The sequence below is a fragment of the Carcharhinus amblyrhynchos genome, chromosome 26, assembly GCF_965287045.1.
Source record: "Carcharhinus amblyrhynchos chromosome 26, sCarAmb.v2.hapA, whole genome shotgun sequence".
Taxonomy (NCBI): Eukaryota; Metazoa; Chordata; class Chondrichthyes; order Carcharhiniformes; family Carcharhinidae; genus Carcharhinus; species Carcharhinus amblyrhynchos.
Window position 1 is genome coordinate 15,522,203 of NC_137349.1, and position 72,089 is coordinate 15,594,291.

Consider the following 72,089-nt stretch of genomic DNA (forward strand, 5'->3'; position numbering starts at 1 on the left):
TCTTTCAACACAAATAAATGATTTTGGATTATCTAAAGTATTCCGTACTTCCCAGTTTACCTTATGTTTCCTTTTGTAAACCCATGCTCTCAGTGAGAAGCCATTTTTCAGTCGATGTCGAGTTAGGGAGATGGCTACAGCATTGTACTGTGTAAGCAGTTTCTCCATTGAAAGAATGGTCTTGATGAGTTCACCCTTGCACTTTTATTCAATCTTGCCATTGTGCTGCCCCGTGACTCTTGACTTTACACTTTGATATCTCAACAATAAGAGGTCTCTGCTGACTGGAACTTGCTGTAGGCTGCACTCTCAGTGACAAGGGAGCACTTTGTACATGTGCCTGGCTCTGCACTGCTTCCTCAGTGGTTTGTTTTTAATCATCGAAGACCTCCATTCTACCGTAATTGCATTAAAAAGAAGTCAAAATAAGTTGATAGAGTTCCCAGGAGATTCAACCTAAGCACTTCTGAAAGATACTTTTACACGGAGGACTGACATTATATCACCCAAGTGAGAAGTCGAAGCAGTGTGAGACCACCAGCTGGAGGTGGTATCACATCTCTTGCTTCAGTGCACTTAGGAACCGGATCACTGTATTATGCTGTCACTACCACATGAATATCCAGCCAGATATTTGCACGGAATGCAAATCTAATACAGTGTGGTATGGCTTTATACCTTCAGGGTTATTGCCACTCAGTCCTTCAATTCTTTAATGCAGATACTTGATTTTTCTAAATTAAACACAGCGAGGTTAACAATGTGTTCAGAGTGATTTGGTAGCTACACGTTAATTGCTCGTGTGTGAATGGGACCAGTCAGTACGTAGGCTCCTGATTTTGGACTGGGGTAAGCTGGACTTTAAAGCATTCATAACTAAAGCAGTGAGGTTGAACTTTTGTTGGGTAATAATACAATAACAGCCATTAGCCCACTCAAATAAAGTTCAGGTCCCCCCATGCCAACACTTTAGTTAAGAAAGCCCATCAACGCCTCTACTTTCTCAGAGGACCAAGGAAATTTGGCATGTCACCTACGACTCTCACCAACTTTTAAAGGTGCACCTTAGAAAGCCACTACATCACAGCTTGGACTTCTTGGGCTCCTGCTGTGCCCAAGATCACAAGAAACTACAAAAGATTGTGAATGTAACCCAATTCATCACACAAACCAGCCTCCCATCCATTGACTCTGTCTACACTTCCCGCAGCCAACATAATTAAGGACCCTGGACATTCTCTCTTCCACCTTCTTCCATCAGGAAAAAGATACAAAAGCCTGAGGTCTCGCACCAACCAACTCAAGAATAGTTTCTTCCCTGCTGTCGTCAGACTTCTGAATGGACCTACCTCGCATTAAGTTGGTCTTTCTCTACACCTTAGCTGTGGCTGTAACACTACATTCTGCACTTTCTCGTTTCCTTCTTTATGAATGGTATGCTCTGTCTGTGTGGTGCACAAGAAACAAAACTTTCCACTGTATGCGAATCCATGTGACAATAATAAATCAAATCAAATCAAATAGGCAAATACGCTCTTAAATTCACAAATATAGGAATATTGTATTAACACGTTACCCAGTGTTCAATGGAGTGTCGATCACAAAGAGAGTCTCTTGTTCACGGGATGAGATTTCACTTATCTGTTGATGAAATCCACACCCATACCCTGATGCTGGCTGCTAACAGAAAAGCAGTTCAGAACCCCAAAAGTAAAGCTGGTCTCCAGCTGACGATGAGGTGTTCTATCAAGACAATAACAAAAGGACAGAGCAATATTTAAACTCACATTAAATATTCAAATAATTGAACCATACAGACCAGCGAGGCTATGATTGCTTTCAGCATCTTTGTACTAGGGAATGGAAAATCCCTGAATGCTATTTTCAGTGACCCTTGCTGAATAATGCACACACATCACGTGTAAAATGTATACACACACACACACTATCTGTCTGTGTGGAGTTTACACATTCTCCCCGTGTCTGTGTGTGTTTCCTCCGGATGCTCCGGTTTCCTCCCACAGTCCAAAGATATGCGTGTTAGGTGGGTTGGCTGTGCTAAATTGCCCCTTAGTGTCAGGAGATTAGTGGGCTAAATATGTGGGGTTACGGAAATAGGGCCTGTGTGGGATTGTGGTCGGTGCAGACTCGATGGGCCGAATGGCCTCCTCTGCACCACTGTAGGGATTCTATTCTGTGACATGCCACAGAGTGAGACTCATTTCAGGTGACGTCCATGTCTAATAGCCCAAAGATCAGTATCTAGTTAACATCTGAGGCATGGCAATTGAATGCTGTGAATTAAACCACGCTCCAGTTTTTAAGCTAAACTGGAATATAATCATTTGGAATATAGCCTGCTCCCAAATGCCGATTCCTAATAATAATACATAATGGGCAAGTGTACATGCAATGCTATTCCTTGTAACACAAATTATACAGACGTACCTGTTAAATAATCCCTATCTGACTGAGAATGATTCTGTTCATTTAAGGAGCATGTCGTTCTACATGCACACAATCAATGGACCCCAGTGAAATCTGATTATGTTTGCTATTACTGCTCCTGGGTCAGGGATACATTGACTTGCTCGATTAACTAATGCAGCAGTAATCCAATAGAATCACTCAGTAGGCTGGCTGATATCTGCTTCTTCAACAATGGGGAGAAGGAACAGAAAAGCTCAGCACAACTTTTCGATTAAAGGATGGGAAGCTATCTGATTCATTCATCAAGGGCGGCACGGAGACACAGTGATTGGCACTGCTGCCTCACAGTGTCAGGGACCCGGGTTCTATTTCTGCCACAGCTGACAGTCTAAGCGGAGTTTGCACCTTCTCTCTGTGTCTATCTGGGTTTCTTCCAGGTGCTCCAGTTTACTCCCACGCTCCAAAGATCTGCTGGTTAGATTGATTGGCCATGTTAAATTGACTCTTAGTGTCAGGGGGATTACCATAGCATCCCTGCAGTGTAGAAGGAGGCCATTCGGCCCATCGAATCTACACTGAGCACAATCCCACCCAAGTCCCCTATTCCTATAACACCCAGTTTTTACCCTCACTACACCCCCTGACACTAAAGGGCAATTTAATATGGCCAATCAACCTAAACCACACATCAATGGACTGTGGGAAGACACTGGAGCACCCAAAGGAAACCTATGCAGATGGAGAGAATGTACAAACTCCAGACACACAATGACCCGAGGAGAGAATTGAACCCCTGTCCCTGGTGCAATGAGACAGCAATGAGAACCACTGTGCCATCGTGCCACCCAGCAGGGTAAACACGTGTGATAACAGGAGTAGGACCTGGGTGGGATTGTTGTTGGTACAGGCTTGATAGGCCAAATGGCCTCCTTCTGCACTGCGGAGATTCAATGAAAATTCTCTAAATCTACCAGAAAGTCGGCACAGAAACTGTTTCTTGAGGCAAAAACAGTTATTGAGTCAGATCAGGATGCAAGATCTGGGCTGAAGTACAAGTTACCTTTCTCTGTTGCTCTTGCGATGCTTCATGTAGCACCAACACAATGCTTTTGACTATCAGGTAAATGCAAAATCTTTCTTCACCTTTAGGCAGGAAGTGCCATTAATTCCAAATGCCAAAGTGCCCAAAATAATATAAAGGGGAAATAACAGATGGAGTAAAATTTTCCATGAACAATCACTAACTTTTTTTTATTGGTTCATGAGATGTGGACATTGCTGGCTGGGCCAACATTTATTGCCATCCCTGAGGGTATTTATAAGTCAACCACATTGCAGTGGGTCTGGCATCACATGAAGTAAGAAGTCTCACAACACCTGGTTAAAGTCCAACAAGTTTATCCAGTTGGACTTTAACCTGGTGTTGTGAGACTTCTTACTGTGTTTACCCCAGTCCAACGCCAGCATCTCCACATCATCACATGTAGGCCAGGCCAGGTACGGACGGCAGATTTCCTTCCTTAAAGGACATTAAGTGAACCAGGTAGATTTTTACAACAATCGGCAATAGTTTCATGGTCATCATTAGACTTTTGATTCCAGATTTCTATTGAGTTCAAATTTCACCATCTGCCAAGGTAGGATTACAAACCTGGGTCCTCAGAGCGTTACGCTGGGTCTCTGGATTACAAGTGCATCACCACCTCCCATTGAGCAATCCTAAGAAAACAATTGTAAAGGGAGCAGTGACTGCTCAAAACAAAGCAAATACGGAAAATGTCTCGAACAACAGCTAAGTTAAAATACAAATTATGCTTATGAGCATGAAGATTCACAATACAAACAGTATAACATTTATTATGAGAATGACCTAAGTAAACTTGCCATGCTGTTATTACACTCTCCTACCATTAGTGGTGCTGCTGCACCACAGTTTTTATTCTTGCAGTCTGCCCATTAGCAGGACAAGGTTAACCACAGTGTGACATACAGGTAGCTTCCAATGAACATCAGAATTTATAATGAAAAAATAAAAATAATGACACACAATAAAATGGGAACAGAATTATATCTGTGTGCCTCGGCCTAATTATTTCTGCCTTATAGCCTCACTTCAACTTAAGACTAGCTCGGTCTTGATTCCTAGGTTTAATCTCACAAGAAATTTTTCTATTGTTATATTAATGTATAATAATAGGGCGACACAGTGGCACAGTGGTTAGCACTGCTGCCTCACAGTGCCAGGGACCCAGGTTCGATTTATGGCTTGGGTCACTGTCTGTGGAGTTTGCACGTTGTCCGTGTAGGTTTCCTCCCAGTGTTCCAGTTTCCTCCCACAGACTGAAAAGACCTACTGGTTAGGTGCATTGGCCATGCTAAATTCTCCCCAGTGCACTGATTGTCCACTCAATAGCCTAATATTTCTTTTCCCCCATGACCTTTGATTACATTCACCCCAAATGCACTATCTAGCCAGCTTTTGAATACATTCAATGTTTTGGCATCAATTACTTCCTGTGGTAATGAATTCCACAGGTTCACCATTCTTTGGGTGAAGAAATGTCTCCTCATCTCTGCCCTAAATGATCTACCCCTAATCCTCAGACTGTGACTCTTGGTTCTGGGCTCCCTAACCATTAGGAATATCTTCCCTACGTCTACCCTGTCTGGTCCTGTTAGAATTTTTTAAGTATCTATGAGATCCCCCCTCATTTGTCTGAACTGCAGCGAAAACAATCCTAACTTAATCAATCTCTCCTCATACATCAGTCCCACCGTTCCTGGAATCAGCCTGGTAGACCTTCACTGCATTCCCTCGAGAGCAAGGACATCCTTCCTCAGAAAAGGATATCAAAAGGAGACAAGAACTGCACACAATATTATTGTCACGTGCATTACTATACAGTGAAAAGTTTTGTTTTTTGCATGCTATACAGACAAAGCATACCGCACGTAGAGAAGGAAGGGAGACGGTGCAGAATATAGTGTTACAGCCATAGCTAGGGTGTGGAGAAAGATCAACTTAATATGAGGTAGGTCCATTCAAAAGTCTGATGGCAGCAGGGAAGAAGCTGTTCTTGAGTTGGTTGGGATGTGACCTTAGACTTCTGTATTTTTTTCCACACGGAAGAAGGTGGAAGGGAATACATCTGGGGTGCGTGGGATTCTTGAAAGCTGGCTTCTTTTCCAAGGCAGCGGGATGTGTGGACAGAGCCAGTGGATGGTCAAGGGAGTCAATGCAGTGTCAATGTAAACCTGCTGGTGAGACTAATAAATAAAAACTTTAATACTAAGTGGTGATGTTTCAGTTAAATTGCTGTTTTCCTCTTGACAGTTGGCATGGTGAAAATAAGTTAAAATAAGAAGCTTTGAAGACAGGAGGTGAATCTGATCCGTTTGCTCTTTACTATTTGACATATCTCTTTCAAGGACACTGGCTGCTGGGGTTGGCTTTAATCTTTCCAATGGCTTCAGACTAGATGCTGAGGGAGCAAACACATTTACTGATGAAAGTACAGAGTTGAACATCAAAATACTTTGCTTAGGTTATGCCAAGTGAATGGTTTATCGATAAAGTTTGCTCCATTTCAATTAAATGGTTGTTGACGCTTTTACAGATTATGTCATTTGAATTACTTTGTTAACCAAGACTTGATTTTTTTTTGTAGTCTTGCTATTTAAAGATGAAACTGCACTTTGCAAAGCCGTTCTCATTCGCAGAGAATGATTTGAGCTCGTTCATCTAAAATAAAAAATCAATCAGGGTTGACATCAGCTTTAGTAGGGAACAGACCTCTACAGAATATCTCATATACGGGAGAGTGAAGCTGCAGACTGCCCTGCAGCGAATAATTTATCCGTTCATTTTGCCATCTGTCCATCCATTATTCATTCATCCATCAATTTAGCCATCCTTCTTCCTGTCTCGCTGTCAGTGGAAGCATTTAAATACATTTAAATATGCTGCTCAAGTTCAACATGATGAAGGGACTAAAAATGCTGTGATTGCCTCACACGCCAGCATCAATAATGAGACTGTTATGTTTTTATCTTGTTTGTTTTCTCCCGTTGCAAACGACTTGTGAAATGACTGTGTGGCCCAGTGTTGTGGCACCCAGGATCGAGTTCCCAAATTACCCCATGGTCTGTTTGCATTCGCTGTGAGGTATTATCCCAAGTGAGCTGTGAAAGAGAGAAGTGACGATTCCCACAGGGTGAGTGCAGTAGACAGATATAAGGGCTGAATGCCAGATGTGGCAACTGGAAAGGAACAGACACCGCTGGAAATTGCGAGGCGTGGTCCTGGATTTTATTGTGACTGTATTATATTAGCCGGATGAACGATCAGGGCCGTGGGAAGTCAGTAATTGAGGTGAAAGACCTAAGGAATTAACATTAGCCCCAAATTCCTGGGGGGGGGGAGTGCTCGACCAGTTCACTGCTAAAATGCCAGGAGAAATGATCATTTTCAGCTGTTTAAACTGTTCCTTTGGCGAGATTTCCACTGGACTTCTACCAGATGTACTGGAAGGGTCTGGCACACACAGGGTTAATGTGGGACTGAGTACAGTACCGCCCACAGAGTGGCGTAAGAAGAGACCCCTGGTCAACGTAATGTGATGCGGAGATGCCGGCGTTGGACTGGGGTAAACACAGTAAGAAGTCTCACAACACCAGGTTAAAGTCCAACAAGTTTATTTGATAGTAAACCCACATGCTTTTGGAACGCTGTTCCTTTGTCAGGTGAGTGGAAAGTTCTGATCAAGGCATATAAAGGTGTGTGTGCCTTTATATACTCTGATCAGAACTTTCCACTCACCTGAACAAGGAAGAGAGTTCCGAAAACTTATGGGTTTACTAACAAATAAACTTGTTGGACTTTAACCTGGTGTTGTGAGACTTCTTACACTGTAATGTGGTCAGAGACATGATAAGACCCAGGATGGACTTAGCTCCATACCTCTACCCTTTATTGAATGGTTAGTTAAGTGTCGTTAATGAAGACTTTCTGTTAACACACAGTAAGACTCCAAAGACTTCTTTAACAGACACATTCTGCAGCCACGACAATCCCAACACCAGAGTCACAGTGGAAATTTAGGGAAACTCCACAATGGAACTTCAGGAGCCTAATTCAGGTGGGACTGGCAGAAAGCCAACATGGATAGGCCAAATGACCTGCACTTCAACTTTATTTTAATTATTTCTTCCATGGGATGTGAGTATCAGAGACAAAGCGTTTGTTGCCCATCCCTTATTGCCATGAGTTAAGTGAAGAGAATTCATGAGGTTGCAGCAATACAGACAAGACGACACCTCCCCACCAGAATAAATCTGGTATTCTTCAGCATTTATAAAGGTCTGTAAGCATTCACGCACTGAGTCCTTTGGTCTGCACTTAATATTATCCTGGTGTCTACTTTTTCTGAGTGGCATGGTGGTGCAGTGGTTAGCACTGCTGCCTCACAGCGCCTGGGACCTGGGCTCAGTTCCGGTCTTGGGTGACTGTGTGTGTGGCGTTTGCACATACTCCACATGTCTGTGTGGGTTTCGTCCAGGTGCTCCAGTTTTCTCCCACAGTCCAGAGATGTGCAAGTGAGGTGGATTGGCCATGCTAAATTGCCCCTGAGTGTCAGGGGGATTAGCAGAACATGTGGGATTACAGGAGTAGGGCCAGGGTGGGGTGGTCAGTGCAGCCTTGATGGGCTGAATGGCCTCTTTCTGAACTGTAGTGTTTCTATGATTCTATATCTCGGTGATAGACTTCGATCTAATGCAAGCTGTTACAGACATCAGGGCATCAAAATTCTTCACATCAATCAAATGATTTGTATGCAAAGTAAGTGTTTGCACTCAATCATTAATCAGGTAAAAAATATGACCATCGGAATGTGATTGCACATCTCAATTATTATTATCTAGGAAGTGGCGTTAGTATCATCAGTAAATGTCACTCAATGGTAGCTAACGGAGATGGGGTGGAGCTAGTGTGCTGAAGGATAAAAGCATTTATGAGATCAAGACTAACCCCTTTCAATGATGCTAAGAATGCCTTGGGCCAGAAGTTTGTGCATCTGTTTGCTAAGCTACCTCTGAAAGAAGGGTGTGTCATGAGGCTGTGACACAACAAGAGGGAATGACGGAATGATAGTATCACAAATATTGGGTGGGATTTTTTGACCACTCTTGCCCCGAAACCGGAAAATCCTGCCTGAGATCAACAGACCTTTCCATGTTCTGCCCATCATCCGTTATGATTACCATAGCAGGCGGAATGCAAAAGTTCACCTCGTTATATCTCAGCGAGAGTTCCAAGGTTGGATTTTCCAATCTCCGACTAAGTGTGTTTCAGGCCAAGGTGTCTGGGTAAGCTGTCCCTGCACTTGTGATCTATTGAACAGAAGACACCTGTTGGAAAACTAGACCACCTCAGTCCCTGCAATGCAGTCACATGCTAGCCTTGGCACATTGGGCAAAGCAGTCCCATTTTCTCCCCCTTGATCATAAAATTGAAGCTTTCGATCTATGCAAACTGTTAGGAGGGTTTCAGGACCAGATATCAAGTTGTTACATCCTGGAAAACCATCGGCTCTTAGAGAATAACTCAATGCTCATTAACAAGTCCTCAAGATAACATTTTATTTTCATTTATCAATGAGTACTGTTATTCATTATCCCCCCTTCAAGCTGCGGCTACAGAAGATTCCCTTTCTTTGTTGCGCGTGCAGGGCTTCAAGAGACAAATAAATATTCAGTCAGCAATCAATCTAATTAATTTTTTATCTTGGCATTATTGGAGCAGCATATGAGCTTTCTCCTCAATATTGATCAGTCTCAGCAAGCTTAGCTTAAAGCTGAGTGTGCGCCATTTCCATTTAGGACTCACCCGGTCACAGTAGCTGTCAGCATTGTAGGCAGTCATTAAGGTTACTCATAGCCAGCCTTTCAGGTTCCCTGCTTAATTAATCTTCAAATGATTGGAGCTCTCCCATCAATTGTTAAGATGACGGAGTTACAATAACCTTTATTGGGGAAGATTTTAGCAGATGAATGTTATCACAGATGTATATATCTGTTTGTCCTCAACCCGAGACGCTGGTTAGTGCTGCTGCCCCACAACGCCAGGGACCTGGGTTCAATTCTGGCCTCGGATGACTGTATGGAGTTTGCACATTCTCCCTGTGTCTGTGTGAGTTTCCTCCGGGTGCTCTCATTTCCTCCTCACAGTCCAAAGATGTGCAAGTTACGTTGATTGGCCAGGCTAATTTCTCCCAAGATGTGTAGGTTAGGGGGATTGGTGAGGTAAATACGTGGAGATAGGGTCTGGGTAAGATGCTCTATTGGAGACTCAGTGCAGACTTGATGGGCTGAATGGCCTCTTTCTGTACTGTAGGGATTCTATGATTGTAAGATAAGCTTGATGTATGAGTGCAAGTTAGTGCAGCATAGAACATGGGCATCAGAGCCTTGAATGAGTTGAACTTGAACAGTTTAACCTATACTACTTTGTCTTATGTCCCATTCCGAAATGAAATAGTTCTCCAAATTTATGAAATTTATAATCTTGCCTATTTATAAAAAGTTCCTCCTCTATCAGGTCCATTGCATGGCTGAAGAGCTTCAGTTTCTCCAGTCTTTTCTCATGGTGGTAGTAACATGTAAAAACAATGAAGTATGGCATGGATTGGCATATTCTCCCCATGTCTGCATGGGTTTCCTCTGGAAGCTCTGGATTTCTCCCACACTCCAAAGATGCACAGGAAAGGTTGAGTGTGGCCACGTTAAATTGACCCTGGGGGAGAGGGGCAGTTTTCTCATCACTCCCACCACGGGAATGGTAGCAGGTGGGGGAGGTGGTGGGGGTGGGGGTGTAGATTATGCAAAAGTCCATTGACCTCAGGCCGGATTTTCCTGTTTTGGGGCAAGTATGGTCAGAAAATACATGCTGTGTTTGAGACCAGAACTCTCCACTCACCTGACGAAGGGGCAAACCCTGAAAGCTTGTGGGTTTACTATCAAATAAACTGGTTGGGCTTTAACCTGGTGTTGTGAGACTTCTTACAGAAAATACCGCCCAGAGTGTCGGGGGGGTTAGCAAGGTAAATACGCGGGTTTATGGGAATAGAACTGGGTGGGATTATGTTGGTGCAGACTTGATGGGCCAAATGGCCTCCTTCTGCACTGTGGTGATTATGTGGACATGTTAAATCCTTTAATATTTGCTACAGGACATCTTGCAAATCCTTTAAGTTTCTGTCCCTTGACATTGCTTTAGGTAATTTCTTGACACATATTCAAGAGTTTTAGGGCAATCAGAAATAGCCCATTTTGAAAAGTTCAATTGTAGTTCTACAAGTTTGTCCACTGTGATAAATTTGTTGAGGTTGCCTAGCAACAATGTTACTGGTCCAGAGGCCATCCTCAGACTGCACTGTCTGGATCTAATTATTGGGATTCTATTATGGCGGCTGGGGAATTTGAATTTTATTCACCGAATAATTTTAGAATTATAAAGCTGGCATTACTGATGGTGACCACAAAACTACAGGATAGTTGTAAAAAGAAATGCATCTGGTTCACTGGTTGTGGGTTAGAGGATTTGGGTCAGAAAACAGATTTAGAATGGTTACAGAGCAGGAGACCACTCGACTCATTGAGTCCACACCTACTCTCTGAAAGAGCGTTTCACAGAGGCCCTCCTCTCTGCCCTATCCCCACACATTTAGCATGGCTAATTCCCCTTAATTTTCATATCTTTGGATTGTGGAAGGAATGATGTGGAGAGTCTGCTCAGCGCAGAGTCACTGAGCAAAAAATGATAGCCAAGTTCCGCACACATGAGGACGGCCTCAACCGGGATCTTGGGTTCTTGTCACACTATTTGTAATCCCCATGACTTGCCTGGTCTTGCAACATCTCACTTACTGTCCTGTCTGGAGACAATACACATCTCTTCAACCTATGCTTAATGCCAGCTCCACTCACATTGTCTGCACTTTTAAAACTTGATTAGCCGTACAGACTTGCATTCTAATCAGAATTCTGTAAACTGAATGTGTACCTTTATATGCTCTGTTTGTGATCAGTACTCCCCACTCTCCTGATGAAGGAGCAAAGCCCCGAAAGCTACCAATTAAACTTGTTGGACTTTAACCTGTATTGTGGAAGGAAACCAGAGCGCCTGGAGGAAACTCACACAAACACGGGGAGAAACAATAACCATTAGGGGATGAAGAGAATAGATTCATATATGATATCTCTTTCAGGGGAATTAGTTGAACTAAATTTAGTTTTAGGCACAGGCACGTTCGGAGTTACTTCAGGCAGGACTAATCTGCTGATTTTTACCTTGAGAAACAGTCATGTTTGGGACTGAAGTGTCAGGTTACAATAGGGTTAAACTGGGGCAATGGTTAGCACTACTGTGTCACAGCACCAGAGGCCCAGGTTTGATTCTGGCCTTGGGTCACTTTCTGTGTGGAGTTTGCATGTTCTCCCATATCTTTGTGGGGTTTCCTCTTGTCGTTCCAGTTTTCTCCCACACTCCAATGATGTGCAGGTTAGGTTGATTGGCTATGCTAAATTGCCCCTTAGTTTTAGGAGGATTAGCAGGGTAAATACATATGGTTACAAGGATAGGGCCTGGGTGGGAACTATCCTCATTGGAATTCAGAAGAATGTGGAGAGAACTTATAGAACCATATAACATTACGAAGGGAATAGATAAGATAGAAGCAGGGAAGTTGTTTCCACTGGCGGGTGAAACTAGAATTAGGGGGCATAGCCTCAAAATAACGGGGAGCAGATTTAGGACTAAATTGAGGAGGAACTTCTTCACACGAAGGGTTGTGAATCTGTGGAATTCCCTACCCAGTGAAGCAGTTGAGACTACCTCATTAAATGTTTTTAAGGCAAGAATAGATAAATGTTTGAACAGTAAAAGAATTAAGGATTATGGTGAGTGGGTGGGTAAGTGGAGCTGAGAACACGGAAAGATCAGCCATGATCTTATTGAATGGTGGAGAAGGCTCGAGGGCCCAGATGGCCTACTCCTGCTCCTAATTCTTATGTTCTTATTCCAATATCCCCTCCCCAACTTTCCTGGTTTAATGCCCCCACTCTCTGGTCCAACCCACCTCCCGCGAAACAGCTCCCACATTAGAAAGTATTTAAAGTCAACATTAAGTTCATTTGGATCATACTCATTGGGAATATGAATACATTGCTAATGGATTATGGTTAATTGGCCAGGTGATTCAGACTACTGCTGTACACGTGAGTCTAAACCAGGAGTCATAAATAGACTAACACAACCTATTTTATAGGAACCGAAACATTAATATGTCTGGAAATCCAACAGGAAAGTGGGTTTTGTTTAGTGATTTATTCTGAGAATGGTGGCTGAATATCAATGCTGGGAATCACTGTGTGTTAAACAGAAAAACATATCAGAATGTCTTAAGTGGCAACATTGCATTCTGTTCTCTTTTCATCCAATATCCAAAAACCTGAACATGCCACATGGGGGCAAAAAAATAGAATCGCTAGTACTGAAAACTCATAGCAGGATGTGAAAAGAGAAGAAAAAAATGGTAATATTGCTGCACTGATATTTAATTACAAACTGATGAGATCAGGATGCCAGTCAAAAATGCAGGACTTTTACCAGAAATGAAGCACTTTTCAATCATTGTTATGACGTAACATAAATATTTTAACATCTTCATCCATCCAAATCATGATCCCATCTATACTATTTTCAGCTAATGACTGACTATTTGTACATTTCTAGCATTTTATTTCATTGCTTCATGAGATGTGGGTATCGCGAGCATATTTGTTGCCCATCCCTAACTGCCCTTGAGAAGGTGGTGGTGAGCCGCCTTCTTGAACCACTGCAGTCCACTTGGTGTAGGTACACCTACAGTGCTGTTCGGGAGAGAGTTCACAGAATCACAGAAACCCTCCAGTGTAGAAGAGTCTGCACCGACTGACAGAGTATCTTACTCAGGCCCTCTCCCCCGCCCTATCTCAGCAACCCCACACAAGTACCATGGCTAATCCACATACCTACATATCTTTGGACACTAAGGGGCAATTTAGTCTGGCCAATCCACCTAACCTCACATCTTAGTGCACTAAGGGGTAATTTAGCATAACCAATCCACCTAACCTGCATACTCTGGGACACTAAGGCGCAATTTAGCATGACCAATCCAGCTAACCTATACATCTTTGGATATTAAGGGGCAACTTAGCATGGTCAATCCACCAAACCTACACATTCTGGGACACTAAGGGGCAATTTAGCATGTCCAATCCACTGAACCTCCACATCTTTGGACCGTGGAAAGAAACGGGAGCACCCAGAGGAAACCCACACAGACGCAAGGAGAATGTGCAAACTCCACATAGACAATGAACCAAGGCCAGAATTGAACTTGGGCCCCTAGTGTGGTGAGGATGCAATGCCAACAACCATTCCACTGTGCTGTCCTCATTGTGCCACTGAGTTCCAGGATTTTGACTTAGCACCACTGACGGCAATATGGCTCGAAGAACAAAGAAAATCAAAACCTGTACTGACCATGCTGCCTTCCTGAATTAAAATGCCCTACTCTTCTGGGGGCCATATCCCTCTATTCCCATCCTATTCACGTATTTATCAAGATGCCCCTTAAAAGCCACTACCGTATCTACTTCCACTACATCCCACGGCAGTGAGTTCCAAGCACCCACCAACCACTGTGTAAAAAACTTGCCTCATACGTCTCCTTTAAACCTCGTCTCTTGCACTTTAAACCTATGCCCTGTAGTAATTGACTCTTCCACCCCAGGAAAAAGCTTCTAACTATCCACTTTGTCCATGCCCCTCATAACCTTGTAGACTTTTATCAGGTCGCCCCTCAACCTCCATCGTTCCATTAAGAACAAACCAAGTTTCTCAAACCCCTCCTCATAACTAATGCCCTCCATACCAGGCAACATCCTGGTAAATCTTTTCTGTACCCTCTCCAAAGCTTCCACATCCCTCTGGTAGGGTGGTGAATAATGTTGAGCAATGAACTTAAATCATGCAGACTTTGCACACTCTTAATGAGAAAGATCCAACAGCGTTTCAGCCTTTCGCAAGTGAAGTGAACATGACAACTACTACACCACAGAAACAGCTTTGTTCCTTTGTTTCTATTTCATATTTTATGTCAACTTTTACTGAAAATCATGGCCCCTATAGCAGATTACACAGTACATAAGGTTTAATTCACTACCTCACTATTCATTCTCTCCAGGCTCCAGAAGCTATGAGAAAAACAATGAGTGGAGGCAGATCTCAGGACAGCAATTCATGCCAAGCTTCTGGTCATCTTTTAGTGGAACAAAGTAAGTGACACCGGGCTGTCCAGGTACAAGCTCCAGACGTCTGCTAAAATCTCTCAAATTTCTCACAGGACTGTTCATGGTAAGTCAGAGAATGCATTGCGAATGGCACTGGGGGTCAGGAACATCCACTGAGCTGGCCCATTGTCCCATATCGATTTGCCCTCTTGGTTCCTATGGCTAAAGTGCTGCACTGGTTCAGTGTGGTCAGTTTGGGGCTGGGACTGATGTTCAGAAAATTCTGCAGCGCTGATGCAATGCAAGGCGTTGAGATACAATGATTTATATTAGACTTTAACACCTGTAGCATGATGAAATGAATAAAAATATGCAGTGGTCTTTGGTCTTCCTGACCATTGTCCATAGATTAAAGGAGCAACCCCACCTTACATATATATTTTATTTATTAATTAGTAGTATGTGAGCTTCACCGGCAAGATCAACTTTCATTGGCCATCCTAAATTGTCCTTGAGAAGATGGTGGTGAGCTGCCTTCCTGAACTATTGTCAAAGGAGCCTTGATGAGTTGCTGCAGCGCATTTTTCATTCCAGTTCTCTTCCCGAACCTAACGGTGCACTAAGGCAGACCTTTGTCTGTTTGCAAAGTTGGTAATTCCTGGAACAGTTTGCTAGTCTGTTGCCAGGAGCATATAGCTTGGGGGGCTTCACTCAGTACCATGCATGGCTGACCGGGAGTCTCTCCCAATCTTAATGCCTGGCATTGGAAAGATTGTACTCAACCTGTTTGGCCGCATTTTAAATATGCCTTCTTTGGCCATCAGATCCTGAGGTGGCACTTGAAACACAGTAAGAAGTCTCACAACACCATGTTAAAATCCAACAAGTTTATTTGATAGTAAACCCACAAGCTTTCGGAACGCTGTTCCTTTGTCAGGTGAGTGGAAAGTTCTTGTGTTTACCCCAGTCCAATGCCGGCATCTCCACATCGTGGCACTTGAACACAGAGCTTTTGGCTCAGAGGCAGGAACGCTACGCATTGTGTCACAAGGTCTCCACATTTTATATACATGTATATATGTATACGCTATACATTTACAACTAATGATTGAGCGGTGACGAGAAAAGGTCAAATCGCGTGAAATAGACCTTTTCTTCCTGGGTCTACCTTTGAAGGTTCTGTGACATACAAGTAATTATCTAAAGTATTTAACATATAACAGGAAAGGTGTGTAAAGAAGCAGCATTTATCAAACATAAGTCGGAGTGGCACAGTGGCACAGAGGTTAGCACTGCTGCTTCACAGCAGCAGGGACCCAGGTTCGATTCCCAGCTTGGATCACTGTCTGTGTGGAGTTTGCACGTTCTCCCTGTGTCTGCATGGGTTTTCTCTGGGTGCTTTGGTTTCCTCCCACAGTCCGAAAATGTGCAGGTTAGGTGCATTGGCCATGCTAAATTGCTCCTTAGTGTCAGGGGGATTAGTAGGGTAAATACGTGGGTTACGGGGATAGGGCCTGGATGGGATTGTTGTCAGTGCAGGCTTGATGGGCCAAATGGTCTCCTTCTGCATTGTAGATATTCTTCTTCCAGTCAACGCGCAGCATCCTGTGCTCTATAAAACTTATACCTCCTGTACGATTGGCACTCCAATAGATTGATTACCTAATTCAATAGAACATTGGAAAATTCCATTTGAGTTTGATAGCCTGTCAGAACTTGTCCTGTGTGCACTGTGTATGATGTCCTTTTCTTTTTGGATAAATAAGCAAGCTGTATATATGGAGATTCAGGAGATTGTGTGTTCCTAAACAGTTAAACATGAACACTAGTGCCAATGAATGCCCAGATGCCAGCAATGGGACAGAACTGAATATTATGAAACATAATTGGCAGCAAACACCTTATAAAGGTTGTGAGTTGCAGTGAATCATTTGAATTTATGAGGACATTGTTTGAAAGAGCTCATTTTAAAAATTACCCGGAGGTGTAGGTGTTTAGAAAAGAGGACCCTGACTTTAGATCACGACATCAGAATAGACTTTGAACCCTCAAAGCAGTGATTTGCTATCACTATTTTTGGACAGCTCATACTGCTAGACCGGAAATTTTGTATGACTGCAGTTGCTACGGACCCTGACATGAATGCTGTTGTGACAGGAAACTGAACACTTCCTCAGGAATAAAATGTATTCCCAGGATATTGCACGCAGGGCCTAATAAAGGGACTGCTGGATGTCGTGAAGCGATTGCAAGACAAGAATCTCATTCAAGGACCTATAAAAGATCATGAACTGCGAGAAAGCATATTATAACACCTAATAATAATATCATATGGAAGGTTCTCCTGCTGGTTAATGAGTTTTCCAGTAAATAGCTGAGCCACACAGACTGGGTAGGTTTGCGATTTGATTGCCTGCCTGTGCGAGAATAGCTGATTTCAACCAGCAAGGCGAAACCACCTCACTGAAGGGCATAAAAGGGTAAAATTCCAGCTGCAACTGGTGCTGGCTATGTGGGACACATTTCAACATTGGTCTTTTGCCACTTTGTTTATTTTAAATATACTAATCCCCGGACAGGGGAATTGATGCACAAACTATATATTTGTCTGCTAACTTTGTCGATGGTAATTCCCACGCTCCCCTCATTTTGGAAGTGTGAATGTGTAGATTGAATGACAATAGGGATAAACTCTCACCCATGTAAGAATTGCCTGCTGGAACTCTTTGATGCTGAATAATGGTGACACAGTCAAGATAGCAGAATATGTCTGGCACCTCATTACACTGAACCACAGCGAGAAGAGAAAACTGGTTAAGAGATAAAAAGGTTTCTGCGAATTTAATCTATAGGCTGATGTTCAATTATAGGTTTGCCATCATTCAGACCTATCTAACTTTTAGTACAATGTTAGCCTGCTATATCCACGGCAAGTAGACAATACACTGTTTTATGACAATAAGGGAAACAGCATTGAGTATGGCAATGAAGGAATATCAAGTTGTGCAGACCAATTTTCATTTGAGATTGCGTTACTTCTAGTTGGACATGTTTTCTCCAGATACTAGCCAGAATCTTGTCACTGTTCACACAGTAAGTCTTACAACACCAGGTTAAAGTCCAACAGGTTTATTTGGTAGCAAAAGCTACTAGCTTTCGGAGCGCTGCTCCTTTGTCAGGTAAGTGGGAGTTCTGTTCACAAGCAGGACATATAAAGACACAAACTCAGTTTATAAAATAATGGTTGGAATGCGAGTCTTTACAGGTAATCAAGTCTTAAAGGTACGACTGTACCTTTCTCTGTTTCTTTGTCCATACCTTTGGTGGAAAAGAGAATGTCCGGGGTGCATGGGGTCTTTAATTATGCTGTTTATTTCTTTTTAAAAAAAAAGTAGACAAAAGTTTCTACCACAGCACCAGTATAATGCTTTAGGTACAATTGCCATCAAGTACTTGGCACTGAAGAGATAATGAACTGAAACTGTTTAGTCAAAGTTGCCATCTTGGTAAAGGAATTGAAGCTCATGTTAGAAATGGACACTAAGAGCCTTTGAAACAGCTCATTTCCACTTAAGATGCCTGCTAGTGTTCACTAAAGAGAATGTTTTGCATTTTGGTTGCTAGCACTTCAGTGTCATTTAACAGTGACCAGCTATTTAAAATGAACATGATATTCGTGTTGATTTCAAGTGATACTTAAAGGGATACTCACAACTTAAAGGGATACTAACCATTTCACTGTGACTTCTGCCCTGAAGAGGACCTCTCAAACAACATCTGGAAACCTTCTAGAGCACTTCATCAAAAGTTCAACAACATTTAAGCAATATATATTCCAAAAATTCCATGTGGATTTCACCTTTAAAGAATAGGTCAGTGCGAGCCCACCTCATTGGACAGGTTAGAGGAGTCACCAGGAGAAAGAGATTGCCTGATTATATACATTTTGCTCAGAGTTTGCTTTGGTCTGGATGAGGAAATGGGAGGAGAGCAGGAGGGTAGGCAAAGCAGTATGAATGGCACTATGGGTGAGGGGAAGAGGATGAGAAAGGTTCCACCCTTCTGGATACAACATAATCTCTCTTTTTTCAGCAGATCCTCCAATGCTGCTTTCAAAGACTCGTGTGCCCCCTCTCTTGGTGTCCAGCTGAGCAATCCCGTGATGTGCCAGCGTCTACCAGCCTGAGCCTCTGTGCCTTCAGTGGAAGTGTGTGTGAAGAGCCTACATACACTTCTCCATCAAAATTATATCTAACCAACTCTTGAGTACTGAAGTCGGCCAAGCACCTCCAGGCAAATTCATATTATAGTAATCAGCAATCAGAACCAACATTGTGTGCTAAATCTGTACTGTCAAACAGGCTGGTCCTATTAGCATTGCATCCATTTAGTGCCTGATTTCACTTTTTGTTGAAAATAACCCCCTTAATCTCTTTCACTTATTTCAATCAGTTACCTGTCCCCAGTGTTGGCACCTGTGAAGAATAGAAGCTGCAGAATAATTATTGACTGCTAACTATGCAATTGTTCGTGGATATTCTTTGTAGAATTCCAAAATAATGGTATTCATCCTTTAAAATCAATAATGTATCTTTTGTATTTGCTGTAGAGCATTGAGATTTAAATAATGAAGTAGCTGTTTTTGTTGTGTAGGGAAGCCGTCACGATGCCACAGTGCTTTCAAAGTGATGCTGCATTTTCTTAGGACAGTCTATTATTCAGTGGCAACGTCTCGGGAAGGGGCGCACAGCAGAAAAGGTATAAAAGTTACTGGGGTGATGAGCAGTTATGTAGCTTTCTGGTTTCATCAGTCAAGTAATTTGCCAGAATTATCATAGCATCCCTATAGTGCAGAAGGAGGCCATTTGGCCCATCGAGACTGCACTGAACACAATCCCACTCAAGCCCTATTCTCATAACCCCACTTATTTATCCTGCGAATCTCCTGATACTAGGGTCAATTTACCATGGCCAATCAACCTAACCCGCACACTTTTGGGCTGTGGGAGGAAACCGGAGCACCCGGAGGAAACCCACACAGACACTGTGAGAATGTGCAACCTCCACACAGACAGTGACCCAAGGCTGGAATTGAAACCAGGTCCCTGGAGCTGTGAGGCTGCGCTGCTTACCACTGTGCCACCATGCTGCCCCAATTTTGGTTGAGCGTTGGGTATCATTTACAAAGGACTGCAGACTGAGTGATTGCTTGGGAATAATTCAGCTCCTCAAATATTTAGGCTGGAATTTTACCGCCCCTCATCCGCCACGGGAATCGGACCTGGCCTGAGGTGGAGCATGGGAAGGTTCGTTGACCTCAGGTGGGATTTTACGGTTTCAGGATGAGCGAAGTCATAAAACCCCACCTTTAGTGTGTGATTAACTTTGCGGATCCCACGTTGTACAGAAATCGTAGCCCCGAATTAACTTGCAAGGCTGTTTAAAAACAAAATCACACCATTGCCACTGAATTGTAAGTTAACCTTTAACGAAATTTATGGTTATTAATTTGGTTATGACTGACTGAGGAGGACAGGCTTTTTAGTCACAATAAATGTTTTGAAATTTCTTTTCCAAAGCAAATGTGTTTACTTTTTAATAAAGATCATACTTTCCTAAAACAAAGAACAAGACTGTCAGTTCTTAAACACTGAGAAAAGTAATAAATGACACACACAGAAGTAAAGAAAATTAAGTGCCCAAATAAATGTTGAAAGAATGTTTGATTAAGTCCTTTGCGTATCCTTGAGATGTAGATTGTGGAATGTTGCAGCAATTTAAAGTTAGTTGGTTCCCTTTAAAATCCTGGTGTTGAAGTACAAATAACTGCACTTTTCTGGAGGCAATTTTCTTCCTTTTTAATTGCCTGCTCTCTCTCCCAGAAATAGATGAGCTTCTCCTAAGACTTTTTTTTCTGATAAGACAGTTACTATCTTCTGTGTTGGATTTCAATGCTATTGGAAGAGGTACAGAGAGATTCCTTAGTGCTCCATTTGAAGCTTCTCCAGATTCCTCCAATTAGATTTTGTCCCAGCATCTGGCTTGGCAAAACCAGTTCTTAAATCTCCTGTCAGTATATTCCCAAAAAGGAATTTGATTCACATGTCTTACAGTCATTGTTGTAGAACAACTAATCACAATTTGATCTTTCATCTCAGAAACTTTGATACATTTCAGGATCATAGAAACCAACAAAATTTGGGGTTTTTTGTCTTCCACATAGGCATTTGAGTGTGTATTTGGCTGGTCAATACTTCCCATGTCTTTAATTGTTGATTAAAACTCAATGCTTTTCTTTTCTAAGCTCTTAGCATATAGGTTGCCTTTGAAGTGTCACCTTTGATCTAGCCGTATCATTGGAAGGGTGCAGGTTAACCCCCTCCACAGGCAAACTGGGTATGACTCCCACGGTCATGGACCCTGACACAAGATTGCATTCCAAGTGCATCCAGGATAAGGGAATGGGCATATCCTATCCTTTACCAACACCTTGACATTCCCTGATGGGAAGATCATGGCTGAGATTTTCCAGCCCTCCTGGCCCCTCTCCTCCCCTTAAGTCCTGCCTCTTGGCACTGCCAGGGTGCCAAGCTGGCACTGCCAAGGGGCACTCCCTGCTCCTGACAAGCTGGGGGACGTCAAAGATCTCTGGTTCCACCAGTGAAGCTATCACATCTGATCCCCATTGGTGGGGATCAAGCGTGATTCACATCAATGTCTACATCCACCTGTGAGGCCATTAAGGCAAGTAAGCCCAGCTGATTGCGTCCCAGGTTCACTCATAATATTCAAATAAACTTATGAACATTAAAGCCAGGGTCGTGTCCTTCCCGGGCGCAGAGCTTATTATGCCGGCAGATCGAGGTTGTTAGGATCCCGAGAGGTGAGTAATGGGTGGCTTTTCACCTCATTCATCACGCTGATCAACTGGCAGGATGGGTCAATAAGGTCACCCCTCAATGTTTAGAAGAAGAAATTAGAGATAGCAGTTGGGGCGAAGAGGAATCAAAGGACATGGGGGAAGGCAGGATTAGGGTCTTGAGATGGATGATCAGCCATGATCATAATGAATGGCGGAGCAGGCTCGAATGGCCTCCTCCTGCACCAATTTTCTACATTTCTATAGTATGCTTACATGAAAGAGGAGCCAAATTTTCTTGCACCATGTTTCAACTGCTCCATATATGGCACACGAATGGTTCAGGCACTATGAAGGCAGTTCCCCACTTGTCAGGCCTGCAGAGATGATTGAAGGTCTATTGGCAAGTGCAACTTATTTAAGAGTAATCTCTTTAGCCTGGTATATCAGGTAATGACACTGAAAACTGAGGCACACTAACTGGGATGCATCTGAAGAAGCAGCAAAATATGGTAGCTCTGCCACCCAGCAATCACTGTGGCGTGGGCTTGTTCTTTCCAGACATTAATTTGAACTTGTCGCCAAGCTAAGGAGATCCTCCAGGCATCCAGATTGGAAGCTGCACATGGGATTAAGTTAGAAGGTGAAATATTATCATTGTGTTAAATGCAGAATTTTTTTATGATAACAGAGAAATTTCACAACTATAAAAATTGCTTTGTCGGACCCAAAAGGTTGCTTCACAGGAAGGGGAGGTGATAGCCTAATGGTATTATCACTAGCCTATTAATCCAGAAACTCAACTAATGTTCTGGGGACCTGGGTTTGAATCCCACCACAGAAATTTGAATTCAATTAAAGAAAATTGGAATTAACAGTATAATGATGACCATTAAGCCTTTGTTTGAAAAAAAAAAGCCCATAAAGAATAAGCTACCGTCCTTAGCTGGTCTTGTCTATATGTGAGTCCAGAGCCTCAGCAATGTGGTTGACTCTCAACTGCCCTCAGTTCAAGGGCAACAAGGGATGGGCAATAGATGCTGGCCAGTCAGCAACACCTGTGTCCCATGAATTAAAAAAAAATCCATCAGTGCAGTGTCTCTTCAGCTCTACATATGACTCCAAAGTCACAGTAATGTGATTGACTCTCAACTGTTCTCGGGCAACTGTTCTCAGGCAACAAATGCTAGCCAGCCAGCAATGCCCATGTCCCATGAATGAATGAAAAAAGTTCTGAACTTAGTATGTTGTTGAAAACTAGTTACAAATCATTTAACAAGGCATGACTTTGTCAAAAGGTTTTACAGCAAGACTAATAGTGTAACAGGGTATGATTTGATTTCTAATTGATTAAACTCTGGGGGGTAATTCAACAGTGAACCTTATGGAGAAGCAGAGAATCGCTGTCAGCAGCTTCTGTATTTCTGCACATAAGTTTCAAACTGTTTTGCTGTCATTACTACTGCAAGATTCAGGTCAATATCAGTAGTCAGCTATGAAAGAGCTGGAATGCTTGAAGGAGCCAGCAATCACTTTTTCTTTCTACCTGCTGATCCTTTCTACCTTCTACCCCGGGAATAACACATTTTTTTTCAATGGGTTGGAATGCAAAGGTTGGAATTGTATGCAAATTCTTTCAATTCATTATTAATTTGCCACAGCAAATTAGGCATAAAACACGGCTAAGTCAATTTGGACTGATTCCAATGGGATACAATATGAAAGTACACTTCTCAAGGAGACACCGACTATTTTTACTTTGCCTTTGACAGCTTTGAATATATGCGGCATTAATGTGATGCAGCACAGCTTCAAGCAGCCTACAGCTTATCCCATTAGTCTCTGTAGTGCTCGTGGACCTGCTGTGAGTGCTACATTTACAAGGTCTTTCACATTTACAAGATGGTGTGATGATGAACCAATACTGACCAGCACCAACCAAGTGCTTCCCCTCTGTGGATTATTGCCTTCATCAGTTAGTGTCATGTACAGTACACTCGTAGTGGCATAACAAAGAATTGGTCTCAGCATGTTTCAACTAATCAGAAAATACAACAACAGTAAATCTTATAGTTCCTTGTTGAGAAAGAACAACAGAGTATTGTTAAAATAAAAGAATACTATATACAATTTAATAATCCATATCACCTCCAACCCCCTCCAATTTGGCATGTCTGTTACGACTCTCTCCAATCTTTAAAAATGCACCATAGAAAACATCCATTACACAACTTGGTATGGCTCCTGCTCTGATCAAGACCGTAAGAAACTACAAAGGGCCGTGAACTAAGTCCAGTTCATCGACAAACCAGCCTCCCATCCATTGACTATGTACACTTCTCACTGCCTTGGAGAAGCAGCCAGCATAATCAAGGGCCCAACACACCCCGGACATACTCTCTTCTGTCTTCTTTCATCAGAGAAAAAGATTTTCTTCTCTATGAACGGTATGCTTTGTCTGTATAGCGTGCAATACTTTTCACTGACATGTGACAATAATAAATCAAATCAGATTGTGGGTAAGATGTGATATTCCTAGTTCTGAATGCCTCTTCAGTGTGTCAACCATAAGTCTGAATATTTCCTGTGCTAAACAATTGACCTGGTACGGAAAACATATCAATAAAGGAAGCCATGTTACTAGCTCCCAACAGTATGGAAGGCACTGTACACAATAACTGGCATTATACACAATAGCTAATAATGTACACAGTAGCCTGCAGTGGAAGGGTGTAAAGCAGTGGAGACACCCACCAAACTTACTCTGGGCGAATGAAGAAGGCAGTTCTGATGTAGACTTTCTAAAGGTATGACTTGCACATCAACACGGCCTCTGCTAAGTGTTCATATAAGATGAAAGTTGAAAGTAAAGCCTCCTTCTTCCAATTGACTTCTTGTTCCTGAAAATCTATATTTCTGTTGCTAGAGAAAGGAAGCCTTTTGGATCCATCCTCAGAACTTCATAAAGCTATGGTTTTTTTTATGTCATCTGTCCTTGTTTGCCTAACGAATATGATTTGTGTGGTGATTTGAAGGAGTTGTGAGTATGCTTTAAAACATTCATGGGACACGTATTGAGAATTAACCAGATGATGCACGGTGAGTACTCAAAAACAACGCCTTTATTTCTTGTGCACAAGAAGAACAAACACAGTGGGTCTGACCATATTCTGTAAAGCAATTTTAATTATAGCAATTTGCAGCCAATATATGCCAGTTAAAACACCAATAGCATTACAGTTTGGTGTGCACTTTCAACCAATACAATTCAGCGCCATTTCAATCCTTAGTTTGCATATTTATCACTATGCACGCAGATCTACAGAGTCCTTGACATTTTAGCACACACAATGTTCGGTAAACATCCTGCTAATGGTTAACTCCAACTCCTACACGTGGACATCACCGGCTGGCCAGCACTTATTGTCCATCCCTAGGGCAGTTGAGTTAACCACATTGTGGTAACTCTGGAGTTGCCTGTAGGCCAAACCAGATGAGGAAGATTTCCTTCTCTGAAGGAACCAGATGATGGGTTTTTCCAATAATCGACAATGTTTCATGCTCATCAGTAGATTCCTAATACCAGTTTTTTTTATATTGAATTCAAATTCCACCATTTACTGTGGTGGGATTCAACCTGGGTCCCCAGACATGAGCTGAGTTTCTGGATTAATAGTCTAGCGATTATACCACTCGGCCATCGCCTCCTCATCTTTTTTTGCCAGTTCTCGAGGAGCAGAAGGATCAAAGGAGGCCTGCGAGTCCGACTTGTTTGCACACTCAATGCTCCACTAGGAATTTCCCTTGCTTTGCTACATGTCTGCACAAAACCAGTATTGTATCTGGCCTTAACAAAAGAGACACCCTTGCAAATGCTAAGATTTGTAAAGAAAGAAATTTGAAGTTGAAGTCAGGTGTAAAAGATCTCACCATTTTGAAGAAGAGCAAAGGGTGTTTTATTCCGAGAGCAGCACTCTGGTGGAATAGTGCTGTTTTTTCCGTTCTTCTACTTCCATTTATTTCTTAATCAGTGACAGCAGCTAATACCCCTTATAGTTCAACACTTTGAATCCAGGGTGATTCCATATAGAACATAGAACATAGAACACTACAGCACAAACAGGCCCTTCGGCCCACAAGTTGCGCCGACCACATCACCTACCAACCTACAGACCTATCTATAACCCTCAATCTCATTAAACCCCATATACTCATCCAGAAGTCTTTTAAAAGACCCCAGCGAGTTCGCCTCCACCACCACTGACGGCAGCCGATTCCATTCACTCACCACCCTCTGAGTGAAAAACTTACCCCTAACATCACTTCTGAACCTCCCTCCCCGCACCTTAAATCTGTGTCCTCTCGTAGCGACCATTTCAAACCGGGGAAATAGCCTCTGAGAGTCCACCCTATCTATTCCTCTCAACATTTTGTAAACTTCTATCAGGTCGCCTCTCAACCTTCGTCTCTCCAGGGAAAAGAGTCCCAGCTCCCTCAACCTAACTTCATAAGGCATGCCTCCCAGTCCAGGCAACATCCTTGTAAATCTCCTCTGCACCCTTTCAATAGCTTCTACATCTTTCCTATAGTGAGGCGACCAGAACTGCGCACAATACTCCAAATGAGGCCTGACAAGGGTCTTATAAAGTTCCAGCATTACCTCCCGACTCCTAAACTCAATCCCTCGATTAATGAAGGCCAGTACACCATACGCCTTCTTGACCACCTCCTCCACCTGCGAGGCCGATTTAAGAGTCCTGTGGACCCGGACCCCAAGATCCTTCTGCTCCTCAACACTACTCAGACTTCTGCCCTTAATAGTGTACTCGTTCATCCCGTTGGTTCTGCCAAAATGGACGACAACACATTTATCCGCGTTGAAGTCCATCTGCCACTTCTCCGCCCAGTCCTGCATCCTATCTATGTCCTGCTGCAACTTTTGCCATCCTTCCAGATCATCCACAACACCACCGACCTTCGTGTCATCAGCGAACTTACTTACCCATCCCTCCACTTCCTCATCCAGGTCATTTATGAAAATGACAAACAACAAGGGTCCCAGAACAGATCCTTGAGGCACTCCGCTGGTGACTGACCTCCATTCAGAAAAAGCCCCATCCACAACCACTCTCTGCCTTCTGCAGGCAAGCCAGTTCTGGATCCACAAGGCCAAAGGCCCTTGGATCCCATGCCCTCTCACCTTCTCAAGAAGTCTTGCATGGGGGACCTTATCAAACGCCTTGCTGAAGTCCATGTACACTACGTCCACGGCACTTCCTTCGTCAATGTGTTCAGTCACATTATCGAAGAACTCAACTAGGCTTGTAAGGCACGACCTGCCCTTGACAAATCCATGCTGACTATTCCTGATCATGTCAAACCTCTCCAAATGTTCGTAAATCTTGTCCCTCAGAAGCCTCTCCATCAGCTTACCAACCACTGAGGTCAGACTCACCGGTCGGTAATTTCCCGGGCTATCTCTGTTCCCTTTCTTAAAAATAGGAACTACATCCGCAATCCTCCAATCCTCTGGAACCTCTCCCGTCTCCATTGACGACGCAAAGATCATCGCCAGGGGCTCTGCAATCTCTTCCCTCGCCTCCCACAGTATCCTGGGGTACATCCCATCTGGTCCCGGCGACTTATCTACCTTGATAGAATTCAAAAGTTCCAACACATCCTCCTCCTTAATATTCACGTACTCAATCCTTTCCATCTGCTGCAAATCCATAACAAAATCTCCCAGATCGGCTTCCACCGTGAATACTGAGGCGAAGTACTCGTTAAGCACCTCCGCCATTTCTTCTGGTTCCACACAAACCTTTCCCCCCTCACCTTTTATCGGTCCTATCCCTTCTCTTCTTATCCTTTTACCTTTCACATATTTATAGAAGGCCTTGGGATTCTCCTTAATCTTACTCGCCAAGGTCTTCTCATGACCCCTTCTGGCTCTCCTAATTTCCCTTTTAAGTTCCCTCCTACAGTCCTTATACTCCTCAAGATCTTTAACATCTCCTAATTCCCTGAACCTCTTGTACACCTTCCTTTTCTTCCTGACTAGGTTCAACACATCCTTTGTGCACCACGGTTCCCTCGACCCACCAAACCCCCCTCGTCTCATCGGAACGTTGTCATTCAGAGCTCCAGACACACATTCCTTGAATATCTGCCACCTTCCTTCGGTACTTTTCCCTAAGAACGCCTCCTTCCAGTTTATTTGTCCAAGTAACTTCCTGACTTCTTCGTATCTCCCCTTACCCCAGACAAACACCTTCCTAGCCTGCCTGATCCTATCTCGTTCCAACGCAATTGTGAAGGAGATAGAATTATGGTCACCATATCCAAGATGCTCTCCTACCGAAAGATCCATCACCTGCCCTGGTTCATTCGCCAGTACCAGGTCAAGTACAGCCTCTCCCCTCGTAGGCTTGTCCACATACTGCGTCAGGAAACCCTCCTGAACACACCTAACAAACTCCTCCCCATCTATACCCCTTACCCTAGGGATATTCCAGTCGATGTTTGGGAAATTGAAGTCTCCCATCACGACAACTCTGTTATTAAAACATCTCTCCAGAATCTGTTTCCCTATTTGCACTTCAACTTCCCTGTCACTATTGGGCGGCCTATAGATTACACCCAGCAAAGTTTTTGACCCTTTGCTGTTCCTAACTTCCACCCACAGAGATTCTGTAGACAATCCCTCCACGACATCCTCTTTCTCTGTAGCCATGACACTATCCCTGATCAACAGTGCCACGCCACCACCCCTTCTGCCACCCTCCCTGTCCTTCCTGAAGCACCTGAAGCCTGGCACCTGAAGTACCCAGTATGTGTTCTTTCAGAAGCACCGTGTGTGCATTAGAATAAGCTGCTATTGGTAACTTTCCCTTTTTAAGGGCAACATAGCAGAGTAAGGCTCACCTGGTTTAAGTGACCAATCGGAGAATCACCCAAGGGAGGAGGAGCTCTTGAGGGTCACTTGGCCTAGGTGACCAATCGGGACTCTGTTTGCGGAATCGCCCTGGGGGAGAAGTTCGCTTAGGCATGAGACATTCCAGAATTAGCAACAGACATGCTGATAGCCTTGTATACCCTCGTAAATAAATCCTTTGTTCACTAATGATGTCTCTGAAAGTGCATCAGGCCCAGCATTTCATTGTCAAGGTCAACAACGAAACTCCGGAGGTGCGCGTAGCATCTGAACAGCAGCTCTCCTGAGCACCGGTGCACACAACAGTTGTCTTTACAACGTGTTTTATTTCATATTCGAGGAAAGAGGAGCAGTTCCCCTCTCTGCAAGGCTTTTCCATTGGCAGTTCTCTTGGATTAGAGATTAGAAAATTAGTGCCCTTTTATACACTGGCATCATGTCCAATGACAACTGAATGTCAACATTGCAACATATTATTATTCTGTCTAGTGCTAGGAACAGGGGACATGAGGACAATGTCAGCATGTTTTAATAGGCCTGAGATATTGCTGTGCATTTCTATGAGGCATCATTGACATTTGCTGACAAGGAAAGAGAGTAGCTGAGAGACATTGCTAGACCACTGACTTAACCTAATGCACCATTCTCCATCCTTGACCTCCCCTTCCCTAACTGATATTTTCATTGATAAATTGACATAATCCTCCAAGCCTGTAAAGAGTAAGTAATAATCATTAAGGTCCACATATCTCTTGATAAGATATCTAAAAATTACCCATTTGCTCGCTCAGATTGCATTGAAAGCTTTTAAGAAATGAGGACACATTTTAAAAAGCATACAGCACTCCTAATTTTTTTAAAAAATGCTTCCTGTATGTTCCTGTCATATTCCAAAACAATGAAGCATTCCTGGAAAGTTTTTCAAACGGGAGGGAAGAAAAAATCATATTAGCATTTAAAAAGAAGATTGCTTTAATGTTATTTGCAGTTCCAGCTTGTGAAGCAAGCTTCCATTAAAGTCAAACATCCCCCAATTTAATGCAATATTTATTGCCCAAATTAAATTGTATATTAATTTGTATTAATATGTTAAACAGGCGAGGGCTTGTGAGAACAGTGCTGATGCTTGTTTATTTTCTTAACTGTGCTCTGGAGTGTTTGGAGGGTTCTTGGCAGTGACAGCCAATGTCTCTTTTGCTGATTGAGAGTGTCATCTGAGATCAGCCACCCAGTGCTCCTGACCGTTCAGAAGCGCCGTCACCATTTATAATTAATATCCGCTTTCTTCTGTTGATTTTCAGAAGTATTTCCTCTAAGTAGTGAAAACCCATGGTTTCACTGGGCTGATGATGAGCCGCCGAGCCTGACAGTGTCGGGGAGCCAGATTAACATAACAGAGGTGAAATTAATTATGTTGGGTTGCTTCAGTGCCGCATGTGTACCTTTAATACAGTTCTCTCATACTGTCAGAATCAATAAGGGCTTTGGTACACACAAGGTGCCAGTGCATGTGACTCATGTCCAGCAAGTGCTTAATTCTAGTTTCTTTAGAAATTAAGACATTTTGCATTTGCCTCTCCATGGAAAACACTGGAGGCCATTTCAATGGTTAGAATCATAGAATCCCTACAGTACAGAAGGAGGCCATTGGGCCCATCAAGCATGTACCAATAAACCCACACAGACACGGGGAGAAAGTGCAAAGTATACATATAGTAACCCAAGCCTGGAATCGAACCCAGGTCCCTGGCATTGTGAGGCAGCAGTGCTTGCTATTGTGCTGTCCTCAATTTAATGTTATATCTTCTGCGTTGACTGTATAAAGACCACAAAATTCTTCAAAATTACCGAAGCTTCATGACATCAATCAATTTTTTCCAATCTCTGGTGCAATTCAAGCTTCAATCCTCAGCTATCTCCTTTTCCTCATCTACATGTTCCCTCTGCAATGCTACTTAGAATTGCTCTGTGCTGTGAATTTTGATGGAATCAGGAGAATCGAGAGGGTTGGTTGAAATCGCACCCTATCGTGCATAGATGCATTAAAACCAATTACTTGCTGATGCCAGCAGCACTCCTTGTAGAAATTGATGTTGAATCCCTACAGTGCAGAAGGAGGCCATTCGGCCTATTGATTCTGCACCAACTCTCCAAACAGCATCTTATTCAGTCCCACCCTATCCCTGTAACTCAGTACATTTACCATGGCTCATCTACCTAACGAAACATGCAATCTGGTCTCCCTTTACGGCAAGACAACAGCATAATGTGGGGTAGAATGGGCTCTGGTTTTAATGGATGTCAGATAGTTAGTCTTTCTCTCATAGTCTTTGTCTTATCTCTTACCTATGTCAAAGTAGAAAATATGCACAATTCCCAAACTTCATTATTCAGGCCATCCATTAGAAAGGAGTATGCTGAAATTAGCATTCTGAAGCAAAGTTTGGAACTAGATGTATGGGCATTAAGCATCCAAATATGGGTTGTTGTCTTGTTTACCCCCACAACATCAGAAGGAACAACATTTGAAGCACTGCTTTATACTTCTTAGTTTCTAAATGTTATTTATTTTCTGAGGCCTTTTTTTAATAGAATCCCTACAGTACAGAAGGAAGCCATTTGGCCCATTGGGTCTGCACCGACCACAATCCCACCCAGGCCTTATTCCTGTAACCCCATATATTTACCCTGTTAATCCACTGATGCTAGGTCAACTTAGCCTGGCCAATCAACCTAATCCGCACATCTTTGGACTGTGAGAGGAAACCAGAGCACCCGGAGGAAATCCACGCAGTCATGGGGAGAATATGCAAACTCCACACAGACAGTGACTTGAGGCCAGAATTGAACCCAGATCTCTGGCATTGTGAGGCAACAGGGCTAACCACTGTACCACCGTGCCAGTCTTTAACTTTTCACTGACTTTATTTTGATCAGCTTACTTCTTCCATCTCCAACAAGGCAACTAGCATGACCTGTTTCATATTGGAAGACAATCTTGCAAGGCTGAGATGGTAGTTTGAGGCTTGTTTGAAACGTTTATTTATTAGTGTCACAAGTGAGGCTTACATTAACACTGCAATGAGATTACTGTGAGATCCCCTTAGTCACCACACTCCTGCACCTTTTTGGGTAAATACACCTAACCAGCACATCTTTTGAATTATGGGAGGAAACCAGAGCACCCCAGAGGATACCCACACAGACACAGGGAGAAAGTGCAAACTCCAGGCAGACAGTGACCCAAGTCGGGAATGGAACCCAGGTCCCTGGCACTGTGAAGCAGCAGTGCATGTATACATATATATATATATACATTCAAAGACGGCATGATAGCACATTGATTAGCACTTCTGCCTCACAGTGCCAGTGACCTGGGTTCAATTCCAGTCTTGGGTGACTGTCTGTCCGTGTGGAGTTTGCACATCCTCCCCTTGTGGGTTACCTCCAGGTGCTTTGGTTTCCTCTCACAGTGCAAAGATGTACAGGTCAGGTGGATTGGCCTTGCTAAATTGCCCTTTAGGGTCCCAAGATGTGTTGGTTAGGGGGATTAGCGAGGTTAAGGCAGGGGGTGGGCCTGGGTAAGATACTCTGTTGGAGAATCAGTGCAGACTTAATGGACTGAATGTCCTCCTTTTGTGCTGTAGGGATTCTATGCTGCAAGCTTAATGTTTGATAGGAAAGGTAGCTTCCATCGCCTACTGCAATAACCACTTGTCCAGCTGTGTGTGTGTGTATGTGTGTGTGTGTGTGTGTGTGTGTGTACTTTAACTGGGGGAATGGGCATTAGTACTTTCTTCAATGCTTGTAATCTTTAAATTTAAAATAATTGCATTGCTTGGATACCAAACACAATCCTTGTTATTAAAACAAATGTCAGCTGAATTCATATCTGCATGTGTATTGTTGAATTATTTATCTGCTGGGCAAACCAGTGAATGGATCTGTTCACTATTTATTTTATATTTGATTAAAGAACCACAATGGGAAAAATATTCAGTCTGTCGAAGTCACTGGCTGTAGAGGTTAGGGGTAAGGGAGATGACAGAAACATGTTGTTAGTTTGCAATATTCCAAACACTGTTTGAGGAAAACTGGTCAAATCTATGTATGTTCTAGGTCTCACTACAAACATCCATAAACATGAGAAACATAATTAAAATACACTGACATGGACTGTTAAACCAGAAAATTGTATTTTCTGTCACAGGAAAATGAAATCTTGTACATCCAACTCTCAAAGATTTACACATTATATTATTATTAAGTAAATGTTCATTTTTTTTTGTCAGGAGACCAAAATTGCTGCAAATGTTGCCAAAACCAATTTAGAAATGTATGTTCTGAATACCTGATGGCTGAACGCTTTGGAATAAAGCTAGTCACTGATGCCTTGTTTTCATGCTGTGTGAAATTGTAGCCCACTGTGCTCATAACTGGTATTGATTGAGGAAAGCAAACTCTGTTTTTAATGTTAGTCATGAATTTTCATTTTTATTTTGACTGTCACTTCCTCTGAACTTGATAAGTGCATTTCTGATTTTTGAAACTGAAATTGGTTTGACGGGGAACGCATTGAGAAGAATGTCAGCAACGTTCCAGATTGCAGATTACAAACATGTGAATTAGGGACAGGATTAGGCTATTTGGCTCCCTCCAGCTTGCTCCACCATTCATTAATATCATGGCTTATCTGATGTTGGCCTCAACTCCACATCTTACCTAATTCTGATAACCTATTGAATCCCTTGTTAGTCAAGAATGTATCCACCAAAATATTCAATGGTTGGGTGGGATTTTCCAACTGCATTTGCCCCAAAACTGGAAAATCCTGCTCAAGATTAATGAACTTTTCCATGGCCTGCCCCCTCGCTCGCAGTGATTCCTGTGGTGGGTGGAACGGGAAGATTTGCCCCACAGTGTCACCATTGCTCTCAAGAAGTGAATTCCAAAGATTCATGATCCTCTGAGTGAAAGGACTTCTTCTCCCCTCCATCTTAAATGGATGGCCCCTACTTCTTAAGTCCTCATAGTCCCAAATGACCATAGGCTGCTCCTCCCCTCAAAGGTGGTGGTGATTTAACCCGTGGATCACCATGCATCAGACAAGGGGCAAAGGTTGAGAAGGCAGGGCTATCAGCTGGGACAGGAATTGAACCCACACTGTTGGCATCGTTCTGCATCACAAACCAGCCATCTAACCAACTGAGCTAGTCTAGCTGATATTTGTTATTTCCGGATTTTGCTGGATTTTCAGCCCCCTTTGCCAATCCTGCAAATGGAGAGAGTGGGCTCTGAATCCTGCGCTAAACTCCTTCTGCCAAATTTTTGCTTACTCACTAAACCAATCTATGTTCCTTTGAAAGACACCCTTGGCTGGAATTCTACCACCTCGCCCACCACGGAATTGGCAAGGGCGAGGGTCCAACAATGGAAATCTCAGTTTATCATACAAATCATCATAGAAATCCTACAGCACAGGAAAAGGCCATTTGGCCCATCGAGTCTGCTCCGACCACAATCCCAACCATGCCCTACCCCCGTCTCCCCACACATTTTACCCACTAATCCCTCTAACCTACGCATCTCAGGACACTAAGAGGAAATTTAGCATGGCCAATCAACCTAACCTGCACATCTTTCGACTGTGGGAGAAAACCGGAGCACCGGGAGGAAACCCACACAGACATGAGGAGAATGTATAAACTCCACACAGTCAGTGACCCAAGCTGGGAATTGAACCCAAGTCCCTGGAGCTGTGAAGCAGCAAAGCTAACCACTGTGCTACCGTGCTGCCCTCTGGCAGGAATTTCCAGCCCTGCCCGAGGCGAGGCTGTAAAGTCCCATCCCTTATGTCTTGTTCACAACTTACTTTCCTACCTATCTTGTGTGTTACCTTACATTTGACACCTTCATCCAAGCCATTGAAATAAATCTGTCATCCTTATCTGATCTGGTCTACACGTGAGTCTTGAGCCACAGCAGTGCGGTGGCCTCTCCAAAATGCTCTTTGAAACGGAGGGCAGTTCGGGATGGGTAATAAATGCTGACCCAGCCAGCGACGCTCACATCCCATAAATGAATTTAAATAAAACCTTGTACTTGGTAGGACACTGTGTGAATTTTAAAATGTTCAGCATGGGGAAAATAACATTAAGCAGCTGAAGTCTCATTATGAGTAATGAATGCAGTTTAACAGCATCACTGGAATACAAAGCTGTAGTTTAAGGTTCAAGTTTTCTTTTCAGCCAGCCACGTTCGGAATGATTTTCAGCCAGCATTCGCTGTCAGGGGAGGAAGGGGGTAATGTGGGGGAGTGGGCGGAGATGCCAATGTTGATTGCAGGTGGGAGTATGCTAGCATTGAACGGGGAGGGGGGGAGATGGTGGGGGATGCCAGTGTTGATTGCAGCAAGTGGGGGTGGGGAGTGCCAGCATTGATCACAAGGGGGGGATGCCAGTGTTGATCGTGGTGGAAGAGGGTGGGGATGCTGGCGTTGATCATGGGGCTGGGGGTGGGGTAGCCTCTGAGACCTCTTTGCTGGGGTGGGGGGAAGCTTATTGTTAGTCTGATTTGGGTACCCTTTAAAAATGGTGCTGTGATCTCAGTGCAGCTGGGCTTTGCTTGTTTAAGCCCCACTCCTTAACAAGATGGCATGAAACGTGCCCCCTGTTTTTTTGACAAAGTGCCATAAGATCTGGACAGAGAACCTGTCTGCTTCGCAATGTTGTCATTCAGGCCCTGACACTTTGCCATTTTTTGGTATGATCCCACCCATGGTTTATTTTTGTCACCCCAGGTAGTCAATTGTAAAGGTAGCTTTCGGCGTTGGATGAACTTAGTTGAGAACTGACTTGAAGCTGCACAAACGAGACATGACACCACAGTAACGTTTGAGATTAGAGTCAGAGCTTTATATTACAGAAAGAGGCTCCTCCGCTCTTATTACAAGGGAGCACAGGCTCAAGGTGAGAGGGGGAAAGTTTTTCACACAGAGAGTGGTGGGTGCCTGGAATGCGCTGCCAGAGGAGGTGATCTAACCAGGCCCATTAGCGATATTTAGGAAACATCTAGATGAATAGAGGGATATAGACAGAGTAAGGGCAGAAGGTTTTTTCATTTGTTGGGGCATCATGATCGACACAGGCTTGGAGGGCCGTAGGACCTGTTCCTGCTGCACTTTTCTTTGTTCTTTGATCATTGTCCAGAATTTTACTGTCCCACTCACCATGGGAATCAGACCATGGGAAGGTCCGTTGACCTTGGGCGGAATTTTATGCTTTCGGGACAAGCAAAGCTGTAAAATTCCACCCATTGTGTCTATGTTGGTCATCAAGAACCTGTTATTCTCATCCTATATTCCAGCACTTGGTCCGTAGCCTTGTATGCTATTCCATTTTATGTGCTCATTTAAATATTGTGAGGGTTCCCACCCTTTCAGGCAGTGAGTTCCAGATTCCCACCTCTGGGTGAAAAAGATTTCCTCAAATGCCCCCTAAATCTCCTGCTTCTTATCTTAAATCTACAACCACCCCCCCCCCCACCTGCCCCCCCCGGTTATTGACCTTTCTACTGCAGAGAAATATTTCTTCCTACCTACCCTAGATACGAAAATCTTTTCCCCATAGTAGAGGAGTCAATAACTCTTGTTTCTCATCATTTTGTACACCTCAATCAAATCCCTCCTCAGCCTTCCTTCCTCTGAGGAAAACCACCTCTGGTATTCAGCCTCTCTTCACAGCCGGAATGTTCCAGCCCTAGGCAACATCCTGGGTAATATTCCGGGGACCCGGGTTCCAATCCTGCTACAGCAGCTGGTGGAATTTGAATTCAATAAAAAAAATCTGGAACTAAGAATCTACTGATGCCCATGAAACCATTGTCGGAATAATCCATCTTGTTCACTAACGCTCTTTAGGGAAGGAAATCTGTCATCCTTACCTGGTCTGGCCTACATGTGATTCCAGAGCCACAGCAATGTGGTTGACTCTCAACTGCCCTCAGGGATGGGCAATAAATGTTGGCCCAGCCAGCGATGCCCACATCCCGTGAATGAAAAATAAACACTCTGTGGACCCTTCTTAGTGCAGTCGCATCCTTCCTGTAGTGTGGTGTCCAGAAGTGCAGGTATGGTGGCACAGTGGTTAGCATTGCTGCCTCACAGCTCCAGGGACTTGGGTTCGATTCCCATCTTGGATGACTGTGTGGAGTTTGCATGTGCTCCTTGTGTCTGTGTGGGTTTCCTCCACGTGCTCTGGTTTCCTCCCACTGTCGAAAGGTGTGCCCAGTTAGGTGCATTAGCCATGCTAAATTGCCCCTTCATATCCTGGGATGTGTAGGTTGGAGGAATTAGTGGGGTAAATATGTGGGGTTACGAGGATAGGGCCTAGGTGGGATTGTTTTCAGTGCAGACCCGATGGTGGAATAGCCCCCTTCTGCACTGTAGAGATTCCATGATTGAGTACCCAAGCTGTAGCCTAACAAGCATGTTGTACTGCTCCATCATTATCTGCCTGCTCTTATATTCTACGCCTCTGCTAATAAAGCTAATGTTCCATTTTCAACTTCATTGCCTGTAGAAACCTAACAGAGCAGATAATCACTCACCTTGTAGAACGTGCTTGGCTTCTGTTTCTCTCAATGGCACCAAATGGCAGCTGGATAGCTCCAGACTATTGACCTCATTCAAAACACTTTTGCATTTGACGTTCGTTTCGTGGGGAGACCCATATTCACACATTTATGGTTTTCTGCTGGCATTAGTAAGCAGGGGAGCCCGAAATCTGGTTTACTGAAATCCAAAGTAGACGATTGTTAAATGTAAAAATACTTAGAAGGCAGATGAGGTTTAACCCCCTCTGCTGAAAGATGGTACCTCCAACAAGAGCAGATCTTTCCTTCAAAGCTATTTCCCACTCCATGAGGCCAGGGACCCATGTTCAATCCTGGCCTTGGGTGACTGTCTGTGTGGGTTTCCTCCGGGTGTGCCGGTTTCCTCCCACAGTCCAAAGACATGCAGGTTTGGTTGATTTACCAGGCTAAATTGACTTTTGGTGTCAGGGAGATTACCAGGGCTAAATAGTGATTAAGGCGATAGAGCTTGGGTGGGTTTGTGGTCAGTGTAGATTTGATAGGCCGAATTACCTCCTTCTGCACTGTAGGGATTCTATGATTCCATTGGGATTCCATCAGGAATCAGCCCTAAACCCAGTAAAAGCAGACCCAGGGGTCATGATGGAGTCAGAATCCAGCGTGGGACAAAACCCTGGAATTCCTTTCCTGATGGCACTATGGGTCAACCCACAGCACGTGGACTGCAGTGTTTCAGCTCACCACCACCTTCTCAAGGGCAACTAGGGATGGGCAATAAATGCTGGCCAGCCAGCAGCGCCCATGTCCGACAAATTAATAAAAAAAAAGGGGGTGGCAGACAAACTCACCTGGAATGAAAAAGGGGTCAGCCAGGCCACAATATTCTGAAAATAAATAAAGCCAATGAGTGGTACTGTTATATGACTGTGTATGATTCACAAATTGCAAGGATGAAATGATATCTGAAGATCCCTCTTCCCCGATAAATAATCCTGCTGCTGTATTTTGCATTATCTGCACACATTAATGTTTTTAACCCTGAACCTGAAGCGTTTACAGATAAATTGAAGAAATTATGTCAATTTTGGAATAGAAAGTAGGTCACACATAATTCTTTTAACACTATCAATCAGTTCTTCGACTGAACGGTAAAGTGCTGTGAAGTGAGTGACATTTTCCCATAGAAAATCAATTTGCGCTGTTGTGAAATAATATCACTCTTAAGCAAGTAGAATAAACATTTTTTATATTGGTCCTGAAATGCCAAAATCGTCGAGAGGTAAAATGGATGGAGTACTAGGAGAAAGGCAGCTGCAAAGTTTGTCTGAAATGACAATGTGAATCTCTAGTTGTTATCTGTACACTGTTAAAAATGGAAATGTACTGTTACGAAAAGGAAGTCGCAATGTCAGTGTTTGCAACTAAGTATGGGCTGCCACTACAAACTACCTCAAAAATCTTTTCCATTCGCTCCAACTGTTGGATCTGTCAGTGCCTGGAGACTGTGCAAAGCCTTTCTGAGTTGCACATATTCAAGTATTTAATTTTTCTGTGTTGCAACTAGTGTACCGGCTGTGTATTGAAGGGCAGTGATACACACTTGTGTTGGACAGCACGTTCCAATTGTTGCCCATTCTCTCCAACTTGCTCCTGTTGATAACCAGTTATAACTGGCTCCATTAGGGGTGCTTTTGGTTGGTGAGCCCGGGATTTTCCACTCTCTCTGCGTCAGGTGGGTTCGGCGACAGAGTGGAAGGTGTTGCGTGAAGTCCAAAGTTGCGTTTTACATTGACATAAGTGCATGCCGCAATTGTCCCCTCCCCCCATCAGTGACAGAGTGCGTTTCCCAGTGTTCAGCATCATGATAATAAGGTAATATTATGGTGCCCATCTGCCAGAATCAATCCCCTCTCAGCAATAAAAAAAATCATCCTCGGATGGCAGCGTGATTCACTGAGGTTTGTGGTCAGTGTAGACTTGATAGGCCAAATGGCCCCCTTCTGCACTGTAGGGATTCTATGAATCCATTGGGATTCCATCAGGAATCAGCCCTAAATCCAGTAAAGCAGACCAGGGGTCATGATGGAGCCAAATCCAGCATGGGACAAAATCTTGGAATTCCTTTCCTGATGGCACTGTGGGTCAACCCACAGCACGTGGACTGCAATGTTTCAGCTCACTACCACCTTCTCCAGGGCAACTAGGGATGGGCAATAAATGCTGGTCTACAGGCATACCTCCCAGGGAAGCTCATGTGAGTGTAGGAGGGAAGGCAGTCATGCCTGGATACTCCTCGTACTGACTGGGCACCTGCAGGAACAACCTGGGCATCCCAGAATGACCTAGGTAGTGTCATGGGGCTGTGCCCAGGTAGTACCGGGGCCAGTGCCCAGGTAGCGCCATGGGAGTGTGTCCAGGTAACACCATGGGTTCGAGCCAGGGACAGTGGCGGGGTAGGGAACTCTGAGGTTCCAGGGTTAACTGGTTTGGTTGCTGGGCGATGGGGCAGCCTTTAAAAATGATGCCCCAATCCTCTCATTTTGAAGTTGCAGGTGAAGCAGGAAAATCAGACGCTGCCCCACCAACAATAGGTCGTGGATCTTTTGAGGTTCTTTTTTTAATCAAAGTGCTGCATTATATCGCGGAGAAAGAGCCAATTCTCTCAGCAGTTTCAATGCCACTTTTCCCACCCACACCGCCTTTGTCGATTTCCAGGAGAATCTGGACTTTTGTGGGGAAGGGAAGGATAAAACTAAAAGACAAATAATGGTTAATGGGACCCATAGCATCAGGTTAGTATGTGAGGAGAAGGTAGATGTTGATAAGGTGAGCAGGCAGGGCCAGTCTAATGACTATCAGAAGTAGGTAAAGAAGGTCAGAATGTGTGGAAAGTGTAGAGCGCAAGGAAATCCTACAAGGGAGAGACAAAGCAGCGGGATATATTTAAAAACCCTGTAATTAAATGCATGCAGTATTCAGAATCTGGTCAATGAGTTGACAGCACAAATGGGGAGCAATAGGCATGATTTGTTGGGGATTACTGGAATATGGTTACAGGAGGACGGGGACTGGGAGTTGGATGCCCAAGGGTACTCAGTTTTTCGGAAGGATACATAGGATGGAACAGGAGTGGAGTTGCTTTATTGATTAAATATGACATTAAAGCTGTATTAAGAAATGACATTGGCACTAAGGGCCAAAATGTTGAATCAATCTGGGTAGAAGTAAAAAATAAAGGAAAAAACGTTTTGGTAGGAGTAATTTACAGGCCTCTGAGCAATACTTCCAAAGTGGGGCACAGTACAAACCAAGAAATAATGAGAGCTTGTGAGAAGGGTGCAACAGTAATCGGGGTGATTTCAACAATCATAATGACTGGATCAATCAAATTGGCAAAGTTTATTTACTGTGAAAGTCCCCTAGTTGCCACACTCCAGTGCCTGTTTCGGTACACTGAAGGAGAATTTAATGTTTATTTATTTGTCACAAGTAGGCTTACATTCACACTGCGATGAAGATACTGTGGAAATCATCACATTCCGGCACCTGTTCGAGTACACGGAAGAATAACCTAACATGGCCAATGCACCTAACCTTAGTATGGCCAATGCACCTAACTAGCATGTCTTTCGGATTCTGGGAGGAAACCGGAGCACCCAGAGGAAACCCACACAGACACAGGAAGGAACGTGTGGACTCTGTGCAGACATTGACCCAAGCCAAGAATCGAGCCCAGGTCCCTGGTGCTGTGAGGCAACTGTGCTAACCATTGAGTCACCATAGGCTGTCTCGGGGACAACTTCATAGAGTGTACGAGGAATTGTTTCTTGGAGAAATATGTTATAGAAACAACCAGGGAGCAGGCCATTTTAGATTTAGTATTATGTAATCAAGAAGGATTGACAAATATTCTTGTTGTTAAAGATCCTCTTGGAAAGAGTGATCACATGTGCTAGAATTTCAGATTAAGATTGAGTGAGAGAAGACAATGCCATAATCAAGTTGTAGCATTGAGTAGAAGTATGTGGACAAGTGTCAGGTTGTCTATTTTGGCAGAAAAATATAGAAAGGCAAATTATTACCTAAATAGAAAGCGGGTTCAAAATGCATCTGGGCAGAGGGATCTGGGTGTTTCTGTTCATGAATCACAAAGTCAGTATGCAGGTGCAGCATGTAATAAAAAAGGCAAATGGGATGTTGGCATTAATTGTGAAGGGACTGGAGTATTGAATTGTTGTTGCTGTTGTATGGGGTGTTGGTGAGACCACATCTGGAGATTGTGTCCAGTTTTAGTCTCCTTTATTTGAGGAAGGATGTGGTAGCATTGGAGGCAGTTCAGAGGAGGTTCACCAGATGGATTCCGGGGATGAAGGGGTCGACGTAAGATGAGAGATCCAATAGTTTGGGCTTATACTCGCTGGAATTTAGTAGGGTGAGAGGGGATCTGATTGAAGTATATAAAATTTTAAAAAGGGATTGATAAAATAAATGTAGACCAAATGTTTCCTCTTGTGGGGCAACTAGAACAAGAGGTCACAGGTATAGGTTAAGAGGGGTTAGAATTAAAACCGAGATGAGGAGGAATTACTTCTCGCCGAAGCAGGTGAATCTGTGGAACTCGCTGCCCCACAGCGCGGTGGGGTCTGAATTGTTGAATGGTTTCAAGAAAGAGATGGATAAATTTCTAATAAAGAAAGGGAAAAGGAGCAGGCTTGAAGGGTTGAATTTGCTGATGTCTGCTCCTAATTAATGATAACAGATCTGAAAGTGATAGAAAACCACGTGGTGATGCCAAAGCAAACTTATATCATAGAAATAATAGAATGGAATTGGGGGTTTTGCAGGCTTGAGTACATGAAGGGGGTAGAGAATACATTAAGTTTGTAGCATACGACATAAGTTTACGGTATAGAAGGAAGCCTTTTGGCCCATCACGTCTGCCAGAACAGTCCAAAGATAATACCACCATCTTGTGTTTCCACATTGGCTGTGTCTTTAATTTTTTTAAATCCATATTTCTCTTTTAAAAAAAACACTGATTAGCTTCACCCACCTCCTGTGTCAAAACACTCCATGTTCCAGCAACCCTGTGTAAGGAAATTTCTCCTTAACTTATTAGTAACAATTTTAAATTGACAAATCCTCCTCATTGACTTCCCACACTGTTACAACACACATTGGCCCACACTCCTGACTCTGAGTCAAATGCAATGGGTTCAATGCTTACTTCAGAGACTGAACATGAAATCTAGGCTGGTACAGTGCAGTGACTCTGTCTCGGGTGAAGTCTTTGGCCTCTCTATTTCTTTTAGGTTCAATTCAAAGATTCCAGGTCATCATTTGATGAAGAACAGGAGGCAGAATTCCCAGTTGTTGACTGTAAGAGTGGAATCTTCTAAAAAATGGCAGAGTTTTGCTTCCGGTTACACTTCAGTTTGGGGCACCATGTTTGAAAGCGAAAGGGAACCTCCCCTCCCCCACCCAACACCCACACTCCACCAGAGGTTTCAAGGCTCCCCCCACCCCTGATCGGATCCGGCAATCATCCCCTCACAAGAAGTCAATGTCAGCAATTCCTCCCCCCACACATTTCTCCCAAACATTATACCCCTTCCCCACAAACCCCCACCCACACAGTCAATGGCCATTGCCAGCATCCCCAGCCCCCATGTCTGCTCCTGCCCACGGTGGCACAGCGCTTAGCAGTGCTACCTCACAGCGCCAGGGACCTGAGTTCGATTTCCGGCTTGGGTCATCATCAATGTGGAGTTTGCACATTCTCTCTGTGTCTCCATGGGTTTCCTCCGGATGCTCCAGTTTCCTTCCACAGTCCCAAGATGTGCAGGTTGGGTGGATTGGCCATAATTATTTGCCCCCTAGTGTCAGGAGGACTAGCTAGAATGAGTGTGTGAGGTTGTGTGGACGGGGCGGTTGGTGCAGACTCAATGGGCCGAATGGTGTCCTTCTGCACTCAATGATTCTATGACTCTAAAATCAAATCAATGAATCCCTCATGAGGCTCCCACTGGGGTCTGCCACTGGTACAGATAGATTAGCACTGCCAACTTGTGCCCGGGCAGATCAATCAATCCATTGGAAATCCATGGTTGCCAATGCCCTCTTAGGGCCTGATACCCGATGGAGAATGTCTGTTAAATGTCATCGAATGGACACTCTATCGGTGCATTTCTTTAATTGTAATGGATAAAGAAAGCAGAAATTCCTGCCAACTGCCTTTTTTTGTACTTTGAATTGTTTGGCCATTGAATGTTCTGCTCATCAGTGATTGGGATTTTCTCCTTGTTCATAGGATCATCAAATCCCTACAATGCGTGTGGATATAGCTGTTACTAGGGGGCATAAGTATAAGGTTCATGGTGCGAGATATAGGAGGGATGTCCGAGGTAGATTCTTTACTCAGAGAGTGGTTGGGGTGTGGAATGCACTGCCTGCTGTGATAGTGGAGTTGGACACTTTAGGAACTTTCAAGCAGTTATTGGATAGGTACACGGAGCACACCAGAATGATAGGGAGTGGGATGGCTTGATCTTGGTTTCGGACAAAGCTTGGCACAACATCGAGGACCGAAGGGCCTGTACAGTGCTGTACTGTTCTATGTTCTATGTTCTAATGCAGAAGGAGGCCATTTGGCTCATCAAGCCTGCACTGACAACAATCCCAGCCATACCCTACCCCCGTAACCCCATGTGTTTACCATGCTAATCCCCTGACACTAAGGGGGCAATTTAGTGTGACCAATTCACCTGTGTGAAGTATGGGAGGAAACTGGAGCACCTGGAGGAAACCCACATGAACATGGGGAGAGCATACAAACTCCACAAGGCAGGCACCCGAGACCAGAATTGAACCCAGGTCCCTGGCGCTGCGAGGCAGCCGTGCTAATGACCATGCCACCATGTTGTTGAAGAACGAAGTGAATTAGACATTAATATTATTATCATTTATGTACACAATCACAGTACTTCCTAGAATGGCTGCAGCACACATGGTTTGCCTTCAAATTGGCTACACCCTACAAGGGATACAAAGACACAATTGTTTGTCGTTATGTTAAAACTACTCAGAGCTGCAACAACAGTGAGTTTGTAATTTTCATTCTGTCAAAGATTTCCTTTTTTAGCTTCCTGAAAGTGAGGGGGACTAATTTCCATCCTGCGTAGAGTGCAGTTGTAATTGCAACACGCCAGCGTCAAAAAGTGTTGGAAACACATTTTAATTAGTGAATATTAATTCAGTGTCACGAACCTGCCCCTCGCACTCCTGATTTAAACTGAGCTTTGGTGACAGAATGCTCCAAGTTGAACTGCGTGTCAGTATCATCACTGACAAAAACAGTACAATTAAAATCCTGCCCACAAGAATCACTCAATTAAAGGACCATTGTCCCTGTCTGCTTCCACCGTTTAAATAGAGAATGTAAATACAGTCAAATTCAGGGTGATAACCTGTGCTGTGGTGAGGAAGCAGTCTATGGAGATTTTTCAAAAGTGCATGTCCTCGAACCATTTTGAAGTTGCACTTTCTATCCATGCCATATAGATGATAGTCAATCTGAAGTTTTGTTACCAGGTAAATTAATCAGTTGGGACATCTTGTTGAAGTTGTGTGAGACACTGGTGAGGCCACAGTTGGAATACTGTGTACAATTCTGGCCACCCAATTATACAAAGGTTATTATTAAACTAGAAAGAGTGCAGAGAAGATTTACTAGAATGCTACCGGGACTTGATGGTTTGAGTTATAAGGAGAGGCTGGATAGACTGGGTTGTTTTTCTCTGGAGTGTAGGAGGCTGAGGGATGATCTTATAGAGGTCTATAAAATAATAAGGGGCACAGATCAGCTAGATAGTCAATATCTTTTCCCAAAGGTAGGGGACTCTAAAACTAGAGGGCATAGGTTTAAGGTGAGAGGGGAGAGATACAAAAGTGTCCAGAGGGGCAATTTTTTCACACAGAGAGTAGTGAGTGTCTGGAATAAGCTGTCAGGGGTAGTATTAGAGGCAGGTACAATTTTGTTTTTTAAAAAGCATTTAGACAGTTACATGGGTAAGATGGGTGTCAAGGGATACGGGCAATTGGGACTAACTTAGTCATTTTAAAAAAAGGGCGGCGTGGACAAGCCTGTTTCCATGCTGTAAACCTCAATGATTCTTTGACTCTGAGTCATGAAAGAATGAAATTGACAATGATGAAACAATATTAAACTGCATCTATGGACTAGATTTTACATTTCTTGGCACAGAAATTGAGTGCCCGTTCAATTGAGCATCATCAGATGGCCAAATAGTGGGCATTCAGCAGGAAGGCCAGTGGGGTGGCACAGTGGCACAGTGGTTAGCATTACTGCCTCACAGTGTCAGGGACCCGGGTTTGATTCCTGGCTTGGGTCACTGAGCGGAGGCTGCATGTTCTCCCTGTGTCTGAATGGTTGCTTGAACAGCTGATCACATGATTTGCTGGTAATGTTATTAGAGTGTTTAACAGGCCCTTGCCTGTTTCGTTTCAGTTCGTCCTCTGTACAGGAAAAAACTGCTAGAATTTTAAATTCATTTATTAGTGCCACAAGTAGGTTTACATTAACACTGCAATGAAGTTACTGTGAAAGTCCCCGAGTCACCACACTCTAGCGCCTATTCAGATACACTGAAGGAGAATTTAGCATGGCCAATGCACCTCAACCTGCACATCTTTGTAGTGTGGGAGGAAACTGGAGCACCTGACGGAAGCCAAGCAGACACGGGGAGAATGTGCAAACTCCACATAGACAGTGACCCAAGCGGGAATTGAACCTGGGTCTCTGTGGCACTGTATGACAGCAGTGTTAATCACTGTGCCACCGTGCTGCCTGTCCCCAGTGCAAGCTGGAGGAGCAGTATCGCATCTTCCAATTGGGCACATTGCAGGCATTGCGACTCAACATTGAGTTCAGCAACTTTAGATTGTGACCTTTCTCCTTCATCTTAAATCCCTCTTCTCTTTTTTAGTAATACCACTAGGCATTGGCCTGGTGGTATTATCGCTACACTATTAATCCAGAAACTCAGTTAATCTGGGGACCCAGGTTTGAATCCCGCAATGGCAGGCGGTAGAATTTGAATTCGATAAAGAACTGGAATTGATAGTTTACCAGGCAAGACTGTTCTCTTCCTGTTGGGGAACACTTCAGTGGTCACAGGCAATGGAATCATTGTCGATTGTTAGAAAAACATCTGGTTCACTAATGTCCTTTAGGGCAGGAAATCTGTCACTTTATCTGATCTGGCCTATATGTGACTCCAGAGCCACAGCAATGTGGTTGGCTCTCAACCATCCTCTCACCAACTAGGGATGGGCAATAAATGCTAGCCAGCCATGTTCCATGACTGAATTAATAAAAAATACATGTATTGCCTCAATGCAAAACACTTTCTACCCCCACTCACACATTTGTCCTTTGTTCTTAAAGTTGCTACTTCTTGTTTCATTTTCCTTTGCTTTAATATGGTTCCTCCTTTCAGTTCTGACGAAGGGTCAATGACTTGAAACATTGACTCCTGATAGACGTTAGCAAGATCTGCTGAGTTTTTCCAGCTTACTCTGTTCTTGTGCCAAGGAGAAGGAATAGATTTCTAGTTATTTGGAACTGAATTAGATAGAACAGACCATTTGTCTGAAACACTCTGGTGTTTATGCTCCACACATGCCTCCCTCGACCCTCCTCTCCCCCCTTCCCCCACCGCCCGATATCATCCAAATCTACCACTGGTCTTACAAAAGGCATCTGAATTGTCTTTTCATAGTGATTTAGTGTTAACAGCAATGGCTGTGTTTTAGTTCTGTTTTCAATGCTGCCTTAAGATATTAGTTGAATTATTCATCCTCTGTTTACATCATTGCAACCCCCAGACCTGAGTCACAGATACACCACGCAGTCTCAAATATCACGCTCCAGCCCCCAGCTCACCCTTACTCGCCAGCCCTTCAAATTAATGCAACCCTCCCTCCCTCTTGCGCTAACAAAGGTCCTGACCCTTCAGCTAGTTTTCACTCTGCAGCCTCCACACTCGCACTGATAACCTCAAAGCGCCTTTATGTTCGCACTCTGTGGTCCCCCGCACTACACAAACCAACTTCTGTTCGATTTCCCTGCTGTCGAAAAGTGATGGCATCGTTAGTCATAAATCGAGACTATATGCCACACGGTAACTCAAATAGGAATCAGAGCTTCCTGAATGGCAATCCATCTTAAAACACATTGTTCATGATGGCGATGCAGCCTTACTCTTTTTAGTTTTTCTATAATATCTGGTGAAAACTAGCTGGCTTCAATATTACATACAATATTACATACCATTGGCCACAGCAAACTACCCAGCCTTCAGGAGAACAGTGACCATGATACTACACAACCCTGCTACAGCAATCTCTGCAAGTCGTGCTGGATCATCGACACGGATGCCATCATCTCACGTGAGACCTGAGTCACAGATACACCACGCAGTCTCAAATATTAAGCTCCAGCCCCCAGCTCACCCTTACTCGCCAGCCTTTCAAATGAGAACATCATCCACCAGGTACACGGTAAATACTCTTGTAACTTGGCCAACATTGTCTACCTGATACACTGCAGGAAAGGATGTCCCGAGGCATGGTACATTGGGGAGACCATGCAGACGCTATGACAACGGATGAATGACCACCAGGATCAACAATCACCAGGCAAGACTGTTCTCTTCCCGTTGGAGGACACTTCAGCGGTCACAGGCATTTGGCCTCTGATCTTCGGGTAAGCGTTCTCCAAGGCAGACTTCACTACACACGACAGCACAGAGTCACTGAGCAGAGTCTGATAGCCAAGTTCCGCACGTGAGGACAGCCTCAACCGGGATCTTGGGTTCATGTCACACTATCTGTAACCCCTGCGTTGCCTGGACTTGCAAAATCTCACTAACTGTTCTGTCTGGAGACAATACACCTCTCTTTAACCTGTGCTTAACGCTCTCTCCACTCACTTTGTCTGTACCTTTAAGACTTGTTTACCTGTAAAGACTTGCATTCCAATCATTGTTTTGTAAATTGAGTTTGTATCTTTATATGCCCTGTTTGTGAATAGAAGTCCCATGCACCAAACGAAGGGGCAACAAGTGCTCCGAAAGCTAGTGGCTTTTGCTTCCAAACAAACCTGTTGGACTTTAACCTGGTGTTGTGAAACTTTTTGCTGTATTCAATATTACAATGATACAGGATACTGCGAGGCCTGGATAGACTAGACATGGAGAGGATGTTTCCACTAGTAGGAAAATCTAGAGCCAGAGGGCCCAACCTCAGACTAAAGGGACGATCCTTTAACACAGAGATGAGAAGGAATTTCTTCAACCAGAGAGTGATGAATCTGTAGAACTCTTTGCTGCAGAAGGCTGTGGAGGCCAGGTCATTGAGTGCCTTTAAGACAGAGATAAATGAGTTCTTGACTAATAAGGGGATCAGGGGTAATGGGGAAAAGGAGAATGGGGTTGAGAAAAATATCAGCCATGATTGAATGGCAGAGTAGACTCAACGGGCTGAGTGGCCTCATTCTGTTCCCATGTCTCATGGTTATATGGGAATAAACTTCCTTTTTTGACTGAGTGTAGCAATTAGGGAATATCACCCGCCTTTTACACCTTGCCCAGGCCAGTGGAACAAAAACTTGGGCATTTTGTTAAACCTATAACCAATCCAACACCACCCATTCTACCTCAGGGGGGAAGTGTCAATTCATGTCATGTTAAGCCTTAGACAAATAATGAGAGGAGGCAGTGGTATTGGAGTGCTGTCACTGGGCTTGTAATCCAGAGACCTGGGGTAATTCTTGGGGGGAATTCGAATCCCACTAATGCAAATTTGAATCTGGAAAAAAAATCTGTCATTAAAAGTCTAATGACTGTGAAACCATTGTTGTAAAAACCCATTTGGTTCCCTAATGTCCATCAAGGAAGGAAGTTGGCTCTCCTTACCCAGTTTGGCCTATGTGGGACTCCAGACCCGCAGCAATGTAGTTTGAACTGCCCTAGCAAGACATTGAATTTAAGGATGGGCAATGAATGAATGAATTTAAAAGAATGACAGTTGGTCCACCCATCCCTCCTACCCACAATATTCCTTTGCTGCCTTTACTTAATCCCTTAGATTTATTTCGTCTAATTTCTTTAATGTTAGTTGCGACGCAGTTGGCAACATCCTCAAGTCTGAAGCAGAGCATTGCGGATTTAAGTCCCATTCCAGGACTTGAGTGCAAAAATCAATGCTGACAATGTAAACATCCCAATCACACATAAGGATTGGTGAAACAGTGAATGAGTGCTTTATCTGCTAGTTCACTGGGGATGGGAGGTGCTGTGAGGCATAAATCTGCTGCTCACAGAGTCACTACAAGTCATGGGGCTATTACATATCTGTCGAGTTGTGAAATGATTGACAATAGTCTTTAAGACCTGCTCCCTTGAAGGTATGTGCACACCATATCACAACATTCTGTTTTATTCTTACACTATGCATAGCCTGTAGACTCTGTTTACCCATTAATATGGACTCATATTTGCTTACACTTTTCAGTGTTGGTTCTATATGTTATTTTGGATGGCTTACTCTGTGGCCGGTTCTTTCCTGAGTTTGAGTGTTCTATTCTGCCGTGAAGTTGCAATTATGCTCCTTATCTTTGCATTTACTTACAAATTGGTCAATGGTCTATCTTGGTTGTTGTCTGAAGGATATGATTTCCAGATGGCATATTCTGAAGTTGAGCTTCACTTGTCATTGACAGAGGGATACAATGGCAGAGTACCCTACCCAGGATAATTTAAAAAAAAAATAATTTCTGGGATCCCTAATTGCCCTTGAGAGGTTGTAGTGGGCTGCCTTCTTGAACCAGTGTAATCCTTATGGTGTAGTTACACCCACTGTGTAGTTAGGGAGAGAGTTCCAGCATTTTTATCCAATGACAGTGAAGAAACTGTAACATACTGCCAAGACAGGATGGCTTGGAGAGGAACATGGGGGCATGGGTTCAAATCTAACTTCAGCATGTGGTGAAATTGAAATTCAATTAATAAATCTGGAACTAAAAGCTAATCTCAGTAATGTTGACTATTAAACCCATTTGATTCACAAATGTATTTTAGGGAAGGAAATCTGTCATCCTTGCTTAGTCTGGCCTACGTGTGACTCCAGACTGACAGCAAAATGGTTGACTCTTAACTGCCCTCTGATATAGCCTAGCAAACCATTCAGTTCAAGGGCAATTAGGGATGAGCAATAAATGCTGGCCAGCCAGTGCTGTCCACAGCCCTTGAATGAATAATGAAAAAAAAATCCTTTTCGTCTTGACCAGGGTTTTTCTGGATTTTTAAGATGGCCTCGAATAGACCACTTGGGTAGAAGTTTCGTAAAATCTGGCAGAGGGTCAGGTTCAGATTGAAAACCTGCGTGCGTCTCTCCAGATGCACAGCCGAGTTTTCACTCCAGATTTTCTGACACTAAGTGCACAGAAAATCCAGGGTTGTGGTTTGTGCCAACACTGTGGCAGGGTCGGGTGTGTTAGTGTCAGCAAGGCTGGCTCCACAAGATCATGGTGCCCAAAATTAAATTCAAGGTCCCACCATCTCGCCCCGATGGACATCTGTTTACTTCCCTCAACCATAACGCCAACATTGCTTTTGAAAGCCAGCAGTGATTGGCACCAGCGTGATGTCATGCTGCAGGGGAGGATAGATTGTGGGTGGGTGGCCTCTCTATGGTGTCAAGCCCATTAATATTATTAAAAGTTTACTCAAATCTATGGAAATCGGGTTCACACCATAACTGGGTGTGAGTATGATGTTACTGGTGGTGGGATGCAGGTGAGATGGGGGGGGAGAAATCTCAAACTGAGATCTCACTGGTGCAAATGCAGTTTTTAGCCACTAACGAGAATTAGCAGCTATTATGGGATTTGCACCCATTGCGAATGGGAGGGAAGTGGGTGCTAGATAGCACCCCACGTGTTCAAACTGTTAATGTCATCACTGCCAATGGCTATCTGCAGTTTTGGATAACTATGGGCATTTCCTCTAGCTATTTTTGGGACGAATTACCTCTGAGCCACAGTACTTTGAATGGCCATTATTCAGATAAAGTTTATTTACTTGTGACACAACTAGGCTTACATTAACACCTCAATGAAGTTACTGTGAAAGTCCCCTAGCTGTCACACTCCAGCACCTGTTCGGGTACACTGAGGGAGAATTCAGCGTGTCCAATGTATCTAATCCAGCATGTATTTCAGACTGTGGGAGGAAACTGGAGCTCCAAAGGAAACCCATGCAGACATGGGAAGAATGTGCAGACTCCGCACAGACAGTGACCCAAGCCAGGAATCAAATCTGGGTCCCTGGCGCTGTGAGGCAGCAGTGCTAATCACTGTGCCACCGTGCTGCCCATAAGACATTAAACTGAGGCACAATCTTTCTTCAGATGTGGATATGAAAGATCCCATGGTGTTATTTTGAACATTGCTGTACATTGTGTGAGTAACTGTGTGCAAATTGGTGCCGGGGTTTCTATACTGCAACAGTGACCTCACTTTAAGAACATTTCTGTAAAGTGCTTTGAGGCGTCCTATGGTCGAGGAAAACATGATATAAATGCAACTCTTGTTTTTCTTTCCTTTTCTTTTACATTTCTGTTAATCCTGAACAATTTATTGACAGAAGTCTATCTACTTGCTTCTACCAGTGTCAGTGATGCATTTCGCACAACTACCATTCTCTCAATAAGAAAAACCCACCCTCCTAGGTTTTTTATTTTCTTCCGTTACCCTTAATTTGTAAATATGGAACTTGGGCTGGATTACTTCTTTTGAGTTAGAAACCTGACTCAGGACTAAAAGAAGTCCTGACCCCCACATGGTGTCAAGAATGGTCACTGGATATGATTTTTGGCTCACCAATTAGTGGCCAAGTGGAACGGCTGATGCAGCCAGAGAGAGGGAGAGAGAAAATTAGCCTCACACTGGGAGCAGATCTGAAGATCATAGAATCATAGAAATCCTACATTGCAGAAGGAGACCATTTGGCCCAAGAGGTCTGCACCGACCACAATCCCACCCAGACCCCACCCCCACATCCCCACACATTTACCCGCTAATCCCTCTAACCTACACATCTCACGACTCTAAGGGGCAATTTTATCATGGCCAATCAACCTAACCTGCACATCTTTGGACTGTGGGAGGAAACCAGAGCACCCGGAGGAAACCCATGCAGACATGAGGAGAATGTGCAAACTCCACACAGACGGTGACCCAAGCCAGGAATCAAGCCCAGGTCCCTGGAGCTGTGAAGCAGCAGCGCTGACCACTGTGCTACTGTGCCGCCCATGTAAAATGCTTTGATCTACAAATGGCCGCAGCTGCCAGGCCGTGGTGGTGAAGGGGCCAAATGCCCCACTGCACAAACAGTAGCCTTAGCTGTAGGTTGACAGCCATAGAAGGTCACGTGTGGATCCTTCCCCTCCTACCTGGAGGTCAACCCCTTACACTAGTCTGCCAGCCAGTTGAGAAATTTGGCCTTAAATGGGTCCTTCACTACCTTAATTAGCGATGGGTCACCTTATGGATGGACAATTGTTCCATCTCAACATTCTTGAAAATGATTTGGAAGCAGGATTTTGCCAGCAAACCACGGCACTGGCTGGCTGTGCAAATTTAGAACTCTGCTGTCTCTGGCACCACCCCACCGCACCCCCCCCCACCCCGCCCCCTCCCTGGCCCTCTACTTCGGCCTCCAAAAATCCTGCCCCTTGTGTTTCAGTTCTGAACATGACACAAAAGCTTGCTTTGACCTAATTTGTCCAATACTTAATGTGGAGCTAGGAGAAGTCAGTCCTCCCGGACGTCAGTTGGCAGGCACACACCCACCTCAACAGTCTCCCTTGCCCTGTCCTCTTTCTCCAACCCAGAATCTGTCGACCTTTCCAGCTGGCTGCACTCCCTAGGACTGCTGAGCTCTTTCTGGGGCCACGACCTCCATTTGCAATTCCCTATTCATACACAAGTAAGGCCAAACAATCAGTTTTGCACAAGGCTAATGCCAATCAAATGAAGCCTTTGTGGCCTGTGTTGGCCTGGCCTTATTTTTATTTGTTCGTGGGATGATGGTGTCATCAGCTAAGCCAGCATTTATTGCTCTTGAAAAGGTTGCAATGACTGTGACTTAATTCCACAGAATCTTAGAATCCTAAGTGCAGAAGGAGGCCATTTGGCCCATTGAGTCTGTACTGACCATAATCCCACCCAGGCCCTATCCCCATAACCCATGCATTTACCATAACTAGTCCCTCCGACACTAAGGGGCAATTTATCATGGCCAATTCACCTAACCCGCATGTCTTTGGAGTGTGGGAGGAAACCGGAGCACCTGGAGGAAACCCATGCAGACACAGAGAGAATGTACAAACTCCACACAGACAGTGACCCAAGCTGGTAATCGAACCCATGTCCCTGGCGTTGTGAGGCAGCAGTGCTAATCACTGTGTCACTGTGCTGCTCTATGCCCAATGTGTTCCTACTTCTACAAAAAAAAGGAAGAACCATTTGACCTAGTAATGGATATTCAGGGAGAGCGCGCAAGTGTCCTAAAAATAGGGGAACACTTTGGAAACGGTTACCACAATATAAGTAAATTCAGGGTAAGAATAGCAAAGCAAACCTTATGACAAGGGACTCTGACTGAGAGAGAATGCAAGCTATAGCAAGATAAAGAGATTTAGCACAGCGGGAAAATCGTCAAATAGAACTGTACATCAGCAACAGAGAATTTTTACATAGGAAATGGAAAGGCTGCAACTCAGGAATAATTTTAATTTTTTTTTAGAAAGGGCATATTGAAGGCTTGGGTTGCATTGGGAATTTCAAATCACTGAAGAAATGGTGCTTATGGCACTCATAAAAATGAATTAGGACAACAATTTGAAGTTGGTAAGGATAGGACAACAAGCAATGAGCAGTTAGAAAGAAGACTAAGGCAAATTGGCATGGCCACTACAACACTCACCAACTTCTACAGATGCACCATAGAAAGCGTTCTTTCTGGTTGTATCACAGTTTGGTATGCCTCCTTCTCTGTCCAAAACTGTGAGAAACTACAAAGGATTGCGAATGTAGCCCAGTCCATCATGCAAACCAGCCTCCCATCCATAGACTCCGTCTACACTTCCTGCTGCCTCGGAAAAGCAGCCAGCATAATCAAGGACCCCACACACCCCGGACAAGCTCTCTTCCACTTTCTCCTGTTGGGAAAAAGATACAAAATTCCGAGATCATGTAACAACCAACTCAAAAGCAATTTCTTCCCTGCTGCCATCAGACTTTTGAATGGACTTACCTCGCCTATGGTTGATATTTTTCTACAACCTAGCTATGATTGTAACACTACATTATGCATTCTCCCCTTTCCTTCTCTAAGTACAGTATACTTTGTCTGTATAGCGTGCAAGAAACAATACTTTTCACATGTGACAATATTAAATCAAATCAAAATAACAATGGCAAGTGCTGGAAAAGCTCAGCAGGCCTGGAAGCATCTGTGGGGAGAGAAACAAAGGTCAGAAATCTCTGACCTCACCCATGGAAGGGATTGTCCAGTGCCACTACAATGAGTGGAGTTTTAGCTGGGTGTTGAATACTCCATCCTCGCAGGCAGCAGGGTGGAATGAATGAAATCAGAGAATGCCACCCACAGTTAACATTTCGAGCCATATGTTTCACTCAATGTTGAGTCCTCAGAGCTGAAGAAAGGCGAAGATGGCAACCTTCCAATATAGAATGAGGGAATAGCAAATAGACTGAAGAAGTACCTTGCATCAGTTGGCACAGAGACAATTAATATTGGGATTGGAGAACCACCTGAACGGTTGCCAAATAAGTTTGTTCATGCTCAAAGAAAAATACTCAGAAGAAGTTGATCAAATTTAAGATTGATAAATCACTGGGTCCTGGCACTTCATTAGTTCTGAGGCGAAGCAACAGAAGAAGTCAAACTATAGCCAGGTGTGACCTCTCACCTTGTCCACCTCAGTCCAACACCGGCATCTGCACATTGTAGAATAAGTGGCAGAGGCATTGAGCATTTTTCAAAATTCTGTGAAAAAGAATATCGAGAACTCATGCATGGCAAATTTTAATTCCTTCCCCAGAAGGAGACATGGAAATGGCAGGAAATTATAGACCAGTTAATCTTGCTTCAGTTACTAAGAAATAACATGGTCTATAAAATGGATTGAAATTGTTCAGCAATTTCAGAAACATGGATAAATAAAGCTCATCGACCTAAAGTGAAGGCAGTGGTGCAGCGGTGTTGTGCCTGAATTTGTAATCCGGAGGCCCAGGGTAATGCTCGAGGGACCCAGGTTCAAATCCCACTGTGGCAGAAATTTGAATTCGATAAAGATCTGGAATTAAAAATCTAATGATGACCATGAAACCGTTGTTGATTGTTGGAAAAACCCATCTGGTCCACTAATGTTCCTTAGGAAAGGAAATCTGCTGTCCTTGCCTGGTCTGGCCTACATGTGACTCCAGACCCACAGCAATGTGGTTGACTCTTAACTGCCCTCTGAAATGGCTGAGTAAGCCACCGAGTTCAAGGGGTAATTAGGGATGGGCAACCCTTGTGGGCCCAGCTAATGACTCCTACATTCCATGAAAGGATTTAAAAAAATGCTATAATGCAAATCTAAGATTGCAGGAAGACAAGGATAGGTGAACAATTTGGTGCAAAATAATGTGGAGAATTACGGAATTAATAATAAGGAAAACAAGCACACCTTACTGAGTACAATGGATTGCCTGAATGGCCTACTTCTCCTCCTATGTCTTGTCACTTTAAGTGGCAAGATATTGGTCAGAATTCTCTGATGTTGCATGCCCCACCACTAATGCCAGTGGGAACGGAGAATTTGGTTCTCAGCCAAATCTCCATTCGCTACAGCAGGACTGGAGAATCCCAGCTGCGGGCGAAGCTGGAGAAAACCAGCCCTCAAATGGAGCAGAGAGGCCTTGATTTTACTAAACATTTGTGTGTTTGGATGAATATATTAGTTTTTACGCTGCAGCGGTGGCCTTATCTCTGCCCCCTGCCCCATCCTCCTCATAATTGTCATTAGCTTTTTTGTCTCAAGGTTTTTTTTTGCTTAATTCCAACTTGAACATAATTGCGAATTTCGAGAGAACAATAAGTCCTTAATGTGAAGCCTTGCTTTGGGCACACTGTGCTAAATTGCAGAGATTTTTTTTGGGACCCTAAAATTATGCATGGCATTTTTGCAAATCTTGTTCATCAGCAAAAATACCCACCCACACCATAATGTCAGAGGAATGCAAATGATTATTTCTCGAGCAAAAATTCTGTTCCCACATGTCTTCAATTCTGTGAAAAGATGTGTTTAAAACAGCTTAGCATCTTATCTTCAGCAAATGCAAAAGATAGTTTACTCATCACCCTTCTCTTGTCATTTGATGACAGTCGCAGACTGCTGCTGTAAAGGTCTTTTCAAGGCATATGTAATGTTGTCTTTGCATTACTGAAATCATTAGAGTTTTCAAAACCAACTGTGAATCTTGAAAGGTAAATTTGTCACAAAGGCTTTGATTATAAATAGACAAAAAAGAAAATACGGCCTCACACAAATTTCGCAAGTTACAGTTCATTTTTTTATATATCTGTAGACACTAGGACCTCCTTAAAGCAGACCTGAATTTTAAATCATTTCCGTCAGGGATGCAGGATAGAAGTTGGTGACAAGGAAAACACCACGGGTGGGATTCTTTCCCCCAAAAATTTAAGTGCTGGAATTGATTAAAAACTGGATAAATTCCCCTGGTTTTTTTTCAGCGGGATTTTCAAAATGAATCTCCCACACTCTGCATTACAGACAGCTCCAGTGTTAATCACACTGAAAGTCTGTGGGTGGAACTTATTCCGGCTGGAGAGGCCGGCAGCATAGAGCTGAGTGAGCCACAGCGCATGCGTCAGTGCAGGGATCGGCTAATGCTCATTAGCCCCGCACTGCTGGCTTCCTGATCACTGGCTCAATTGCTGTCCAGCCGTGCGACCCCCACATCATTGTCCCACAGGTTTTCTCCCCTGCCCCACAGCCCGATTGCTGGTCTCCCGGACATGCCCGGACCAGTCCTGATCCCCTCCCACCCCAATGGCCAGCCCTAACCGCTGACCTCCCTTCCTCTCTCTGCAGAGTGACATCAGGGCCCCATCCCTCCTAGCCCCACCCCGTTGCACTGCCACTTTGTCCCTTGGGCAGTGCCAGGGGTACAGGCTGACACTACCGAGCTGGCAATTTCCACCTTACCCCCGACCTTCTGTGGGGGGGCCTCCAGCAGTGTTGGGTCACCAGCTCCCCACTAGTGAGGAGTTGTTGTAAATGCTGCTGGAGTGAACCACTCCTGGGTGGGGAGAGACTGGCGGGCCTGGAGACTTCAGTCCTGGGCGGGCCACGGTGCCAGTGGAAATCCTGCTACACGGCCTTCCCTTCAGTCTCTAGACTGGGAGACCCACCCCCATTTTCAAACTGACTAATTGTGAAATACTTGATTAAAATCTTATGAGCAATCTGAGCAATTTTCTAATAATTTTGAAGTCAGGAATTTAATTTTGACTTTGGATTTTTCATTAAAGTTACATATGTGTTTCGTTCAGGGCACAGAACAAACTTTCACCTCTTAATCATTCAGCCAACCATTGAAGCATTTTGAGTAATCTGATGAAGACTTAGTAAAAGAAGACTCTCATCCATGAACCAAAACTGATTGTTCAGCAGAGATCCAGTCAAACAGGTCTACAAAAGCCATAATTAAAAGGGATTTAGGACTCATGACAGTTCTAACAACCATTGAAATGGCCAGATCATAGATCATAGAACCCTATAGTGCAGAAAGAGGCCCTTCGGCCCATCGAGTCTGCACCAAACACAATCCCACCCAGGCCCTACCCCCATATCCCTACGTGTTATACCCACTAATCCCTCTAACCTATGCATGTCTGGATACTAAGGGGCAATTTCTTAGCATGGCCAATCAACCTAACCTGCACATCTTTGGGCTGTGGGAGGAAACTGGAGTACCCGGAGGAAACCCACACAGGCACGAGGAGAATGTGCGAACCCCACACAGACAGTGACCTGAGCTGGCAATTGAACCCAGGACCCTGGAGCTGTGAAGCAGCAGTGCTAACCACTGTGCTACCGTGCTGCCCACAGGGACCTGAGTTCGATGCCCAGCTTGGGTCACTGACTGTGCGGCGTCTGCATGTTCTCCCCGTGTCTGTGTGGGTTTCCTCCCATATTGTGAAAGACGTGCTGATTAGGTGCATTGGCCCAAGCAGGCACCGGGCGATGAGGGGAATTTCACAGTAACTTCATTGCACTGTTAATGTAAGCCTTACTTGTGACTAATAAGTAAACTTTAACTTAAACTTACAACCATTGCAACAGCCAGGGACCTGGGTTCGATTCCCAGCTTGGGTAACTATCTGTGTGGAGTCTGCACATTCTCCCTGTGTCTGCGTGGGTTTGCTCCGGTTTCCTTCCACAGTCTGAAAGATGTGCTGGTTAAGGTGCATTGGCCATGCTAAATTCTCCCACAGTGTACCCGAACAGGCACCAGAGTATGGCGACTAGAGGATTTTCACGGTAACTTTGTTGTAGTGTTAATGTAAGCCTGCTTGTGAAAATAAATACATTTTTAAAAAAAATTCAAAAATTAAAGGGCTTTCTGCTTCTCTTTCCATCTCAACCTTTCTCACTCTCCCTTTCGAATGTTTTCTATTTTTTTTTGTTGCCGTTCCTGCTTTTTTTTTGCAGATTGCAATTACAGCCTCCCACCAGTGTTCACACTGCAACGCCTCCACTGGCCCTGGGGGAGGGTGTAATTACTGTGTTACAAGTTATGTAGGCAGTTCCCATTATAAATGTGGACAGAGGAATTTCAAATGGACATGTAAGAGAAAGGACAAAATGTATGACTTAAAAATAGGGATTGAATCACGTCTTTTCCAATTGCTCCCCGCTCTCTAACACAGCTTTATTGACAGCCTGCACTCGGCCCCAGTTTTTGAGGTTATTTTAATCCTGCGATAATGGAACCCCCATCCTCTGGCAGGAAAGCTGGTGGCAGCTTTGCAGTAGTCATTCCCAGGTGTCTCAATGGATTAAATGTCGAACAGGAAGTTAATTGGCTGTCTTCAGGGTTTGTGTGCCCTCAAGTGCGAAGACCCCCTGCCTCCAAGAACCACCTTGCCAATGAGAGGATCGGCAGGGCGGATTACCTCGGGTGATTGCCTGCGTGGAGTTTGCACATTCTCCTCGTGTCTGCGTGGGTTTCCTCCGGGTGCTCCGGTTTCCTCCCACAATCCAAAGATGTGCGGGTTAGGTTGATTGGCCATGCTAAAATTGCCCCTTAGTGTCCTGGGATGCGTAGGTTAGAGGGATTAGTGGGTAAACGTGCAGGGATATGGGGTAGGGTTTGTGTGGGATTGTGGTCGGTGCAGAGACGATGGGCCGAAGGGCCTTTTTCTGCATTGTAGGGTCCTATGATTCTATGGTTCTAGTTCTTTGCTTCCAGTGGCACTGATGGGACTAGTGACCATTGCTAAAACTGGTCTGATTGCTCTCCTCCTGCTCCTAAGTCCTATGTTCTGATGTAACGAGCCGTGGATGAGACCCTGGGGGGGAGAGGGGGGTTGGGGGGAGTGCAGCAGGCTCACTGAGGTGAAGCTCTGGTGAGGGTGAGAGGAGGCTCTTTGTGGAGGGCGGTAGAGTGTGTGTGGGCTCTCTCAGCGGGGTGCAAGGTGAGGGCAGGTATAGGTGTGGAAGAATCTTCTGTTGGCCACAGGGTCCCTGATCAGGAGACTCCCCAGGAGACCACAGGGTGGCTGCCAGGATGTACCTTGTGGCCTGAGCATGTAACATGCCCCCACACCTCCCACCCCTCACACCTCTGCCATCGGTAGAATACCAGTAATGATGGGGAATGAGGCCTTTAAATATGTTGAAGGAGGGAGTGTGGAGAGGAGGAGGAGGGTGGGGGAGAGGGAGAGTGAGGAGGGTGGAGAGTGAAGAGAGTGGAGTGAGTGGAGGAACATGGAGAGTGGAGTGAGGGGAGAAAGGCGGAGAATGAGGGGTGGGAGAGAGAGAGGAGAGCGAGAGTGGGGGAGAGGGAGGGGAGTGAGAGTGAAGTGAAGGGAGGAGGGTGAAGAGTAGAGGGAGGAGTGGAAGGGTGGAGAGGGCGAGGGAGAGAAAGGGTGGAGTGTGGAGGGAGGGGGTGCAGGAGGGCAGAGGGTGGTGAGAATTAAATTCCATCTCTTTGCATTACCATTAGAGATTGGTTATTAAATTTAAATTGCTTAAAAAAAAGAAACCTCTTTTCTGCCACTTTGCAACTGGTCTTCACGTTGGGATTTATTCACTTTGGCCTGAGAATCTGTTGCATTGTACAATCTGTGAATGTGTCTTTACTATTTTAATGACTACATGGTTTAAAAATAGTGAAATGAAGCATTTCAGATGAAGCATTAATAATGGCTTCGTTTCAGAGTCTTTGGGCAGAATTTTCTTGTTCCATCCGCCACCGGAATCACAATGCAAAGATCCGTTGACCTCGGGGGGGATTTTCTGGTCTTGGGCGAGTGCGGCTGGAAAACCCACCCCAGGGTGTTGCAAACTAAGCAATAAAGAAATCTGTAATGGGGAAAACAGATGGTCACTTACCTATTTGGCCAGATTTTCTGTAAATGTACTTGCAGGATACTTACCATGATAATAATCCTCAATGTCAAGTCCCCTGTCAGCTCAAGTAACTAAACTGTTCATCGAAAGATACGTCCTCGAATCGACAAAATACTGCAGATGTTAGAATCTGAAAATGCCACAAAACCCAACAGCTCTGGCAGCATGTGTAAGGAGAGAAAACAGAATCAACATTTCAAATCTGTTTTACTCTTTATCTGAACTAGGAGCAGCATGGTGGTACAGTGGAGTGGTTAGCGCTGCTGCTTCACAGCGCCAGGGACCCAGGGTCAATTCCTGGCTTGGGTCACAGTCTGTGTGGGGTCTGCACATTCTCCCCGTGTCAGCGTGGGTTTCCTCCGGGTGCTCCAGTTTCCTCCCACGGTCCGAAAGACGTGCTGACTAGTGTATTGGCCATGCTAAATTACCCTTCAGTGTGCCCGAACAAGTGCTGGACTGTGGCAGCTAGGGGATTTTTACAGTAACTTCATTGCACTATGAATGTAAGCCTACTTGTGACTAATCAATAACATTTATCTTGAAAACTAAAGAGAAGGAAAATGTATTGGATATTAAACTGCAGCTGGGAGAGATTACAACAAGATGCGACAAGCCTAAGAACAAGAGACAGATAAGGCGATTATGAGAATGTTGGGAAAAAGGCGGGGGGCTTTTGCATTAAGACAATAAATGTGTGGGGTATTAGAAAAAAGGGTTTAAGCTGTAGGAGAAAGATCACAATCTAAAGTTGTTGAACTCGCTGTTGAGTCCTGAGGGCTGTAACGTGCCTAATCAGAATACGAGGGGCTGCTCCTCCAGCTGGAGACGGGCTTCACTGGAGCTTTGCAGCAGCCAAGGATGCACATGTGGGCATGAGAGCAAGGTGCTGAGTTATGGCATGGTGGCACAGTGGTTTGCACTGCTGCTTCACTGCGCCAGGGACCCGGGTTCAATTCCCGGCTTGGGAAACTGTCTGTGCGAAGTTTGCACGTTCTCCCCGTGCCTGCATGGGTTTCCTGCGGATGTTCCAGTTTCCTCCCATAGCCCAAAAAAACATGCTGGTTAGGTGCACTGGCTGTACTAAATTCTCTCTCAGTGTAACCGAACAGATGCTGGAGTCTGGCAACTAAGGGATTTTCATCGTAACTTCACTGCAGTTTTGAATGGGTAGCTGAATAAATATTTGGGAAATAAGTCACCTTGTTTCAAGAAATAGGACTAAATGGATCGCTTTCAGAGGGTCATTAGAATGTTGGAAAAGATGACTTCTGGAATAGAATCCCTACAATGCAGAAGGAGGCCATTTGGCCCATTGAGCCTGCACTGACCCTCTGACAGAGTATGCTACCCAGGCCCAATCCCTGTAACCCTATGTATTTGCTCCGCCAATCCCCCAACCTACACACCCTGGGACAGCAAGGGGCAGTTTACCATGGGCAATGCACTTAACCCGCATATTTTAGGACAGTGGGAGGAAACCGGAGCATTTGGAGAAAGCCCACGCAGACGTGGGGAGAGTGTGCAAACTCCAAACAGACAGTGACCCAAGGCCAGGATTGAGCCCAGGTCCTTGGCATTGTGAAGCAGCAATATTGACCACTGTGCTGCCCTATTGAGCAGTTTATTTTATGCAAGGCAATGTGAGAAAGGAGGAGAATGGGGATGAGAAAACATCAGCCATGACTGAATGGCGGAGTAGACTCAATGGGCTGCATGACCTAATTCTGCTCCTATATCTTATAGTCTTATGGGTTGAAGCCCATAATGCTTGCGAGTGAAAATCAAGGCTGACACTCCAGTTTATTAAGGATGAGCTGCGCTGTCGAATGTCCCACCTTACTGGTGAGATGTTAAACCCAGTCCCGACCTATCTGCTCCAATGGGTGTAAAGGACGCCATGACGCTATTACAAAGAAGAACAAGAGAGTTCACTTCAGTGTCCTGGATTACAATTATTCCTTAGTCAACATCTGATCATTATCACATGTTTGTGGCAGCTTGCTGTCTACAAATTGGTGGCCTCATTTCCTACATTACAATAGTGAGTATGTACATATTGAAAGTATTTAGTAATCTGTAAATTGCTTTGGGATGACTTGCAATTATCAAAGGTGCTTATACAAATGGAAGTTTCTCCATCTTATTTAGTTAGCTATGCAGAACCTGTCCAAATTCCCATTGTAAAAAAGATTGTGAATTTATAAATTCTGATGGACCAATCCATGAATATTCATCTCCCATCGGTTGCCATATTAATAGAATATTGAGTTTGAAAGCACCATCCTCAGTAATCCACTTGCTCCTGGCCATCCTGCAATTTATCCTTGCCTGGCATGGGCACAGCTAGACAATTAAAAAATTTTGCTTTCAATTTGCACTTCAGTCAGTTGCTTGCTGTTCCCTGTTCTCGTGTGGAAATGTTCCTAATGGTTCCCCAGCGCTGGGGGATAGCTTTGGCTGAAACTGCCCTGCATTAGCTGATGCATTTAAGTGACTATCATCAGACGTGTCCTTGGTGTCTTGAAGTTCAGCATCTCAGAGGTTGCTGAGTGTGCCAATTCTATCAGCGTAGGGTTGTTGCTAAGCTAATGGAATGGCACCTGCACTGGCTCAGTCACATCCATCAGATGGATGGTGGCTGTTTACCTAAGGGCCTTCTGCATGGTGAATTGGTCACTGGGTCATGATCTCCTGGTGCCCGTAGCTCAATAAGGACACCTGCAAGCTAGATATGAAGATGGCAGATATTGGCACTGACAATTGGCAGTTATTCGCTGATGGCCACGACCTCTCAAAGCTGATGTGCATTGGAAGAGGCAAGTAGAAGCCAAAGACTCAGCTGTCCAATAAGAGGGTTCAGTGAAATCAGAGGCCAGTGAATTGTATACCTTCTCAGCCCCCTGTCTCCCTCTGCAGCAAATGCAACAGAGACTGCCACGCCAGAGAGGGGTACCTGACTCTCACAAAGCTGACCACCATGTGTAACCATCATCATATGAGATCATATGAGATGGTGGCATATTGGCTGCCTCACAGCACTAGGGTCCCAGGTTTGATACTGGCCTTGGTGACTGTCTGTATGAAGTTTGCATGATCTCCCCGTGCCTGCATGGGTTTCCTCCGGGTGCTCCAGTTTCCTCCCATATTCGAAAGTTGTGCGGGTTAGGTGAATTGGTCATGCTAAATTACCCCTTAGTGTCCCAAGATGTATCAGTTACAGGGATTAGCAGGATAAATATACAGGGTTATAGGGACAGGGCCTGGGTAAGATATTCTGTCATAGTGTCAGTGCAGATTCAATGGGCTGAATGGCCTCTTCTGCACTGTAAGGATTCTCTTCTATTCTTCTGGAAGGCTGCCACCAGTAAATAAGATGCTTAGACAGCACCTTCCAAATCCCAATAACAGCAAATTACTGCAGATGCTGGAATCTGAAACCAAAAGAGAAAATGCTGGAAAATCTCAGCAGGACTGGCAGCATCTGTAAGGAGAGAAAAGAGCTGACATTTCGAGTCCAGATGATCCTTTGTCAAAGGGTCATCTGGACTTTGTCAAAGCTTTGACAAAGGGTTATCTCGACTCAACATCAGCTCTATTTGCTCCTTACTGATCATAGAATCCCTGCAGTGCAGAAGGAGGCCATTTGGTCCATCGAGTCTGCACCAACCACAATTCCACCCAGTCCTATCCCCATATATTTAACCAGTCCCCCTGACATTGAAGGGTAATTTAGCATGGTCAATCCACCTAACCCACACATCTTTGGATTGTGGGAGGAAACAAATGCAGACACGAGGAGACCCAAGCTGGGAATCGAATACGGGTCCCTGGCATTGTGAGGCAGCAGTGTTAATCACTGTGCCACTGTGCCACCCCGAGCTGATGGTTTTTCCAAGTGTTTTGGGTGGTGGTGACTTTTTTATTCATTCATGGGTGTTGCTGGCTGGCCAGCATTTATTGCCCATCCTTAATTGTCCTTGGAAGCCAGTTGAGAGTCAACCACTTTGCTGTGGGTTTGGAGTCAACCTGCCAGACCCGCTGAGATTCTCCAGTGTTTTCTCTTTTGGTTTCACCTTCCAAACACATGACCACTTCTATCTAGAAGAATAAGGGCGGCAGATACACAGGAACTCCACTGCCTGCAAGTTCCCCTCCAAGCTACTCATCATCCTGACTTAGAAATTTATCACCGTTCCTTCACAGTCGCTGGGTCGAAATCCTGGAATTCCCTTCCTAACGATATTGTGGGTCAACCCACAGTAAGTGGACTGCAGCGATTCAAGGCAGCTCACCACCACCTTCACAAAGGCAACTAGGGATAGGCAATAAATGCTGGCCAGCCAGTGATGCTCATATCCCACCAATGAATAATAAAAAAAAATTGGATAACAAACATTGGTTTTATTTGCAACTTTTGCAGCTTTAGTTGAAGGAAATTGCTCTTACAATAGTGTATTGCTGTTTTAATGTGTTTCCTAAAAGATTCATTGCCTTTTGTTTCAATTTTTTTCTCCTTCAAGGTCGATCACTTCAACACATCCATTGGCAAAAAGAGTGGGATCATAGTCATGTGTGAGATCACCCTCCCCGCTGCAACTAGAGAACTGTACAAACGCAAAGCTGAGTGATTTAACCATTGCAGCGCTGAGCTGTTGGAACTTTTCCAATTTTCATTTCCTTACCAGCACTATTCACTTAACAGATGATCATTTAATCGACTGTAAATCATCATCCTTAATGTCCAAAGGCAATCATTGCACTGTCACTCCCAATGGCGTGTGGCAACTCCTGTCAGATAACATCCTGATATTACTTCTCATCTGTTATTGATGCTCTGTCAGCAAGTCGTACATAGGATAGGAAAACTGGAAACCATTTAAATTGACATTGAATTTCTTTCAATGATTTACTTTGGGTGTAGTCCAAAACTATCAGAATCTCAGCTTCTCAGATGCCTTGGTGGAATACTCGAATCTGGTGAAAACATTCCTTCTGGCTTCTGTTAAGTGCCTGAATGCAGTAGTTTAAATTTGTCACCAGTCCATCACCTAAAACACAGAATATCACATATATTCTGTATTCTATTCCAGTTTATTCAATCTCTCCTCACAGCTAATGCCCTCCATATCAGGATGTTGCCTGGTGTGGAGGATGGAGGGTATTAGCTATGAGGAGAGATTGAATAAACTGGGATTGTTCTCCCTGGAAAGATGGAGGCTGAGGAGTTGAACTGATAAAGGTTTATAGAATTACGAGGGGCATAGGTAAGGTGAACAGTTGGAAGCTTTTCCCAGGGCAATGATAATTACAGGGGGGCACAAGTTCAAGGTAAGGGGGGAAAAGGTTCATTGGAGATGTGCGGGGGAAGTTATTTATACAGAGGGCGGTGGGGGCCTGGAATGCACTGCCAAGTGAAGTGGCTGAGGCAGATACGTTAGCTACATTTAAGACTTACCTTTATAGGCATATGAACAAATGGGGAATAGAGGGATATAATTAATTGGTTTAGATAGATAAATGTGATCAGCACAGGCTTGGAGGGCCAAAGGACTGCTCGTATGCTGTACTGTTCTTTATTCTTTGTATATATGGGTTACATGGAAAATATAGATTACTCAGTAACATTAACTATTTGAGAACTCAGAACTGTATGTACGTGAGCTGCGGTTAGCTGCTCACGCATAGGTAATGGGACTCCAGATCCACTCCGACAACATAAGCGTAAAATCCAAACTGACACTTCAGTGCAGAAGCGAAGGTGTGTTGCACTGGTGGAGCTGCCTCCTTTCGGATGAGATGTTTAAGCTGCTCACTCGTTAACCCAAAGAAGAGCATTGTAGTTCTCTCTGACATTCATGCCAACCAGTCTCACTAAAATCAGTTTCACCAGTCACTATCTTGTTGCGAGTTTTGTAAATCTTGCCGATGTGACGGGGAATTCACTATCCAAGGGGAACATATGGCAGGGAAACCCTTTAAATATATTTATTTTATTTACATGTATTTAAAGATTTTATGCCCACATTGCCATTTTTGCTGATGGCTAACGCAGGCAGAAAATTAACTGGAATGTCCTATGGAATTCCATCAGTCCTTTATAAACACAAGTGTTAGGCACCAGATCAGAAACTCCAAGGTATATTGTAAACTTAGCCTTGACCTTAGCTTTTACTTTCAGTTTATTTATTAGCATCAGTTTATTCTTACATTAAGTTACTGTGAAAATCCCCTAGTCGCCACTCACTGGTGCCTGTTCGGGTACACTGAGGGAGAATTTAGCATGGCCAATGCATCTAACCAGCATTTCTTTCAGACTGTAGGAAGAAACTGGACAACCTGGAGGAAACCCACACAGACATGGGGAGAACACACAGACAGTGACCCAAGCCGGGATTCGAACCCAGGTCCCTGGCACTGTGAGGCAGCGGCGCTCATCACTGTGACACAATGATTAACATATGTTACAGTTCACTGAAGCATTGTTAAATAAGTGTCTTTCTAATCAGATGTTCCACCAATGAATGCCACTATTTTATGTTAATCTCTCACTCAATATTAGCAGATTGTTGGAACAAAGAACAATTAACCAGCGTTATAGATGATTCATAGCTCGTTTGAAGCACATTTTTTGACCACCATTGCTTTTAGTCACGTGGTACACGATCTCAGACTTTTTTCCAATGGAAGAAGGTGGGAGGTGAGTATGCTTGGCATGGGTAGAGTCCTTAATTGTGACATTTCCAAGGCAGTGGGAAGTTGGACGGAGTTGATGGATGAGAGGCTAGTTTGTGTGATAGGTTAGGCTGTGTTCACAACCCTTTGTAGTTTCTTACGGTCTTGGACAGAGCAGGAGCCACACCAAGCTGTGATACACCTGGAAAGGATGCTTTCTATGGTGCATCTGTAAAAATTGGTGAAAGTTGTGTTATAATTCCCAGTAACAAAACCCTTGCCACAGGTTAAACACAGAAAATACGAATGCTTACATGATGCTGCAACTTAATCTTTTGATTGGGTGCTGCAGCTCTCTTGATACACACACAGACAAGATTGAAGTCAGAACAGCTTCCCAAAACACGATGAGAGAGACTCTAGTTACTAGCTAGCAAATCCCCCACAACAGAATTTTCAGTCCAGGATGGCCAGGAAACCTGCTTCTAACTAGCCAGCAGAATTTCCAACACCAGGGGGAGACAGAGAGAAACGCTGCTTTTCAGTCCGATGTCCGAACACCTTCGAACTAAAACAGCAACTCAAATCTGAAAATGGAAGAATGATTGTCACTTGACATGTCAATCACTCTTCCCTCTAACAGTGCAGGGTCATTAAAAAAATCCCAGAAAATACATGAGGCCCAGAGTAAAAAAAAACAAAACCCCATTTAAACCATTGAAGCAGCAATTAAAAGGACTTTTATCAGACAGCTCGACAACAATGAAAAAAAATCCAAAGCCGCTTTAGCTGCAGAAATCATGATATAACAAAAAACAATTCTTAAAGACACAATAACGTCACAATTGTAGCAGACATGGCAAAGTTTCTTAGCCTCCTGAGAAAGTAGAGGCATTGGTGGACTTTCTTAACTAATACATCAGCATGGAGGGACCAGGACAAGTTGTTGGTGATCTGAACACCTAAAAACTTGAAGCTCTCGACCAGCTCCACTTCATTATCGTTGATGTAGAATTGAAACCAACAATCTGAAAAAATATCAGAAGATTCCTCCCAGAGTTGCTTAATGCAGAGGCCAAGATTCTCCTGAAAATGCTCTAAGTTCCCATCGTAAGGGAAAATGGGAATAAATCCCACCAGTTTTTTTAGCATGATTTCCAGTAAGAATCTCTGACACTCTGTGTCACCAAGTTTCATTCTGAAAATCAGGAGGTGGGACCTATTCCCACCCAAGAGGCCAGCAGCATAGTGCTGAGCGGGCCACTGCCCATGCACTGATCTGCCAGCACAGAGATCAGTGTGTGCACGGTATCCAAGCACTGTCAGCCTCCCAATCATTGGCTGGCTTAGTTGCTGGCCAGCCCCACAACCCCCCCATCATTGGCCTTGCAGACACCATAACCCCTGATCTCTGGCCTCTGGATCAACCCAGGCCAGCCCTATGTCCCCCTCCCCACCAGCTTGATCTCCCCCACAACACCCCTGAACAGTCCCAACCTCTCCCTCCCCCCCAGGACAAGGTCAAACACCCACCCAACATTCTCGACAATCCCCCCACTCCCAATTGCCCTCATTCTCTCCCATGCTCTTTGATTCTGATTGCAGATTAGCAGCCTGTTCCCCTGCACATATCACCTCCCCAGAGACTCCTCCTCCTGTAGGCTTCAATCCCCTTGGCATTGCCTGATGCCCAGTGGGTAGTGCCAATGTACCCCTTGGGCGGTGCCAGGGTATTAGGCTGGCACTGCCCAAGGGGCACCTCCGCTTACCCTTGACCTCCCGCTCCTCAATGGCCTCTCTTCTCTCTAGGGAGATTGGGCTATCTGTTCCCCATTAGTGGAAAGCTGTAATAAACCCCACTGGAGTGAACCACTCTCAGTGGGGGAGGAGACACTAGTGGGCCCAGAGATATCAGCCCTGAGCCTGCTAATCATATGGAAATTGAGATTTCCATATGATCGTCAGTTGATTATGTAAAAAATCTCAGGCTCGGAATCGCGTGGTGGCCTCACGACGCCCAGCAGGGTCTCCCAGCCCAGTGCGTTGCGCAAGTAGCGCAGCGAGCTGGGAGACCCGACCCCAGATTCTCCAACCGTATTCCCAGCTGTCTTGGAAGACGTCTAGGACATTTTCTCTCCAGATTCCTCCTGCAATGTGATGAAATCAACAGGCTTCTGGTTTGCTGTGGGAAGTTGATAAGTGGACATTCTCTTTGCCTTCCTGTTCTTTGTGGAAATCCCCCTTCAACCTGAAAGTATTAGCTGCCCTTTCGTGAAGGAATAAGACTTTGTCAGCCTCTCCTGGTATTTGTCCAGCTGTAGCATGTCTATCTTCAAACCAGCAAGTCCATTTTTCAGCAGAATTACCTGCTCCTTCAGTGCATTCAATGATCCCTGTTCCTGGGGTGAAGTGATGCGCAAATCCAATGTCATATTCATGAATGAATCCTGAATAATTCATATTATTCTCCAGCAGGGTTGGTTGTCTTTTTATCGACACACATTCTGCCCTCCTATCACTGTTTCTCTTCCCACTGAAGTCTTGACACCTCGGAAGCAGCAGATTTAAGACCATAAGATATAGGAGCAGAATTCGGCCATTTGGCCCATTGAGTCTGCCCCGCCATTCAATCATGGCTGATATGTTTCTCAACCCCAATCTCCCGCCTGTTCCCCATAACCTTTGATTCCCTTACCAATCAAGAACCAATCTATCTCTGTCTTAAATACACTCCATGACCTGACCTCCACAACCTTGTGTGGCAATGAAATCGACAGGTTCACTACCCTCTGGCTGAAAAAATTCCTCCTTATCTTCATTCTAAAAGGCCATCTCTTTACTTTAAGGCTGTGCCCTTGGATCCTAGTCTCTCCCACCAATGGAAACATCTTCTCCAGATCCACTGGGATGGCAGGTGGCACAGTGGTTAGCACCGCTGCCTCATAGCGCCAGGGACCCAGGTTTGATTCCCAGCTTAGATCACTGTCTGTTCAGAGTCTGCAGGTCCTCCCTGTGTCTGTGTGGGTTTCTCCAGTTTCCTCCCGCAGTCTGAAAGATGTGCTGGTTAGGTGCATTGGCCATGCTAAATTCTCCCTCAGTGTACCCAAATAGACGCCAGAATGTGGCGACTAGGGGATATTCATAGTAATTGCAGTGGGAACGTAAGCCTACTTGTGACTAATAAATAAACTCCATCCAGACCTTTCAGTATTCTGTAAGCTTTGAAGCAATATCTGGAGCAGAGCTGGATTTGGCCTCAGTTTCGGTTGCTAGGTACCCTTCTACCTGATTAGGTTCTTACTGCTTCTTCTTCTTGTACGTTGGAAATGTGTGCGTGCTCAGTGGGTATTCCGGAATCGCAGCTCAGAGCAAACCTCCTCTGAGGTTAAGCTGGAATTAAGAATCAGTGAATGTGTCAGGGCAGGCGCTGTAACTTGGAACCTGCTGGCATGTGAAGTGGCTGGATGCAGTACTCAGCTGCGAACCGATGCGTACTCCAATCCATTTCAGATCACCATGAATAAAACACAAAAAGATTTCAGAAAGTTGTGCATGGAAAGGGGGAGGTAAAATGTCATCTCGTTGTGCCTGACACCATATTAAACAGCCTCCATATACATAATCAGAGGGTTGAACGGAATAAATTGCTTATTATACCTTTGCTATCGTGGAAAATGCTTATTTTGCTTGTCATGCTCTGCAACCATGTCGAAGTACAAATCCAGCATAATGTAACACTACATTAATAACACAAAATTATTTTCTGTAGTTTATATTTTGAGTGTTTGTGCTTTTGTTTAACGGATACTATTCTGGTCTGCAAAGCAATAATCACAACATTTTGTCTAATTGTGTGGAAATTTTGCAAAGTAAGGTGTTTCTGTTATTGTGGTTCTATCTTGGGATTTGGCAGCTTCCTACTCTAGAAGAAGTCCTGTTGGAGGCAACAATCTTTTGAGGAGAACACATGTATTTAAATAGTAACTACTTACAAAGTTTATGTAAGAGAAAGATGTCGCTCTAACTACCCTTTAGGATGTTCCTCTGTCATCTTCTCTCAGGAGTTGGCTGAATTGTTTGACCATGCCCATAAACCATTGTAGATCTAATACGTTTTGAGGTGGCAGAAGTGTCATTATTGCCTCCACTCTTCAGCCTGTCTGGCTAGTTGTACAACTTTGCTTAAATTTAAAATCTTCCTGAGATTGTAGGAATCATGGGATTTAATGGGATTGGGAGTTATAGATAGTTCTGTGGCCTGGTAGGTATGGATATGATCGGCGCAACTTGTGGGCCGCAGGGCCTGTTTGTGCTGTAGTGTTCTATGTTCTATGTTCTATGAATTAAGAGAGGTCATCATGTAAAAAGCCAATGACTATTCGGTCTCCAGTCAGCTTGTCTTTTAGTGTTCCATGCTCACAATTTTTGTCTCAGTGATGCAATTCAATGATG